The sequence below is a fragment of the Mesoplodon bidens genome (genome assembly GCF_964165515.1).
Source record: "Mesoplodon bidens genome assembly, chromosome: 1".
Taxonomy (NCBI): Eukaryota; Metazoa; Chordata; class Mammalia; order Artiodactyla; family Ziphiidae; genus Mesoplodon; species Mesoplodon bidens.
This window is the reverse complement of record NC_138176.1, coordinates 13,445,348-13,517,436: the sequence shown is the minus strand read 5'-3', so window position 1 is coordinate 13,517,436 and position 72,089 is coordinate 13,445,348. Positions and strand designations below refer to the sequence as shown.

General features: G+C 40.5%; 1 protein-coding gene across 2 annotated transcripts; it reads right to left on the bottom strand.

Moving 5' to 3' along the window:
• Nucleotides 1–27,800: 27,800 nt before the first annotated feature.
• Nucleotides 27,801–59,766, bottom strand: FAM204A (family with sequence similarity 204 member A). 2 transcript variants are annotated; one of them, XM_081249651.1, is made up of 8 exons: nt 59,727–59,766; nt 53,367–53,608; nt 52,741–52,828; nt 52,579–52,609; nt 52,290–52,389; nt 42,220–42,309; nt 28,306–28,412; nt 27,801–28,002 (listed from the first exon to the last, which is right to left on the bottom strand). In XM_081249651.1, the coding sequence occupies exons 2-8, from the start codon at nt 53,598–53,600 to the stop codon at nt 27,951–27,953; spliced, it is 702 nt and encodes a 233-aa protein (XP_081105777.1). In that variant the 5' UTR covers nt 53,601–53,608; nt 59,727–59,766; the 3' UTR covers nt 27,801–27,950. The 2 variants fall into 2 exon arrangements, with proteins under 2 accessions (XP_081105777.1, XP_081105778.1); XM_081249652.1 differs by having other exon boundaries at nt 53,367–53,605; nt 59,727–59,765.
• Nucleotides 59,767–72,089: the final 12,323 nt, after the last annotated feature.

Here is a 72,089-nt window from a genome sequence, read left to right as displayed (position 1 = left end):
GTGATCCAAGAGAGTGCATATGGCTAATACTGTTGTCTTATCTTACACTTAATTTCTTATCCTCAAAAGTCCATATTTTCTCCAATTGTATTACAAGTATCAAGCAGAAGCTATCTAAAAGCTTTGTTTCCTTAGGTAAATGTTTTTCAAAAGAATTATCTTCTGCATCTTCAGGCAATGTTCCCTACTGTTTTTTTTTTTTAAGCTATAGCCCTGTCTTTTTCTTTTTTCTCAATCAACTGCCCCAAATTCTCTCTTCCTTTCTTCCTTCTTTCCTCCCCTCCTTCCTCTTTTCTTTCTTCCTTCCTCCTCCTCCTGCTGCTCCTCCCCCTCCTCCTTTCTTACCCAGGAATAAAGAAAGGCTCTATCCATTTTAGCTGTTATCCATGTTTGCTTCTAACACAGTAGGTGGATTTGTCCTGACCCTTCATTTAACAGCTCTCTTGCTTTCTGATAGACCCTTTCTTCCAGAGCTTGTGGGAGGTTGGTATCAGTTAGTTCTGCTGTGTAACAAACCACCCAACTTTCCGTGGCTTAAAGTATCAATGATTTATAATTGCTCACATCTGTGGATCTACTTGGATTTGGCTGATCTAGGCTGGGCTCAGCTGAGGCCTCTGCTTCAGACATCTCGGCAGCTCTCATTGGAGGACTGTTGGTTGGTTAGAGCAACCCCACTCCATACGTCTCTCATCCTCCTTTGACCTCCTGCCTAATGTAGGCATGTTTTTCTTATAGTGATGGTAGAGGTACCAAACAACACAGAGGAACACAAGCTCAGGATCAGAGCTATCACACTGTCCTCTCACCCATATATAACAAAAACGGGTCACATGGCCAACCCAAAATTCAAGGAGCATGAAACTATATTTCCCCACTCTGTCCTTGGAGATGGTGGGAGAGCTACAAAATCACTAGGAAAGGGTGAATGCAGGGAAGGGTAAGGAATTGGGGCCAATAATTCAATCACCCACAGTGGTTCAAAGATAAACAAGAGATTTCTTGACTTGGGGTCTGCCTTTAAGGATTCAACAGAAAAGACTGAAAAGGGATGGTATGAGAGAAGGAAGGGTATCAAGGGGAAGACATTAGTGAAGAGCAGCCCAGCTGAGCTCCACCAGTCTCTCTCCTTGCTTGGGGTTTCATCCCATCCTCCCAGAATTGCTCAAGCCTGCTATTACCACAGCCTCTCATGGAGCCAACCTGGTTCCAACCTACTGATTCTTTCTCTTGGAGTCTGCAAGGAAAAACCATGCAGTGTTGATTTCCAAGCCAGTCCAACCAAGCCCATTAGACCCTTCTGTCTGCATGTGGATCAGCTCTTACATGTCTGAGCACATTTCTTGACTGTGACTTCCTGGAAGCTTCATTGTTTTTAATTGCAAATACGTGCTCCCCAACTGGTACAATGAGCAACTCCCTAATGGGCTTCATTATGGCAATGGGCAGAATTTTTTGTACAGAAGAAAAATAATTTCCCTGGAGGACAGAGCTCAGCCTACATTCTGTATCCCAAGGATTTGGTCTCCACTCGCCATCATCCCAGGGAATGGCATTCACTGTCTGCTTGGGACACACAGACTTTTGGCCTAGTTCTTCAAAGAAAACCACATCTAATGCGACTTGTGTGTTCTACCTGCTCAGGAAATCACAGAGAAAAATACAACGTTATCTAATCCAGGAGTCAGCCAACTTTTCTATAGGAGGCCAGATAGTACATATTTCATGTTTTGTGGGCCATCCGGGCTCTGTTGCAACCTCTCAACTCTGCCGTTGTGGCATGAAAGCAGCTATGGACAATAGGTAAAGAAGTGGGCGCGGCTGTGTTCAATAAAAGTTTGTTTACACAAACAGCAGGTTGGTCAAATGTGGCCCACGGGCCAGGCTAGCACTGGCTGACCTCTGCTCGAATCTAAGCCCTCATTTTATGTATGTGGAAACTGAGACCTTGGGGCTACTTTTTCCATCATCACTGAATCTTGCACACATCTACACCATGGCCGTGGGCTTTTGGTGCCATGCTTCTTGGAGGGGCAACACTCAGCTGGGATGCCCCCATATGAGTGTGCCGAGTGGTGGATGCCCATACCTTCCTGGTGGTTAAATAGCTTAAATATCATGCTTGCTTGTGTTTTCTTTGTTTGTTTGTTTGTTTATATTCAAGACTTCCTACAAAAGCAACCTGAGACTGGAGACCTTGAGTCACCCATCTTGTAACCTCAGTGACTTCCCAGCTCAGCCCTTGATACAGCAGAAAAGCAGTTGTAATAAATGAATGAGGCCCAGAGAACAGAAGTGACTTGACCAAGGTCATACAGTCTACTACAGAGGTCCAGTTCTGCTCCCACTATGCTTGCAGTCCAGTTGGGGAGACAGACACAGAGCAAGGAGTGACAGCGGAATATGCTAAGGCTCATGTGGAGGTGGTGCAGAACCACACGGTGCACAGGACAGGGCACCCGGTCAGGACACTGAGTCAGGGAAGGCTTCTCAAGGGAGGGACATCTAATCTGAGTTCTGGAGGATGAGTAGGAGGAAGCTAAGTCCCTGTGATTCCTTGGACCTTGTCATTGAGAAGGAAAGTGGAGAGAAAATGCTCAGGATAGTAGGGTCTGAGCTCAAAAGGGTGAGGTCTGAGCCAAAGGTAGTGAGTTGGCCATCAGAAGCATGTAACAGGTAAATTAGGGAATTTTCCCTGGGCAAGGAGGCTTTCCCAAGGAGCGCTCACACCCTGGCCTTCCCCCACCCCAGATCAGATGCCGTTGCATGCCTGGATGCCAGGGTTGCTAGCCTGGAGGCCAGGGTTGCTATCTCTAAGGCTGGTGGTGGGACTCATGACCTAGAAGCTGCAGCTGTCCCTCCACTGTCTGACCACCCAATTCCGAGGGGATCTGGATGGAATCTCTCTACCCACACCCACCAGTGTCCAAGAGGTTCATCCCAGAGCCTCATGACTGGGGGACAGAGCCATTCTACATGACCTACATAGAGTCAGACCATGGCCTTGGCTGCTCTGGAGGCCCCATAGTCCCAGGACGGGAAGAACAATTGCTGTGTCCTGCTGCATTTCCCACAGCATCAGTGCCCTGACATGATGCTGTCTTCTGGATCACACACCAGCAAACACTGTGGTGCTGTACCAATAGTTCAAGAGTCCTGAGTGAAGGGAAGAACATTCACTGGCTGTAACAACAGGCACAGAACAGAGCCAGTCCTGACCAGATCCTAGAAGCCCTTTCAATCCTGAGATCCTTTTCTTGCTCTTGACCTGAAACATCATGTGAATAGCTCTTTTCTTGGGGCTAGAGAGGAGCAGTGGAGATGCACAGGGTTCTGAACCACTTCTGACTTGGAAGATGGGAGTATTAACCTTCAACACTTGCTAGAACAGGAAGCAAGACGACCATATCCACATGGAAACAATCAAAGGCCAGTGGTATTTTTCCCTTAGGGTGAATCCAGCTTTAAGAGACACAGATCTGAGACAGGGGCAGATGAAAAAACTTACCTGGCCTGGGAGAGAGAAGAAATGCTCTGCTGGACCATTTCTAGAAAATATACTGGAAATCTAATAAATATATATATATATATATATATATATATATATATATATATATATTTTAATCAGTCTATAACTGAACTAGAACTCTTAATGTAATTTGGTTTTTAACAAGAGGAGTTGGAGTTCTGCTATTTGACCATACTTTTGGAATTCACTTTCAAAGTTAGACATTAGCCCATGTTGGCAATACGTCGGGGAACCCCAGGGACACTAACACATTTCGAGTTAACACCCTGATTGGGAAATCCCTAGCTCCAGGTCAGTCCTTGACGGAGGATCACAACTCTGTTTTCACATTCCATTTTGGCTTGCCCCGTGCAGAGCCACAGCCGTGTCCATAGTAATGACCCCTCGGCTGCTTCTCCAAAATGAGGAATCTGGCCATCTCTGACCCCAAGAGCCTGTGCTGCCATTGTCCACCCAAGAGTTCAGGCCCTCCCTTGGGAATCAGGCCACCGCTGTCAAAGTCCATGTAAAGAGAACAAGGTTCACAGACTCTGGACCACAGAGGAAAAGTTTCAACATACGCATTGCAAACATTGCAAATGGCACAGGGAGAAAAAGCAGTGTGGGGCTGTCTCCCTCTACTACTGCACTCCGTGTTTGAAATTTTCAAACAAGTGTTATTTTCTAAAGTATCCAAGTATATCAGAAAACTCAGCCAACACGGTCTCAAACATATGAGGATTTATGTGGCCCATGGAGCAACAGGTGTAGAAGGAAATTCCTGGTGTAACTGCTCAACGAATTCATCAAGGGTCCACATCCTTCTGTCGTTCTGCTCCTCGGTCCTGTAGACATCAAACCAGCCATCGCTGTCACAAGATAGCCATGGCACTTTCCACATATAGGAGGAGAAAGATGAGAGGCTGAAGACCAAAAGCCTTCTCCATGGGAGGTTTGTTTCCCAACACTTTATTTTGAAGACAAAATTCTAACATATGGCAAAGTTGGAAATATTTTACAGGAAGCATTTGTATATCCAGCAGTTGGTTCCACCATTAACATTTTCCCGTATTTGCTTTATCATATATCTTTCCAGCTCTCCAGCTCTCTATCCATCCATCAATTCACAGGATTGATTTTTGAGGCATTTCAAAGTAAACTACAGACATTGGTACACCTTCCTCTGACGAGGTTTTACCCTGTCCATTCGTTGGCCAGAAAGGCATCGCATGGCCACCTGGCTGCAGTGAAGGCTGGGAGATGATGTATTTAAAATCAGGTTGCATAAGTAAGAAAGAAATGGCACTAGACACTGGGCAGGCAACTAGCAGTGTCTGCACAGAACGCACAGCTCTTTATACGGTTTGGCTTCACTAGAATTTTTACCTCTCTTACCTGAAGATGCACCCAGAGCTGAACACTGATGTGGAAGAACCGATGGGGGGCCCTTGAGGCTGAGCCCACACGATTTGATGGCTTAACCTCTGGCACATTCAGCAGCTGTCCTCTTTAGGGACACAGATGGACTGAGGAACAGCCCCTTTCCCCCTTTGACAGCTGTTGGTCCTGTTCTCAATCTTGTTATCTCAAAAAGTTCATTGGAAGGTGGGAAGACCCATATTGGTGAATATTTACATGGTCAAATTACACCTATCCAATGGTGATGCTTCCAGAAACTCAGTCACCCAAAATGTAGGTATAAACCAGAGTAGAATTGTGTAACTCTACTTTCTGTAAATATACTGTGCAGAAAAAGTGAATCCTGGGACAAGAGTTAGGGAGCTTGGGCTCTGGTCTCAGCCCTGTAGCTAACCATCATGTCATCCTAACCATCATGTCATCTCCATCAGTTCACTCCTTTCTGGGCCTCCTTTCCTTTGCTGGGGACATAATCTATGTAAACTAACAAACAGCTCTCACTGCTGAGCCATTCTCTATTCTATGCCTGGGATGATTTTATCACAACCACATGATCGCCATCTTTAAGGATTGATAAGTCTATGCAGTGGAACAGACCCCATTTCTTTACCCTGCAGGCCATCAGGTTGGTAATTACAAGTAACATAAGGCAGCAACTAGACAGTGTGTGGCAAGAAATGACAGCCTAATAGAGAAAGGAAATAAAAGTACAAAAGTGCAGCCATATGGGGACATTTAGTGAAGGTGTGAAAGCTCTACACACAGCTGCCCCGTGGACATCTGCACCACCATACGAATCTATAAATGATGATTCTAGTGATTACTCTGAACCATTACAAGGTCTCAATTATGTTCAGTTAAATCTGGTTAAGAAGAGAGAGGCATTTGTAACTCATTTGAGAAATATTTCCATAAAATGTTTATTTTCAATGTTAATTACACTTAGGTCACCTGGATAACTCATATGTTTTGTTTCATCTCCCCGTGATGCAGGATACACCGCATCCTGTCGACTATGTCCTACATACAGAGTTATAAATGCACTCACTTATTTACTCAATAGGTAGAACGCCACCTCCGTGTGAAGTGCTGTGAGCCCATGAGAGGTATATAAAGGGTCATGGAGAATTAAAGGAGGGATAGACGGCCAACTTGAATTTCATGAAGGCAATGGCCCATCCTCCATACTTGTAACAGCTGCAGAGCAACTCATGTACAGTGATGGGTGAGGCTCTCCTGGAAGAATAGGGGGAAGGTCCAGGAGTCCAGGAGTGTGAAGGGGGTTTCTGGATGAGAGTGGGTTTGCTGTGGCCAAAGGAAAGGTGGATTATGAGTGATGTGAAAAGATATGTGAATGTTCTTGGCAATAAAATAATATTGACTTTTAATTATAGACTGTGAGACATCATAAAAGGTATGACAGGATCAGAGTTGTGCCTTGAGAAGAATGTTCTGGAAGCAATGTGTAGGCTGTACTGGCACAGGGAAAGGTTGGGACAGTAAGACCCAGTATGTGGCTATTGAAATAGTTAAATTAAAAGTGAATGAGGGGTTCCATGCAAAGACTTGTGCACAAACTTCATAGCAGTTTTAGTCACAATAGCCCCAAACTAGAAACAAAGCCCTTCAGCCAGAGAATGGTTAAACAAATTATGGTATATCCACACAATGGAACACTACTTAGTAATACAAAGGAACAACTGTATGTGCAAAACATTTATGAATCTCAAAATCATTACACTGAGTAAAAGAAGCCAGACAAAAAGAGTAAATTTTTTTTAAATAAATTTATTTATTTATTTTGGCTGCATTGGGCCTTCATTGCTGCACACGGGCTTCTCATTGTGGTGGCTTCTCTTGTTGCGGAGCACGGGCTCTAGGCACGCAGCCTTCAGTAGTTGTGGCTCGCTGGCTTCAGTAGCTGTGGCTCATGGGCTATAGAGCACAGGCTCAGTAGTTATGGCGCGTGGACTTAGTTGCTCTCCGGCATGTGGGATCTTCCCGAACCAGGGATCAAACCCATGTCCCCTGCATTGGCAGGCAGATTCTTAACCATTGCGCCACCAGGGAAGCCCCAAAACAGTAAATATTGTATGATCCCATTTATATAAAATTCTAGAAAATGCAAACTAATTTATAGTGCTAAAAAACAAACTGGTGGTTGTTTGGGACACTAGAAGGAGGCTCGGACTGCGAATGGAGCACAAGGAATATCTGGGGTAATGGAAATGTTTCGTATCTTAATTGTGGTAGAGGTTTTACAGGCATATACTTCTGTTAAAACTAATGGATTGCACATTTTAAACGGGTGCAGTTTATTATATATATATCACATTTCGTGAAGTTGATTTAAAAAACTAAGAGAGATTTCCGGACAAAAATGGTGGATGGAACTTATCTACTTTCATTCCTTCCACCATAATACTAAAACCGTCTTTTAAAGGCACATATCTACAAGGACAGTAAATAGAAAAAGAGTCATTTGCAACCAAGTTAATAGAAGCTGGAAACAATGAAGAAACCTGAGATGACTGGATCCTTAGGGGCTGATGGGAAAAGCCAAGACCCACTCACTGCACAAACGGTAAGAAATTCTAATGGCTCCAGTTACCTCTAGACGTGGGGGTGAAGGGAGGTTGGAAAAGTAAGGAGGATTGATTGAAAATCTGTTTATAAGCATTTGGCTTTTTTTGAGGTACATGGGCCTCTCACTGTTGTGGCCTCTCCTGTTGCGCAGCACAGGCTCCGGACGCGCAGGCTCAGTGGCCATGGCTCACGGGCCCAGCCGCTCCGCGGCATGTGGGATCTTCCCAGACCGAGGCACGAACCCGTGTCCCCTGCATCGGCAGGCGGACTGTCAACCACTGCGCCACCAGGGAAGTCCAAGGATATTGGCTTTTAAGCTGATATCCTTCCCCACCCTCTCCCTGGAGAAGACGAACAGGATGTCTTTGGACTGAGAGATATTAGACATGGTAGAGGGAGGGAAAACATACCAGGCCAGGGTGATGAGGGAAGGTACACATGCTGGAAGTTGAGATGCCCACCCATTTACTCATTTAGGTCCCAGAAAGCTGGTAGCCAAGACTTCAACCTTTAAGGAGAAAGTGGTGGCATCTATGGAGAATTTGACTGGTCTGAAAGACCTAAACACTGTCATTTAAATCACAGCCCAGTTAGGTCATCCTACCATAGATAAGGCTGTGGTGTTTGAGCTCCCCTCATGCTCTCAGAGCTTTAAATCAGCATGTCATCTCTCCACTCTTAAATATAACCAGACAACCAAGGATTATAATGAAAAAGAAGAAAACCAAACAAATGAACATAAATAAGCAATTTGGTGGAAACAGATAATTTGCAATTAGAAGTAAACCTCTGAGACCTAAGATATTGCAACCATAAAACAAAAACAGATTACTATAAAAAGGGAAATTCTGAGAATTGTAAAAAGAGCTCCAAGAATTTTAAATAGAGCAGAAATGAAACCCTCAATTGAAAACTTGGAAGATGATAATATTATCTTAAAAACAGAATGAAAGCAAAAACAAAACAAGAGATTCTAGAATGAGAGGTGGATTTTTTCTGTAAGAAAGGGAAAAATATCAATAAAATATTTTAAGAAAGTTCCCCATAATTGACAGACATTAGTTGGTAAAATTGAAAGGGCCCAGGACAATGAATAAAAACGACCTTGCAAAGACGTATCAACATGAGCTTCCAGAACACAGGAGAAAGAGAGAAGAGATTACAAGCTTCCAGAGAGAATGAAAAAAGAAGAAAAATAAAAGCAGTTCACCCACAAGGAATCAAGAATCATGATGCCTTCAGATTTCTCAACAGCAATACCAGAAGACAGAAAGTAATGGAATAAGGCCTTCAAAATTCAGAAGGAAAATTAATACCAATTTATAATTTCAAACTCAGTCTATTATTCAATTACAGGGTAGAATAAGGCAATTTCAATCAGGCAAGTTCTCAGAAAAATTTTTCTTCTCTGCACCCTTCCTTAGAAATGTCTCGAAGATGAGTGCCACCAAAACAAGAGATTAAGAAAGAGGAAGATGTGGAGTGCAGGTAATAAGAGCTCAACATGGGAGGGAGATAAGGGAAATTCCTAGGATGACGATGTGGGGAGATTTCAGAATGATACCTCTGGTCTGCAATTCATAGTTGTTTTTCCTATTAGGAGCTTACAGCCCAAATGGTATCTCTTGTTTATTAAAAGATTTTTTAAAAGCCCAAAACCAAAATCCTAACCTCTGAGGCATTTTTTGTGCAAAAAAAATTACCCAAGAGCTTATTAGAAGTGCAGATTCTGTTGCGTCCATTCCACTGGGGCACCAGGAAAATGCAGTTTGACCAGTTAACTTCAGTAAAGTACAGATGGTTCATGACCACATCTGCAGAACATTTGTCTAAACAATAACACTAACAGCTGAGTAAATGTAAACATGGTTATGGCCTGCCAGTGTATCTACTCTTTTCTAAATTGAGATATAATTCACATAAATGAATTTCACTATTTTAAAGTTTAGATAGAGTTCTGTGGTTTTTAGTGTATCCACAGAGTTGTACAACCATCACCACTGTCTAAATCCAGAACATTGTCATCACCCCCAAAAGAAACCCTGTGTCCCTTAGCAATTACTCCCCATACCCCCTTCCCTCCTTGGCAATTACTAATCTACTCTCTGTCTCCATGGATTTTCCTCTTGTGGATATTTCATATGAATGGAATCATATGTGGCCTTTTGTATCTTGCTCCTTTGACTTAGCATAATGCTTTCAAGGTTCTTCTACGTTGTGGCATGTATAAGTACTTAGTTGCTTTTTATGGCTGAATAATATTCCATTGTGTGGATCTATGGCCTTTTGCTTATCCATTCATCAGTTGAGGGACATTTGGGTTGTTTCCATCTTTTGGCTATTGTGAATAATGCTGCAATGAACATTAAATATTGATCTTTAGTGCCAAATTCTCAGGCTGCAAGATGTATTTATTGCCATCCTATTGTTTGGGTTATTATCCCCCTCAAATTACCCTGGTCAAAAATGCTTTATCCTTTCCTAACAAAATATTATTTAATGAGATTATTATGACAATGTATCAAAGTTCTAAAAAACCAAAAAATGACAGGGATTCGTGTTTAAATGCTTTTCATAGCAATGACTTTTTGATTAGAAGTTGAAACCAGAGGAATATCTCAGCTCTAATGAAATGGCTTGATAGATACCCATGATCTGGGTGGTTTACTGTAGTGACCAAATTAATAATTTTTATATTTGCTGACAAGTGTAATATTATTCTAAAATAATTTTGCTAATGGATCATCAACTGAACCATGCTCATAAAATACTGGGTTGGTCATAAAGTGCCTTCAGTTGTTTTTTTTTTTTTAATTTATTTATTTATTTATTTATTTATTTATTTATGGCTGCGTTGGGTCTTCGTTGATGCGTGGAGTCTTCGTTGCTTCTTTGCTTCTCTAGTTGTTGCGAGCAGGGGCTACTCTTCGTTGTGGTGCACAGGCTTCTCATTGCGGTGGCTTCGCTTGTTGAAGAGCATGGGCTCTAGGCACGCAGGCTTCAGTAATTGTGGCTCACAGGCTCTAGAGCACAGGCTCAGTAGTTGTGGCACACGGGCTTAGTTGCTCTGCGGCATGTGGGATCTTCCCGGACCAGGGATTGAACCCACATCCCCTGCACTGGCAGGCGGATTCTGAACCACTGTGCCACCAGGGAAGTCCCAATGCCTTTGGCTTTTTAAATAAAAATAAAAGACACATTTTTCATTTTCACCAAGAACTTTATTGAATAACGTATTCACCATTTTGTTCCACTACCTTCTGCCATTTTTCAGGCAACTTCTTAATTCCATCTTCCTGAAACTATTTTATCTTTTTGAGCAAAGAACTGTTCCAGGTGCCTTTTACAGTTTTTCAGGGAATTGAAATTTTTTCCATTAAGAGAATTTTGTAAAGACCGGAATAAATGGAAATCTGAAGGTGCAATGTCTGGTGAATATGGCAGATGAATCAGAACTTCCCAGGCAAGCTGTAACAGTTTTCGCCTGGTCATCAAAGAAACATGCGATCTTGCGTTATCCTGATGGAAGATTATGCGTTTTCTGTTGACTAATTCTGGATGCTTTTTGTAGAGTGCTGCCTCCAGTTGGTCTAATTGGGAGCAGTACCTGTTGGAATTAATTGTTTGGTTTAACGGAAGGAGCTCATAATAGAGGAATCCCTTCCAATCCCACCATATACACAACATCACCTCCTTTCACTGAAGACCGGCGTTTGGTGTGGTTAGTGGTTCATTTCGCTTGTCCCACGATCTCTTCTGTTCCACATTATTGTACAGTATCCACTTTTCATTGTTTGTCACCATTTGTTTTAAAACCAGAAAGTTTTCATTATGTTTCAGTAGAGAATCGCATGTGGAAATACGGTCAAGAAGGTGTTTTTCACTTAACTATGTGGAAGCCAAACATCACAGTGATTCACATAACCAAGGTGGTGCAAATGATTTTCAACGCTTGATTTGGATATTTTGAGTATGTCGGCTGTCTCCCGCGTGGTATAACATTGATTGTTCTCAATTATTGTTTTGATTTGATCGCTATCAACTTCAAGTGGTCTACCTGACCGTGGAGCATCTATCACCCGGCAAGCAATCTCCAGCGCAAAACTTCACAAACCACTTTTGACACATTCGATCAGTCACAGCACCTTCTCCATATACTGCACAAATCTCTTTTTGCATTTCGGTTGTGTTTTTACCTTTCTGGAAATAATAAAGTATAATACGCTGAAAATGTTGCTTTTTTTCTTCCGTCTTCAATATTAAAATGGCTACACAAAACTTCACCCATTTTGATTAAGTCTTTTTTTAAATGCACGCTGACATGACAGCCGTCACATACAATCTAACAAAACTGTCTTGAATGAAGTTAGAGACAACTAAGGGCTACTGGAGCCATCTTACGGAAGAAACCGAACGAACCTTTTGGCCCACCCAGTAATCACTCAGGAGGTACCTAGAGTACATCCTTTTAAATAACTGATGATCATAAAAACACGTACGTGATGACAGTGCAGGTTATTTTGTAGCATGGTGTTTCCCGGCGCTCTGTTGATGTTCTCCTAAAGTGTTGTGTGTCTGCATGGCACCAAAGGACAAAGAACAATCATCCTCCCAAAGAGCCCAGGAGGAGGGTGGCGAGGCTGTGAGGAGTCCAGTCGTCCTGAGATGGGAAGGGCCAGCTCCTCCGGACGGCCAGGAGTCCAGCTGCTGCATTCCTAAGCATGGTTTTCCCACACACTATAGCCTCTTCCAGAACCATTATCCCCTTTGGGACAATGGGGGATCACAGCATGTGTAAAAGCACCAAGTAAAACTTCTTCAACCATAGAGGGAAAGGCTATGACTAAGTGAAGCTCCTAAGAGTGGATGATGGATGTGCAGAAAGGCAGAGGGCCACCAGCAACGGTCCCAGAGGCTGAGACCATGGTGGAGGGGGCTGCCACGGGGAGCAGGGGCAGGCTGGGTCCAGGGGTGGCCCCTGCAGCTGGCAGCCCCTGAGATCCCTGGGCCTCCACAGCAAGTGGGCTCGACCAATGTTAGTGATCGCAGGAGTACTTGGGTCTTCAACACGCTGTGTGGTTGGCCTGGGCTTATTCTACTCCTGACCTGAAGCTTCGCCCCTGACCTCCCCACTCCTGGATTTCTCTTATCCACCCCCAATCCTCTTAAGCCTCTAAGAGTGTCACCTCCCCCTCACCAGAGGACCTTGGGCTGTTTCCCGGTGTGGAGCATGCTTCCACGCTCTCAGCTTTTCAGAGCTGAGCTCCACTCTCCTGTCCTCAGGGAAGTCTCCCTGGTCCTCCTGCATCTTGACCCAGTCATGTCCACTTATCGTGGCCTCTCCTGGAATTGAGAACTCCTTTACACCGTTTACCCCAGTTACTTTTATCTATTTGGGTGACTCCGATCACATCTTTCTCCTACATTGGACTTTAAGAGGAAAGTGACTGCAAGAGGGAAACCTACATTCTTTTCTTTTTTTAATGTAAAGACAAATTTTTTTAGAGCAGTTTTAGGTTTACAACAAAATTGAGAGGTACAGAGCTACCTCATATACCCTGTTCCCACACAGGCATAGTCTCCTCCCTTATCAATATCACTCACAGAGTGGTACGTTTGTTACCAAGGATGAACCCATATTGTCACATCATAATCACACAAAGCCCACTGTTTACCTTAGGGTTCACTCTCGGTGTTGTACATTCAAATGTATAATGGCATATATCCGTCATTGTAACATCATACAGAGTATGTTCACTGCCCCCCAAATCCTCTGTGCTCCACCTTTTTGTCTCTCCTCTTCCCCCCAGCCCCAGCCCTGGTAACCCTTGATCTTTTTTACTGTCTCCAAAGTTTGGCCTTTTCCAGAAGGTCATATAGTTGGAATTGTATGGTGTATATACTCTTTTAGTCCAGATGGAGTTGCATTTAGAACACTAAATGCAGCCTGGAGGAGTAACAGACATCTGAAAGGGGCAGCGTGAAGCCATGTTTCTCTACTGTAGAGGAACAGTGTTGGTAGTGAGGTGGTGTTAGTAGCAACAAAAAGTAATAATGATAATAATGGTGGCTGCCATTTACCATCCATTATATTGTTGAATTCTCATAACAGCCCTGATGAAGTAGATATTATTGCCCTCACTTACAAACAAAGAACACAGGAAAGTTGCCCAAGGTCACACAACTTGTGAGCAAGAGAACCAGGCTTGGAACCTAGTTATTTGCATATTTGACTCTCCCAGGCCCTACACCCGTTCTCATCTCCTTATCTTGGGGTGTGTATGGAAGTGAGAGAACTAACTTTATATGTGCGGCTTTAAGTGTTTGAGCCCCAGTCCATGGAACCAGCCCATCTTCTTTCCCTGAATCCCTTCCCAGGCAGGTCCCCTGAGCCAGACAGTGAACCCACTGGAATTTAAAAAAAAGACCCTATGTGCGTAGTGCATGGCAGGCTACCAGTAACTCCCCTAATCCTGACTTTATACCCTTTTGCTGGGTACCGCCTCATCCTCTTGTAAAAGTCACAAATGTATCTCTAAAACTTGAAGGCACATGGGTTTCTGAACAAAGACTCATACTGTCTCCTTTCAGGTACTTTTCATTTTTATGTTCCAGAAATTGTTCCTTACATAAACAGGAGGTATTTCCCTGTCTCTGCTCAGATACTGTGAATAATATGCTTTCAGCTGTCTGCAAAGCTGATGAGAGCCAGAACTCCATTTCACCACCTCTAACAACCATTCTTTTCCGGTAGAGAAACTTGCCATAGGACAAGCTCTAGCTTGGGGTAGGTCATAGCAGAGCACCGAGAGGGTTATTCAAACTGGATCAATGTAAAAATGTCTGACCTTAAGTTTTACAACGTTCAGAGATTATTGTTATGTCTCCAGTGTTATTTTTGGCATTGGGAAACATGAGGTCAAGTGACGAAATATTTGGGGGAAGAGGTTTCAGTCAACGGTCACTATTTTTAACATCCCACCCAAGAGTGATCTAACCTTTGCAAAAACCTTTACCTCAAATGCATTTTTATTGTTAGGTCACACTGATAATTCTCTGTTGCATTACCTTTCCTGTTTAAAAAAATAAATTAAAACAATCTAAGAAGGGAGATAATGTTTAATGGAAAAGGGCAGCGATGAGCTAATGGTTGCCTAGCAACTACTAGACATTGTTTTGCTGCTTCACTCTAGAGAAGCCAAAATAGCGGCTATAATCCTTCTCTAGCCCCCTGGACAGTGTAGGTATGAGTGACAGTTCCCTCTGGGCCCAAATCATTTTCTTCTTTGTCTTGGGCAGCAGATCATTCTTTTTTTTAGCTTCCAAAAGGAGAAAACTCGCTGCCTAATTCTTGAGTACGCTAAAGCCTATACTTTCATCTTTGCAGAAAATCTATGCCTGAACTTTTCAGGTTCTTCCTCTGGGCAGTTTTACTTAAGTATTTTCATCCATTCCCCATTTCTCCCTTTGAGTTTCCCTGTCAATCAATTACCAACCCTGGTGAAGTATTTTTTGAGGTCAAACAAGGCACTTGACATGATTTAGTTTTAGAAAGTCTTCTCCTGTCCAGTCCTCCTTTCTGCTTCCAGGAGGGTGTTGACTGCCCAGTTTTCTAGGGCCCAGAGAAGGTTGGTAAATCTTTGACCACTGGGTATTCTCACAACTAGAGAATGGAGGGAGAGCAGAAACATAGTTATAGAAAGTATGTTAAGACTTTTCAGGATGATAAGCATGATCAGTAAGACTGAATGAAACTATTTTTACAATAACATTTCCCTGAGCTTATTCAGAACCCACAAATCTATTTTAAGGAACCCAAAATATCTGAAGTGCTTTAAGGTTTGCTCTTCTAAAACACAAGTAATTGGAAGTAGGTCTTATGTGGCCTTGACTAAAGGGATGAAATAACCACTGTGTTATAGGTTGTCCATACTAGCTTGCTGATTTGGGACAGACAGAGGGGATGGGATTTCTTGGCCTTCTTATCTTAGTGGGCTGGGTACTCTAGAACAGGAGTTTTAAGTATGGTCCTCTATATAGGAAGTGTTTAGGAGATCCAAGAACCACTGGAATCATATCAGAATACAGTGTATATGTTCACATGTGTGTCTTTTCAGAGAGAGGGTCTGTCTGTGGCCTCCAGAAGTTTAAAAGCCAGTGGCAGAGAGGAAGCTGAGGATCTTTGTCAAAAATCTTTTGGTTTCAGAAAAATATACCGAGGACATTTTAAAGCAAAAATGTCTCCAAGGAAGGGAAAATAAGAATTTATTAATTAGCAGGTACTTCGGTTCATTCAGTCAGTCAAAATTTTTTATTGAACACCTACTATGTGCTAGTCATTGTGAAAAGTCCTAGGGATGAAGTCATGAAAAAGGAATGGTCCATTAAACCATGCTGTTGCAGCCAAGGGGGCTGAATAACATTGGTTGAATATATATTATGTGCTAGAGTTTTATGTACAGTAATAAAATCTTTGCAAACAACCATATAAACTTCAAATTATTATCATATTATATATGAACTCAAATTATATATGAACTGAGAGCTTTCTGACTAAAGTCAGTCCTTTATCCACCCCACCTATAGGAGCTTAATTTGGAGAATTCTGGGGGCAGAATCCAGGAATACACTGAGTTGGGGTTTGGGTAGTTGAAAAGCAGCTTCTGCCTGGAGTACAGTATGGTATTGGGTCTGACTTCCCGAAAGATCAAGGGAGAGGATAGAAAATGCTCTGACCATATTTTACACACAAAATTAATACAGTAATATGAGCCAATGGTAATTGAGTGCTCACTGAATGCCAGGTCTCGGGTTAAACTTTCTACGTGCATTATCTTAATGTCCACAGCAAGTTCACAAGGTAAGCGTTATTACTAATGCCACTTGACAAATAAGATATTGAGGCTTAGAGAGTTCCCATAGAGAGTGAGAGTCCAGAGCCTAGATTCAAACCCATTTTACTGTCTTTCTTGTCATCTTTATACGGATATTTAACCTCTTTGGGTCATTAGGAAGCTCTCTGAAGGCTGGAGTCACCAGTTGTATTTTTGCTTCTTCCAGAAATTTGGCACATGTGGGGAGTAATAACAGTAATACTAACACACACCCAAACATTCATACAAGTATCATCAAGAACTATGAAGGGGCTGAGATCTCGCCCTACTTAAAGTCAGCAAGTCAGCCTGCCACTGTTTCATGAATGCTGGTAGGGGATACTAGACTCCTGGATCAGAGACAAAGGACAATTTATTACTCACAAGCAGTAGCCATTGTCTCAGCACATTTTGCACTGATTCCAATAGTGTGATACTAAGAGGGCCAGATGACACCTGCTCCAGATCTTTATAATGGGAACAGGCATGGCTGCCTTAGCTCCAAAGGAAGACGTTCTTTACCATACTGGACAGTAAGCATGGCCTTCGATCCAGAGGGAGACACTATCTCAATCTTCCAAGGCTGTTTATACACAAACATCCTCGCAAAGATAGTTTGCAACAAAAGGGTAGTTCTGCCTTGCTTGCAAGATGTGAGTAATGCAAGAAACCCCAGAGAGGGCTTCCCTGGTGGTGCAGTGGTTGAGAGTCCACCTGCCAATGCAGGGGACACGGGTTCGTGCCCTGGTCCGGGAAGATCCCACATGCCGCGGAGCAGCTGGGTCCATGAGCCATGGCCGCTGAGCCTGTGCGTCCGGAACCTGTGCTCCGCAGCAGGAGAGGCCGCGACAGTGAGAGGCTCCACGTACAGCAAAAAAAAAAAAAAAAAAAAAGAAACCCCAGAGAACTGTCTCCCCATGAGGATATTATTTGCTATGTATCAGGATCTGAGCACTTTCATATTCATCAATTCCTTTCATCCCCCCAGCCCTGTTGCATAGGTACTATTAGTAGCTCCATTGTTCAGTAGGAGAACCAAGGTACAGAGAGGTTAAGTGACCTGCTTGAGGTGACACAGTTCATAGTGGTAGTGCTGGCATTTGAATCTGGGCTGCTCCAGAGTCCAGGGTGTAACTGCTTCACTATTTTAACATCTGCTGGTATCAGCAACACCTGCTCTGGACACTGTCTTTTTCTCCATAGCTTCTCCCCACACGAGAGCACAGTGGTTCTCAAACTGTGTGTACATGAAAGTCACTCACCTGCAGGGTTTGTTATACCAATTTCTGATTCGGGTCTGGCCTAGAACTTGAAAACATGCATTTCTCCATCTCCCAGGTGCTGCTGGTCCAGGATCTCACCTTGGGAACCACGGTGATGTTGTCTAGTTTGTTTATGATCTGTCTTTCCCACTGAAATATGGGCTCCATGAAGCTCAGGATTTTTCTGTTTTGCTCACTGCCGTATCCTCAGTGCTTACAACTGTACCTGGAGTATAACAAGCCCTCAACACATATTTACTGAAAAGACTCAGGAAAGAAAATGCAGGGAAGTCCATTTCTTCCAGATTCTGTCATTTGACCGTAACTGTGGAAAACACTCTAGTGCCATCCTGGAGCAGTCAGTGCTTCCTACCACGAGACTCGAGGGAAAGGAGCCAGGACAGGAATCCTGAAGAGGGCGGCATGCTCCTGATGCAGCGAGGCCATTTACAAAGCTTTTGACCTCGAGAATTGTCGGAGCCACTTCTAGTAATATGTGAATTTCATAAAAATGTCTTCCAAGCTGCAGAGAAACATCTGAGAACTTTAATTAAGCCTTCCGCCATGGGGAATGGAACTTTTATGCACACAGACTTTGGATTTTCTCCTTTTCTTTTCTTTTTGAGCACTGCTGGTAAGGAAGCGAGTCCCAACTGAGGATTCCAATCGAGTTCTTTGACACGGAACTTTTCTTTTTCTTTTCCTTTTTTTTTGTTAATGAATATGGTTTATGAGTAGAGCCAGGCTTTTTGGGAATATGAGCATTTATATTAATGGAATTAGACTCAGTATGTATACTGAGGTATCCCTCCCTCCCTATGGTTTGTGATAAGACATGCAAGTTTCACTGGCTTGTTTTTGTCTTTCCCATCCCAGCTTACCTGTGTAGGAAGGAGGTGCTACTCCAAGACAACAATCCTTCAGAATTAATGTGCATTAATCACAGAGGAGCTTATTAAAATGCAGAATCCCAGGCCCCACCCCCAGAGAGGGACCCTGGAGTTCACATTTTTAACAAGTGATTCTTCTGCTTGCTGGTAGTGCATGGATCACACTTTAAGAATCACTGGAAGAGGGGTAAAGAGCAAAGGCCTGGCCTGGGCCCTAACCCCAGCTCTTGTAGGCTAGAGAGAGGGACAGGCTTGGAGTTCTCTCTTAACCTCCGGCATCTCAGTTTCCTCATCTATAAAAAAGTATAATATGTGTTGGCTTCCTTAGAGGGATGCTTCCAAGAGTATGGAACGTGTAATGAAAACATTTTAGCTTCTCAACCGGCAAGACTTTTATATGATGTATGTAGAATTAAGGTGTTTCTTTGAGGCAGGAGCATATACAATACTGATTCTCAGCATGTTTAAAAGTTTTTTTTCAGTAGAACAATACCATAGTTCCAAGGCTTATATTCTCAATGAGTCATGAATATTTAATACGGACATCAAGATAAGACTTCAAATGGTTCAACTGGAAGGACCAGGTATGTATATCCACCCATCCATCCATCCACCATCCTTCCATTCACATAAAATGTTGGCCTGTAATCCTGTGCCAGTCTAGCTGCATTAGAATCACTGGAGACCTTGAAAATCAAACAAAACAGTTCCAAACCACATGCTCAGAGATCCAGTAGGTCTGGGTTGAACTCAGAAATCTACATAATATAAGCGTTCAGAGGATGTGATTTCCACACCCTGGGGGGAGATACCAAGGAAAACTTGAGAGAATGAGGATATAAGATGAGCCTCAAATAAAGGATGGATTTGGCTAGACAGGGGGAGGGGAGGGGCTCAGCACAAACACAGAGGGGGAAAGCACAGAGGCCCTTCCCAGACAGGGTTCCCGGAAGCAAAAGCAGTGTTAGATAGTCTAAAATGTTACCATTCTAGATGTTGTACAGTTCGGTTTGTGTTTCCCAGAGCGTTTAAATACGTGGATTCATTCACATGGATTGTTAATAAGTGGTAGGTGAAAAAGAAAAAAGATCACATTGCTAAACAAACTTGAGAAGCATTGTGATCAACAACAGCAGGAGGTTACTGACTTCTCAGAGGCCTTAATGTGCTGATGATATGCACTGTCAAGGTCACAGTGGTGTTAACATGCAGTGTTTCCCAAATGTATTTAACCGCAGAAACCTGTTTTTCTTAATGGGCCAAGATGCCACGGAACTTACTATGGGAGCTCCTCCTCTCTATATGTATCAATATATGTACATACATTTATCTATATACTGATATTTAAGCACATATCTTATAGTAGTAGATGGTTTCAATTTCTACCGTGTACTCACGGTTGCAGGCGCTCACGAGTTTTTTCAATCTTTAAGCAGCTCAGTTTTCATACTATCTCAGGGAGCGTTATTAAGGGGTTTCAGTTATTATTGGAATCAATAATCACAACACCTATGATTTCAAATCCAGCAGGCTTCTTTCTACCCAGCACTATCAGGCATCTCTATTTCTCATGTAATCAAGATATCAGGCAAGGTGGGGATTACTTAAACCCTTCTGACCTCAAGTTTACCCCCTCCCCCGTTTTTCCAAATAATCTCCCCCGATAGAGCTGGGCCCAACTGCCACGATGAGGACTGTGTGTCCTGTCCCGCACACACATCCACACTCCCCGCATCTCCCTTTACTGGGTGGGCCTATCCATCCCCCAGCTGCTGCTTCAGCTGCTAACAGTGGCCGGCTGTCCCTCTTTGAGAGAATTGCCCTCCACTGAGGGAGGCCACTTTGCCCAGGGAAGTGACGCCCCAGGGAAGGCCCACAGCCACTGGCCGACTGGGATAAGGGCAGGAGAGGCTGTCTCCTTTGCCATAAGGGGCCAAGGCTTAACCAGCTCTTTCCCTTCCTCATCGGCTTCACTCTCTCCCTTACAGGTTTTTCCAGACATGCACACCTTTATACGTCACTTTCAGAAGACATCTGAGACACTGCTTCTCAGAAACCTGATCTGAGGTGCCACTTATTGTGATCCAGATTTAAATCTCTGATTTGGCCAAGACGACCAGGGCCTTCTGAAGCCGCTGTCATCTTACTCGACGGCTCAGCAGTGTTTGCTGCTGTTGACACTCCACCTTTTAAATAAGCCTCCTTCCTTTTAAATAAGTCTCTTTCCTGTCTTCTGCAACAACCTTCTCTTCTGACCTTCCAGAAGGAAATTCCACATGAACCTTGCCACAGTGAGTCTAAGTATCACCAGCATTGCTAAATGTCTGATTTCACACGACGAAATACGACTAAATTACTAAATACGACCTACATTTCCTGCTCTCTGCTACCTGCCTCCCTCATCCCACATCACCGTCCATAGGCATCCAACCCTCCCGCACCCCTGTGCAAACAGTCAGCAAGTCTCGTCAAGGCTCCCCCCGAACACCCCCGACATTCATGCTCTCCCCTCCTTTCCCACAGCCTTGGTTTAGGTTCTCATCAGTTCTTCCTTGGGCTATTGAAATACCCTAACTGACCTACCTTCAGGTTTGCCTCCCAACCCATTTCTCATTATGCGAACATGCATTTCTTTCTTGCTTAATATGAGTTGATGTGTCCTCACTCCTTAGAGACACAAGTCCAAACTCCCCCACGCGTCTCACTGTCTGTGCGCAAGGGGGCTCCGGCCACCCTCTCCAGCACCATCGTTCTCCGGCTGGGCCTCCAAACTCCCACACGACCCCACTGCTAAACTCCTGGCTGTGCCTCCAACGTGTCAGGCTGCTCCTCCTGCCTGGGATGATCTTGCTTCAACTGGTCTCCTGTATGAAGTCCCAGTTCCACCCTTTTCGACTTAAACTAAGCATCGCCTCTGCCGTGACCTTGACTGACTTTCCACGGGTGGCAACTACATTCTCATTTGAGTCTTGTTGAAATGTGATTCTACTTCAGCACTTACCATACGTTGTGGGAGATGCTCGGGACCTCTACCATGCACATTACCTGGCAATCTGAGCGGCTATTTTGATCAGTTCTGCCAACACATCCAAGTAAAATGCTTACATCAAACCACAAATAGCAGTTTGTGGTATTCAACATCATGCCTCAGTAACACCTGGCTACTACAAGTCAAGGGCACATGCGATGGTCACACGTGGCAGACACTGCTAGCTCTTTACTAAATGTATTTCCTCCCCTTCCTGGGAAACAGTCTACATTTCCCAGCCTCCCTTGCAGTTAGGTGAGGTAATGAGGTTCTAGCTGGTACAAAGTGAGCAGAAGTAAAGTATTCCCCTTCCAGGCCAGGCCCATCACCTCCCCTGAGTGCTATTCTATGGTTACGTCCCTACCAGTTGACTGGGATGCTGACCCCCCAGGGTTGCTAGGAAGAGAAAGTCAGAGAGCTGCTGTCAGCCTGGACCTCTGAATGAGTGCACAGAGCAGAGCCCTCCGGTGACAGGAACATCCTCCTTCGTCCCATGAGCAGGAAATAAAGTTCTATAGTGTTTGAGTCATTGTAGTTTGGGGACATATTTCTTATAGTAGTTAACATTTCCCTAACATGGGCAGGCACTGTGACACAGCCATTGTAGTATAAAGGACGTGTTGGTACAGCCTAAGAAAAACTTTAAGCTTAAAATTAGGGAGTACTGTGCAAAACAGTTGCATTCACCCCCTAGTCTCACCCCATCGGTGACCCTCACCTCTGCATGAGTCTAAGAAATAAGGTGAAAGTCAGGGTGTCAATCCCACTCACTGTGAGGTGAGTGCTAAGCTAGTGAGTGACCGTAAGCAGCTGCCCAGCGAGACTTCACACCCTGGAGAGAACGTATACCCACAGAACTAAAAAGTTTACGTCTAAGTTATTTAAGTTATTACATGTAGATTATTCCTTTGTGTTAATAGCCTACCTAAAAATCAAGTTGTCCAAAACATGCTTTATATATGTTTCCCATATGCTTCCCAATCACACTGTGCTTATTCATTTTTGCATCAGCACGAGTTAGTGTCTAACACTGAGTAGGTGTTCAGTGAATGTCTCTCAGATATCAAGTAGGGAGGAATTCAAAGAAACGCAAGGCTTCATTGTTTCACTACTCCTTGTGACATTCATAATTACTTCTAGTATCACTCACATTACAAATGCAAACACTTTTTATTCTGGGCAGTCATAACTGGATACTATCCATCAAAAAATAAAACGTTTATAGCTGAGGCATATGCAGCCTGAAGATGAAGTGATATATTAACTTCTTAATCAAATGTCAGAACTTACAGATGAATATGAAACAGATATCAATAATTACAGCTTGTACCACAGGTGTTGGTTTCTAAACGTTTCAGTTCAAAGAACAAGTAATAACTGGACAGACCCACCTTTCAGAAATTAGAAGTGGGAAAAGATTACCTCATTCCATACCCGTCACATAGCTGGCCCCCTGCAGCAACTCAGCAAGAGGCAGCCCATGGGCCCTGGAGGAGATGTGGGCTGGGCCTTCTAGAATGACACCAGTAAGGACACAGGAGGAGCCCCAGGCAGGAGCACCCAGGAGCCGAGGCTTCTCTTGGATACTACCCTCCGTTCCCATCTCAGTCCCTTTTATTCTGTGTTTCCTTAAGAAACCTGGTCTGGATATAAAAGGCATGTACCGAAATTAATTTTTTTTCTAAATTTCCTCCTACTTGGAAAATTCTTATGTTTTACTTGAATCTAAAAAGGGAGTTACTAATATTAATAAAAAGATAATTATCCCTCAGCTAATTCTTGATTTTACAAGCATATCTAAAAACTCAGCGTATTACACGGCATTTAATAGATAGTCCTACCAAAGGCCTGTAGTCGTGTTCCAGGGATCATGGTCACAAGAGCTAGCGGGGCACCACTGTTGTATCTGAAGAAATTCTAGCAAAATGAACACATATCTCCAGAATACTCACAGGAGAGTAGGAGGAGATGCTGTTGAAGAAACTGCACACTTCATTTTAACACGAGAGCACAACAGTTTGACTCCTTTCTAAGTTTCTTCATGACATCTAGATCTTTTACAGGCTGCCATGTTCTCGACTGGAGTTGAGAATCCCTTTCCCAGTATGTCTTTGTGCTGATTACAGCTACAATGCTGAATGTGTGTGCACGCGCGCGTGTGTCTTTTAAGGTGAGTAGAGTGGAGGGAGGATAAAATAATAAAAACTAAAGAATGGGGCTTCCCTGGTGGCGCAGTGGTTGAGAGTCCGCCTGCCGATGCAGGGGACGTGGGTTCGTGCCCCGGTCCGGGAAGATCCCACATGCCGCGGAGTGGCTGGGCCCGTGAGCCATGGCCGCTGAGCCTGCGCGTCCGGAGCCTGTGCTCTGCAACAGGAGAGGCCACAACAGTGAGTGGCCCGCATACCAAAAAAAAAAAAAAAAAAAAAAAAAAAAATGCAGCTCTACTCATTTTAACAAAATCTACAGAGCATCCCAACCTCAAAAATGGAAAAATGGATCTCATTGTCTCAGTATGCTACTAAGGTCAAGAATAAACAAATTGGTAAAAGAATCTTTTGATAGTTCATTGAAATTTACTCCATATAGATTCTACTTTCTAGCAGAAAGTCTCTCACTAATTTAAATCTGAAAACCTAGAAAGATGCTCTGATTATTTCATAATAAAAATCAATTCCTTGAAATACATGCCCTGGGTTTATAACGACTTAGACTTTTCAAAGCATTTTCAGATCCATTACCATGTTAGAAAGCACTGATGCCACAAACACCAATCTACATTTGGTCTTGGAAAAAGATTTTCGTGCACATATTTTGTCCAAATATTACTATTTGTTTCATGAAAGTCAAGGCTAAGACTTTACTAGAGTGTAAATTTTAAGCCAATGAATAAACAGTTGGCTTCAAAAAACATTAAACTGACATGCAAAGCATTTGTTGCTCTGCCAGATACTAAAAATAAAAGCGACTTCTGCCAACATGGAAAAACTTGAATTATTTTGGTTGGTTCTGAATTTGACTACCAGGTTTCACTAAGTTAATTTTCCAAAATGGGGCCTGATGTTAATATTATACTCTTGTTTCCTCAAACATTACCTCTTAAAACATACTACTGACAATTGGCATCTTATTTAAATATTAACCTCATATATTTTTTATAGTTTAGCAGGACATACCTTTCTAAAAATGTGATATCTTTACCTGACAAATGAAAATTTGAACATTTGAAAATCAACCTTCACATTTTAAAAATTAAGTTCAAACCTGTCTTACCAAAGAATAAGCTAAGTTATTAAAATATTTAGATAACATTTTAGACAATAGGTATCAGGGAAATCAGATTTTAAAGGTGAGGTTTTAAGCTGTTAGTCAAGTTCAGGTAACATTTTATTCCTGTCCTTGGTCTGCTCCTCCCTTAGCTGTCTCTCTAAAAAACAATAAGCACGTTTAAAATATGGAGTTTTTTTGAGATTTATGATCAGTTGCAAAAACCTGCTTAACTACTGATTTACAGTTTTGGCCAAGGTATTTAAGTCTGTCATCAGAGCTAATTACAGCAAACCTGAGATTATATATTCAAACTCTTCCTTTGGTGAAAGAATAGAATGTTCTGCTGAAAATCAGAAACATCCTGAGGGCTCCCAAAGAAGAATGCACTATCAACTTTACTTCTCAGAACCAGTGCTGCAAAGCTCAAAATTACTGTTCTTTAGTAAAGTGTTTTAGCCTGAAGTACTCAAACAGTAAACTGTAGTTACATTAATGCCATACCCATGGCCTGAAACACATTAATCTCGGTTAACAATACCTGACGTTTACATTACTAATCTAATTCAGTCATTCTGGTGGTAGTAAATGCACATGTTAAAGCTTCAGGAACTGAAGTTATTACTGATCCAAAAAGAATCTTTATTTCACTGTGACCAGACAGAGAGGACAAATGACTACACTTTGGGGGCAACCTGGGTTTTCTAAGAATAATGTCCCCATTTTAATGCTTTCTTGAGTAAAATGTCTAATTCAAATTAAAACAGATTAAAAGTAAAGTGTTCCCAAATGACATGCCAGCAGGGTTAACCCAAGAAAACCAGTCCCTTCCTCTCCCTCAAATCCTCTTCCTCTCCCACCCCCTCCTTGGCTGCACTGTTTTAGAGCCTTTCACAACCCAGGCCCCGAAGAGTGGGGCCTTAGGAGTCATGGCTCCTCTTATCAAATGAATCCCCTGCTACCTGATTCCACCATAATGCCATCTCCTTGGGGAAAACCTTCCATCCACGTGGGACCTCTGAGTGGGGGAAGTGGGCAACCGCTGGCCCCGGAGCAGGCAGAAGAGTCAGGGGAACTCTGGGTTCAGGGGCTCCCAAATCAGACCCTAAGGGAGGCCACTCTGGCAAGGCCTCAGCACGAGCAGAGTGGGGATGTGCCTGCAGGGGTCACTCACTGCTCTAAGGAAGTGGATCCGGGGGAAAGGGGGGCAGAGACTGCAGGGAGATGCCTGTGCTGGGGCCCTAGGCATAAGAATACTCATACTACCTGCCTGCTCAAAGTGAACATTTTTCATGTTTCAGACAAAACCACTGGATTGTGTAGTGGATACTTCCCCCATGAAGGATTTTTTTAGAGGAAAATTTCCTATACTCTAAGTCTGTATTCACCTATAAGGAGTTTGAAATAAGATGCTGTAGCTAAGCAGGGTGTGATTATATCCACAGAACCCAACAGGGAATATTAAATCATAATAATGTTAGATTTTCCAATATTTAGTCTGACTATCTCTCCATTATGAATTCTATAAGAAGGTACACAATCTCCTAAAATCTTGCTTTCTCTATTATACTGGCTTTTGTCACCTAAGTGGAAGCAAGATATTATTTTTGTTCTCGTAAATAGCAATTAGTTGCTCACTTATTCCAGAACACAGAAAAAAAAAATGCCACCATAAATAAGTAAAATTTGATTACTGTTTGTAAGTCTAAAAATAACAAAATAGGGCTTCCCTGGTGGCGCAGTGGTTGAGAGTCCGCCTGCCGATGCAGGGGACGCGGGCTTGTGCCCTGGTCCGATCCCACATGCCACGGAGTGGCTAGGCCCATGAGCCATGGCCGCTGAGCCTGTGTGTCTGGAGCCTGTGCTCCGCAACAGGACAGGCCACAACAGTGAGAGGCCCGCGTACCGCAAAATAAATAAATAAAATTTTAAAAAATAATAATAATACTAATAATAATATCATCATGACTCATTTTCTATGTTCCTGAATTTATGTTATCAGCCTAGAGAAAGTTTGTATCGGACAGCTAGAAACCTCTGATGAAGGCTGAAGAAGGGAAGAGACCTGATGAAAAGCACAATTAGCAGTTCTTTACCTCCACTGAGCACCAGGAGGAGGTGCCAAAATACCTAGGCCTACCCAGAAAATCACAACATCCAGCTGTGGTCTTGTCCACCAGCTTGTGACAATTTCTCAAAGCCCCTTCTAGTTAGGACTACGAAACACACTTTCAGTGAAAACCACTTCCCAGGGCACCAATCCCCTTTATCCTCATTCATTCACTCAGTCTCTCCAGGAGTAACGGGGAGGGGAATAAAAATAATCAAACCATGTTTGTTCTTAGAAGGTTCAGAGTTACACTGTCTTGAGTTATAACTGTCTAATACTATTAAACCAATTTCTCTCCTAAGAACTATCTCACAATTTAAGGAATGACATGGCTGAGAGAGAGATTTAGGAAGACACGTCCAGGCAGAACACTTGAATTTAAATCATCCTCTAAATACTACATTCTGTCCTTTTTAAAAACTGTGATATTTAATCTGAAGGTACCCAAAAATTAATCAATTCCTTTTATTATGTGACTGTGAAATATCAACTCTACTGTCTCCAATAAAGAACCAATAATTACTTTTATAACATTAAGATAGTCATTTATAAAGACAGTATCTTTCTTGCACTTATGACTAATCCATTATAAACAAATGCCAATCTTAAAAACACAGCTCCAGAGTAAGTGCAGTTACACTGAGTACAGATAAGAAAGTACAAGGAGCTCATTGGCTATGCTACACCAAGTGGATGAAAAGTAAAATTGATTTTATACTGGAGGTCTATATAAATAAATAAATAAAATCCTATCTTTTTTTTCCCTGTATGTATGCTTAGATTTCTTGTACAAATAACAGAATGCTCCATTTCATTCACTTCAGCAGGATGAGCTCTTTAGAAAAAGACTGAAAAAAAGATTTGATAATCAACTTCCAAATTTTATGCTTATTTTTTTCTACTTCCATCAATTCCCCGACATAGTTAACATGAACAGGAAAATCTTTTCAGTAAATTAAGCAACTGAAGACTCAAGTGAAGTCTCAAAGGTCTTGAAGAACTCTGGCAAGTCACATATATCCCATGTTGCTTTTGGTTTCCCACCTCTTCTTTGCTTCAAACCTAAAATGAAGAATATGAAAATCCCAATTTATTTCTAAATACTTTCCTGAAGTAACATGTTTACTAAGCGCCAAAGTAAAATAAATTTTAAAAAGTTTTCACATACTCCATCAATTACAAAATAAACATCAAACAGGAGGAAGAAATGCCTCCGTATTTATAATCTGATAAACATTCAGCAAAGATACAAAGAATAAAATGAATAACAATTACACACAAACTGGATTCAACAAATATATCACAGGATTTCTGTAATTCCTATGAATTTAGTAGAATTACTAATTTAAAAAATATTGAACTCACCCCCAGGCAAGTTTCTTCTTTTTTCGAGCAACCTGTGAATTTTCAGCATCCTTTTTGGCTTTTACAAAGTTGTGGCAGGCAATCGCTTTGGCAATTTTTACACCAAGCTAAGGGTTACACAGGAGGAAAAGTGAAAATAAATATTCTAGCTGATACAAGAATTACAGTGATACAAATACTCGAGAATTTGTGGGTATGAAACCCATGTCAGCGTTGCTTTAGACATGCTAAGAATAGAAATTCTTATGCTCGGCCCCCAAAACCACCGAATTACAACAAATGCAAAGATGTAGCTAGCCCCTATTCTCCTAACCTCCCACAGACCTTTATCCCAGCTGTACCAGCCTCCCAGTCTCCCAGATGGAACTCCTTCCCACACTAAGGCCCGTCGAGGGTCCACGAGGGCTGTGGATGAAGATCTTGAAGCGCTTTCAGCATTTCAGTAGGCCAGACAGGAATTTACCCCGATAAGGCTGCACAGGCTGACAGAGACATCCAGTTTCTTTGCTCTGGGCTAGAATTACAGAAACTCAGTATGGGTGTACCCATTATCTCACGCTGATCAGAAGCTCAGATTGGCAGTCATAGATGTGATTAATAAAACACAGGAAAGCTAATTACTACTTCATAAACACAGTTTGTGTGATGGGCAATTGCTTGTCACTCACTGATAGAAAAAGGAATACAAGAGGTGCCAAGAGGCAAAAAGGCGGGGCACCAGGACCACAGTACCGAAGTGTTCCCTCTGCCAGTCGCCCGTGCGTGCATGCTCCCCCCTTACACCCATCTGCCCCAGTGCTAGAGGTTGAAGCAGAACAAAGCCTCCTCTCAGCCCCACCCCCGGAAGACTTCTCTAACTCAACCCAACAAAGTCTTTATTTCTGTATTTCTCTAGCCCTTCAGCTTCTGTGCCATAACCTATGGTACAGCTCTCTGGCCACAGAGCTGTTCCTCGGCGAGCGTCTCCAGGACAGGCATGATAGTCCCCTAGTTTTGGTGGGCTCTGATTTTAAAAACACCCACCTATATGGATGGCTCAAAAGTATCTGTTAAGAACCCAGGTTAAACAACAAAGGCTAAAAATCTCTTCCTGGTATTTCCTTCCTTTTCTCTCTCTGTACACAGCCTACTGCATTTCAGTAGCCAGCAGACTTGTGGACGAGAGGCAAGGTCCCAGAAGCTACTCTCAAGTCAAAGTATTACAGCCCAAGGTTTAGAGACCTGCTGGCCAACAGTGAGGCACGGCAGGCGGTCAGGGGCTTGTGTGTAAGGAGAGAAGCCGACTTAGGAAAGTGAGGTTTGACATGCCCAGCTCATCTTGCAGAACAGTTTCCTTTAGAATGAAACAAACAAGCAGTCATCAAGCACTGACTGGGGTTTATAAATGAGAACAAAAATAGATCTGATTTTTCAGTCTAGGAAAGAATACACATAAAGAAGGTAAGTAAATGGAAGCAATATGACAAAATGGAAGCAATATGACAATCAAGCCAGCGTGCTGAGGTAGTCGACACCAAAAGGAAAGCCACTGAAGGAAGGAGGGTCGATTGTGACTGTGAGCCCACCTGGGAAAGCAGACCAACTCGGAGCCTTCCTGACACTCAAGCCAACACTAGCAGCAGCATCTTTTTTCACAAGGACGACATTCATTCAACCAATATCACGCGGGCACAAATGCATTATTTTGCCAGGCACTGTTGCAGGCGCTGCAGATACAGCTGTTAAAAAGAGGGCTTCGGGGGCAGGCGGGGGGGTGGGGGGATGGGCAGCTGGGGAGAGGGGGTTGCCAGTTACATCTGACCGCTTCAATCCCCGACCTGTTCTTTTGGCTCTCTTTTCAGTTCCAGTTCTTTATTACAGAAAAGTTCATGTAAGTCAACTAAAAAAAAAGGTTAAGAATCAAAAGGGCTGTAGCATCATCATCTAAGGAGAAAACGAAGCTCTGGAAGAATGCTCTGGAATCATGTATCACGAAGATGGATTTCCTATAGACTGAAACACCATTCATTTGTCATAAACGTAAAAACATCAAGTTACGCCTGTCTGGTTAGGCCAGTCAAAACTGCAGTAACAAACAAACCCCCACATCTCAGTGGCTGAACTTTTATTTCGTGTTTCACTTAATGTCAGCTGTGGACTGGCAGGTCTCTCCATCTTGTGGTGCCAACATCTCAACACGTGGCTTTCAAGGCACTGTGGCAGAGGAAGAGACGGCCAGAGGGTCTCACACTGGCTCTTTTTTTTTTTTGTGGTTCGCGGGCCTCTCATTGTTGTGGCCTCTCCCGTGGCGGAGCCCAGGCTCCGGACGCGCAGGCCCAGCGGCCATGGCTCAGGGGCCCAGCCGCTCTGCAGTATGTGGGATCTTCCCGGACCGGGGCACGAACCCGTGTCCCCTGCATTGGCAGGCGGACGCTCAACCACTGCGCCACCAGGGAAGCCCCCTTACACTGGCTCTTTAATGCTTTAGTCCAGAAGCGACACACAGCGCTTCTGCTCAAAGCCGTCTGGTCAGAACTACTCACAATTCCACCTGGCTGCGAGGTGCTGGGGGACATCAGGGGAACACTAAATGCACCTAATGAACTGTCTACTGTCATAACATGCAGCTTGCCGCCTGGGTTTAAGATGTACGCTGGGTCTCTCCACATTTGTGTAGGATATTTAGTCACTTCTCTGTCCCCCACCTCCAAAAGATAAAACACAGAACTCAGTATTTGCCTGTCTAATTATATTCCTATGTTTTAGATAGCATATGCAAATTTGAAATATGATATAGTTTTGCCAGGACCACCCCCTAACAAAAGTTCCGCTCAGCTAGTTTATCTTATATGTAAATTGAGCCTATACTTTTGAGCATGAAACAAAAATGACCTGAACTATATCTGCCATGTACCATTAACCCCGTGACAAAATTATTTCCTAAAACTGTTGTAAATTAAGATGCAGCTTACATTTTTAGCTTATTGAAATTTCCCAGTATGGATTTTCTGGTTTGGGGACAGACAAACCAAACAGCGTCTCAGTGTGTCTGGACACTGACCGTGGTCATGTGATTTAAATGGGGACTCTTCAACATGGTCATATACCCTTACAATGTAAAAGATTTTAGTTTTCTAGCAACACGAAGGACAAACCCAGCACAATCAGCATCACAGTGAAGAATGAGAGCACATATGCCACATAAGACATAGTATAAACTTGTTAAAAAGAATTCATTACAATGTAAGAAACATGTATTTACATGAGAGGGCTCCATCGCTTTGTAGACTAATTAAATATGGTAAACGATTAGGTACGTAGGCAATACCTTCAAGCAGACCTGTTTGTAGGAAAGGTATATTTTCTAACTGTATTTTGCCTGGGGTTAGGTTCAATGAAATGTTCTTTAACTGATAAACATTAAACAAGCCTGGTCTATGCATTTTACAGAAAGAATCTTTTAGCTTGTAATGATGACGAAAAGTCTTATCAACGTTGTGTCCTTCCCATGCTTAAAATGAATGTTTCACTTATTCCTGTGGAGAAAGTAAAAAGAATGGAAATATTTGGAAATATGAAAGGATCATGAGATCTTCTATAGAAGAGACAGTTGAGAAGAAACATGTTTTCTCAGGCAAGATGACCAGCCCAAGTTCCAGAAGATAAAAGAATACCGTGCTACGTTTCCGTATTACAAACAAACAATATAGGCCCACAAGAATCCCCCTTTTGCTTCTCTAAAAAGAAAAATGCATCTTCGTGCCCAATGTAAACATCACAAAAGCTTGGTCAATGGTTTTTATATTAAAAAACGGTTTCAGGTCATCAGATAACTATAGCAACACAATGTGGGAAGAAATTTTTTTAACCGAACAAAAATATATACAGAATTTCTTGTATGTGTAGCCAAAGTATCAGCATTTTCCATATAGAACATCCAATATTTTGCTGCATTTTAATTAAGGTGTCTAAACATTATCACAAAGAACTGCAAATTGGTCAGAGCAAACGGTAAGGAAAATTAAGCTCTAAAGGCTTTTTATCACCATATTTCAGGAACCAAGGGTGTAAAATGTTCTAATTTGGGATATATTAAAAGCCATAAAAGGTCTTTCAAAAAGATTAATGGTACTTTGCTTGGATTTAAGATAAGGGCTTTAGCTGGTTGGAAAAGCAGGGCCCTGGCTGGACCCTTGAGGCATTCATCTTTACAGCCACTTGGAAGATTTGTAAAAGCGTCTGCATAACCTCAAGCAAATGCACCCAGCGACATTTTTTTAATTCCTTTCAATTTTACAGGTTTAGCATGCGTAAATCATATTGGGTTGTAAAATAGATATAATGGCACATCTTGTAACACAGTAGAGATTTTTAAAAGACAAACTTGCAAAATAAAGTTCATTTTTCTCACTAAACCTTGCCCTACTAAAGTATGCCGATAATCACTTGAAGCATCTGATTCAAACAGCTTAATCTAGCATCACTGTAAACTTCTTATCCATTTCATAAAATACTTTACTCGTCTTTGAATTACTAGCTTGTAACAGATTTATGAAGTTTTCCTCCCCTCTGAACACTTTCAAGGCACTTATTTAAAAATACCAATTATCATACTTTAACTTTTGATGGAATAATAGGTCTCTATGAAAAAATATTTATGCCATTCTCTTTTGTTCTTTAATTAAATGAAAACAGATGTTTTCTGAAGTAAAGCGGAACCATTACTGGAGCACTTAAAGTGTTAAGGTCTTTAATTTCTATATCAGTTTGGTCGACAATTCATGATTGTCTTTACTCGAGCTCAACATTAATGTCAAGCAAGTTACCTAGGAGACGAAAGAGATCAAAGAGACAAAAACCCCTCCAATGTCTGATTAATCAAGCCTGCAAACAGCTTATTTCTTTTCGCCTGCATGCAAGTATGAAAATGAGATTCTGGGAGCCGAACATTGTGCAGATTTGTTCATTCTTATCAGAACAAAGCCAGCGGCAGCTTATTTCATGGATCATTGGCACTGTCATCAGTGCTACACAGAACGGGTGACAGCTCCTCATTTTGAGGCTTGAACAAAATTAGCAAAAAGTCGGCACAAATTAGCCTCTCATCTTTTTGGTAATATGACATTATTCATTTACTTTTTATCCAATTTTTAATTTTTTCCTTGTCAGCTATCCCTTTCTAGTGTCTCCTGCATGGCATCACAAAATGCCTTCTTAAAAACAAGCAGAGAAATAGCCAAAGTTGAAATAACATGCAAAGTCCAAAAAGCAAAGAAGAAAAAGCACTTCCAAGGACTGATGATGCTTTATTTTTTTTTTAGTAACTTTCAAAACTTTGCAAAAATATTAACAGCTCAGAACACCATGCAGTTAAGGAGTTTTATGAAATCACTAGTATATTTCAATAAAGAAGATGAGGTGGCTAATGTATTTCACTCAAATCACAATTTAACATGGCAGGTGCTATAGTAAATTCAGGATGTCTCCACTCGGATTGGTACCTTTCTCTCCACAGTCATACCTGAGATGCCAAAGCTCTGAGGACAGCAAATAAGCTCTGCCATATCCAGTCATTTAAACACTGACTGTAGATCAAGTCTTTTTCTCTCTGTTAGAGGAAACAGCCCAATTTCACTGTCATCTTAAAATGTGCACACACAGGTTTGCATGTTTGTGTACTACTTACATCTATGTTGTGTGCACAACTGTACAAACACCTATTATTTATTTTTATACCTACAACTTCATTATCAGTTAAATCCAAATGGTTTTTATTTCAAAGCATAACCCAACAAACCCTGTTTTTAAAATACATTATAAGATATATTTGTATAGACATATTACATATATGTGTGTGTGTGTGTGTGCGCGTGTATATGATTCACCTTGCAATTTATAAAAAAATTTTGTATTTGGTCCATGAGGTTGAGAAGATAGACTTTGATTCATATTCTCAACTCTGATTTCATAGTGGAATAGTTTATATAACACCTGGTTTAATGATGACTGTTAAGGCTTCAAATTATACGTAGATTACAGTATTCCAAAGGGGGGAGAAAAGATGTTATACTGTTGAAATCACTCCTGGATAGAGACATTTATATTCAAGCAACTTATTCCATTCATAAGGGAAAAAAGCATTAAAAAATTAACCATAAGCTGTTAGATGCTTTACACAGTCCCCAGCAGAAAGACAGTTTTTTTAAAAAACTGTAGTACTGTTTTCAGCAATTTCTTTATCTCTGTTCTTCTAAGTAAGAAAGCTTATTAACAAGCTTTGAACTTAAAATCACATTTACAATAATGTGCCATCAACAGTTTTATAAGCTAATTAGAAAAAGATTAATTAATGACTGGCTGCTAATAAAATGGCAATCATGAAGAAAGAAACCATGGGTGCTAAGCTTCAACTACCACCAATTAAGAGCTAATTACAAACAAATTATATATGTGTTTTGCTGTGGGCTTTAATTTACTAAAATGGTTTTAATTAAAAGAGAAAACATGCTGATTAATTGAACGGCAGAAAAAATCTACAGTATAAACTGTGCTTTGTCTGTCTCTTTAATTAGACTTGTAACATCTGAATTTTTTTTTTGAGGTTTGTTAAAAGCACAGATAAACATAATTAAAGGAGAGCATAAGGAACACCATTCTAGGTGATCACCCAATCATACCCCAGAGGTTAAAAGAAAGTGTCCTCAGTGCAATGAGATCTAAAAAGCACACCTAGAAGCCTGAGAGGAAAACCCATCCCTCGGTACCATTTTTATTTTTCTCTTGAAGTTGGAGCATTTCTAAAATGCTCCAACTTCAAGGCTGTACACCATTTTTTATAGGAAAGAACATATCTTTAGGTTCCACGTAAAGGAATTCAACTAGGCCTTCCCTCACCTGGATAGGCATAGCTTATTTTCCATACGATGTGCTAATTGTTCATCTATATGAAATAACTGAATTACTTTTAAGAACTAAGGAGAACAAGGCTTCAAAGAATTAAAATCACCATTTAAAGGTCCCGCATACTATGCACAGACTACAAAATGACACACAGAGGAACATCTAAATTAAAAAACCACTGAGAAATGACCAAAGTTAATGAAAGTGAGTCAGTTCTAGATGATCCTAAATGGAAGCACACACCCCTCCCTCCGCGGCAGGCAGAGCGCAGCCGGCTTCCCCAGGTGGCTGGTCACTGCCAACTAGCAAGAGCCTGTTCAGTGAGGGCTTTCTCTCCCTAGTGTCCTAGATTCTCTCCCAATGCTAATCAGTGAAATATACCACAAAGAAACTGGTCCTACACTCTGCTAACTGGAAAGAGAAAAAGAAAGAAAGAAAGAAAAAGTAAGGGATGGAAGTCAGCGTAGGAAAATTTCAAATAGGGGCATAAAACAAATTTTGCCAGAGTTTGCAGGCATTAGATGACTTTGTATGAAATAATATATTCTTCATATACACACACCCCTGGTACTAGCAAAAAAGGAAATCTCCTTTCTGTAAAAATAAAATGTTGAAATGGAGATATTTAATTTTAAATTCTTAATATGTACAAATGAGTACTGTTTAATGTATTTTTACCTTGTTCACCTTACCTTCAGTGGCTAGAAAACACAATAATTGAGAAAATAGAAAGTACCTGCCAGCCTTCTTAGAGTCATGGCTTCTAATGATAAATTCTTACAATAGCTAATTGGAATATATGTTCAGCTTCATACCTGAACAAATCGTTTTACCTTTGCAATCATGGCTGTTAAGATAGTTCTAAAAGTAGTCACAAAACCAGGAAGAAAATAATTTTGCTCTCCGGAATACAGAATAAAGAGTTTAGAACCACAAGATTTGCTTCACTATAATACCTTTCAATTTAGCCTTTTTTTTTGTATGTGATGCAAACACCTTTCCTAAAATATCGAAGCTCTGAAAACAGCACTGATGAGAAGTAACTTCAAACTGATCAAGTTTGGCAGCATCTCTATCTCAAAAATGTAAACAAATGTTTCAATTCTGAACTCTAGATATGAGAATGCTCCAGGTACTTTGATGGATAAATCTGTCAAAATTGTACTATTTGGGGCAGGGTTTTTTTGTAGCGGGGGAGGTGGGCAGTGAATTCAAGCTCTTATTCCTTCCATCAGACAACACAGCATGTACATCGACATAAAATAAATAACCAAAATGAAAAGGGTGAATTGTAGCCAGAATCCTCCCAGGGAAGCTAAAGCCTAACAACGAACGGTACTGGGAAAGTTCTGAATGCTAGGGCCAAGTGCTGTAGCATCTGAAATATTTCTGAGAAAGGACCACTTCTCACATGTTAACATAAAATACAGACGCTATCTCCTCAAATGTGTATGTGTGTGTGTGTGTGTGTGTGTGTGTGTATCCCTCTCCAATGAGAATGCCTTGAGATTTTCTAGGAAATGGCTCTAAAAATAGAACTTAGGCAACAAATTAATAATCTGCCCAAATTTAGAGAGTATTTAATGTATTGAGCTAGGAAAGAATACAACTCAATAAATTGAAACATTAGTTTCTAAAAAGGCCATTCCTACCTTTGTTATTTAAATATTAACAAACTATTACTATTTCAACATTCTTAAGTTTACCTATGTTTGGAATCCAAAAATCTAGGTACTCTATTTAATAAATTTAATAAAGTTAAAATTAAATTCTCAGTTTAATTCATACTGCCAATGTAATATTTATCTATATCTATAAAAAGAATACTATCAAAGTGAGATACTTTTTTTTAATCATTTTATACTTGTGATACCTTGGTTAGGTTCTAAATAAATACTATACTTAACAGCACTAAAGGCTGAAGTCATTGCCTTGGGCCTCCATTCAGAAGTTGGAGCAAAAGAGCTTTAAAATGTATCATTTTGTATCATTACTCCAAACTGAAAGGTTTTGGCCTTAGCAAAGATGGTAGCAGGTTATAACCAAAATATCTCAGATGTGAATATTAAAACCTTGCAAATTATTTTTTTAATGACTATTCTAAGTTATAGAAAATGGTTATAACATTACAACATGAAGTATGTACCGATGTTTTCAAGGAATTAAGTTTAGCTGGTGCTGCCGAAGTCCATCCTATTTGAGTCACTTACAGAAAAGGCAACCTTTAAGGGCATGAGGTATACAAAGCGCAAACCAAATTCACAGGCCACCTCCCTTCCCCGCTCATTTCTGCCCTGACATTGTACAGCTATAATTGAAAGCAATATATCTAGCTCACGTAGGTGTGACTCATTCGATGGGAGAAACTCACTGTCTGCTGCCAAACCAAGCTGGTTTTTATCTACAGCAGGCTAACACGAAGACACCTAGAGAAAAATTCTCTTTCCAAAATGTGAGACTCAGCTGAAGTGCAGCTTACTTTATTAAATCTAGGCTTTAGCACTTAATTTTGAAATACCTGTTTCTCCTGGTTTCTACAAATTGGTATGATCTGAATTGTAACAAAGATGGTGTGCCAGAAAAGGCAAGTACCAAAGGATGGCATTTTCGGGGATCACTATCAATGAATGGAATGTCCTTCCAATTCAGGCCTGAGGTTAACAAGCTACAAATGTGCTCAAACACCTGTGTGCATGTACGTGTGTGAATGTACTCGTATGATATACGTATACATAAATAGTATTGTTTAAAAAAAGAACTTTGGTTTTCAAATTAGAACAGTTTCATCAGTAGGACACAAACCCAAGTGTACTTTTCCACTTTAGCTCTCCTCCAAGACTGTTAACAACAAAGAAGGAGTTCATCAGCAGGAGGGACAGTCCCAGAGCAACCACATTACTACACGGCAAAACCAAACTTGATAGCACAATCTAGGTTCCACCATGTGAACTTGAGCCATCCCCCAAACCAGATTAAGTACGTCTTTAGTGTCATCATTAATTTAAGGGAATATGATTCTGGAAAAATATGTGCTTGCTGTGTCATAATGCTAGTGCACTAACAGCTTTGTTCTGGCATGCCAGTTGGTTCTGTTTTGTTTTGCCCTGTTCTGAGGAACTGTTTTCAAGGCCCATTCTCAGACATGGCTCTTCTTTTGGCTTCATTTTTCTCAATACTGATGCTGCCCTATTGGTTTCACAGGCTTATAAATGTTAAATATCAAAAATTAGTTTCACTTATTATGGTTGGAGAAGGCTTTAGAACTCTGGGGTCTGTGCCTCTGAGCAAAGGCTTTATCAGCAAGTCCCAGTCACTGCTTCTTAAAAAAAACAAAACGGTACTGATTAAAAACCCATATACCTGATTTCCAAAAGGACACCTACCATGCACATATACATTTAATTCATAAAGGGTTTCTGCCCCAAACTCACAATTACTTACTTCGCAAAATCCCATCTTTCATATCCACAGTGATTCGCACCAAGGAGATAAACATGAGAATTTAAACCTCAAACTAAACTATTTATTCAAGAATTCCATCTTGATTACTTTAGTTATTCTTCGCGGGTGTTTAATTAACACGGCATCCGTATCTCTCCAATGTCTGTGTCTGACCAGCAAAAACTTTCCAGATGTTTTTCCACTTATACAAGTAAAATAGGGCCCAAATTATTGTTTTTCCTCTTAATCAGAATTCTTTAACCCCACACTACATAAATTTCTTTTACTAGAACAAAGCATTATACTTGTATGGAAGTAAAAAGAACACTTGGGAAAAATGTTTACTATCCTTACAAGTGCTAAAAATAGTATACATTTCTAAAGCAATCTCATTCATATGTCATGAAGTGTGACAGGAAATAACTCTTAAAATGGAAAATACCTAGCCAGTATTACGCAATTCCCATTTCTAAAATAGCAGTCTGACAAAACAAAACACAGAAGCTTAATATTCTCAAAGGAAACACAGGGCTTCCCTGGTGGCGCAGTGGTTGACAGTCCGCCTGCCGATGCAGGGGACGCGGGTTCGTGCCCCGGTCCGGGAGGATCCCGCATGCCGCGGAGCGGCTGGGCCCGTGAGCCATGGCCGCTGAGCCTGCGCGTCCGGAGCCTATGCTCCGCAGCGGGAGAGGCCCACATACAGCAAAATAAATAAAAATAAAAAATAATTAAAAAAAAAAAAAGGAAACACAGATTTCTGAGGCCTCGGAGGCACTACTTCTGTTCCCTCTGACAAGCAGCTTCCTGCAGCAGGGAAAGGAGAGCTCACGCGTGGCCAACTGATGAGGCAGACAAGGAGGGAGTGAACACGCAACCCTGGTGGACACAAGGCCACTGCAACCCCAGCCCTCCCAGCGCATCACTTAGGGAAACTATATCCAATTCCCAATTGACCAGGTTACTGAGAGATTTAATATAGATACATAAAAGATTCTAGAATCTGGTACCTCACTGAAGGCACATTTTAGATCTGATTTGCCAGGTAAAGATGAAAAGTACAATCAAATAATGTTTTCAAGATCTTACTGTAATAATAATTGTCTTGAGCAGGAAAACAATCAGCAGTGAATACTAAAACTAGCAAGTAAAGAACAGTGAGGAAAAGCATATTAACAGAGTCTCAAATCATCTCCCACCTCTCCATGCGATACTCATTAATTATATAGGGAAGAACAGTAACGTTATAGAGGGGAAACCTGGAGACACCACCTTACCCAAATAATCAAAGGAACATAAGCAATAAATTGGACAAAAAGATATCACCTGCCTCCTGATATCTTGCACTGAGAAGGACACAGTATCATTTCTGTGATCTTCCTGCCAAAAAATGCATAACTTGAATCTAATCATGAGGAAGCATCAGACAAACAAAAACTGAGGGGCATCCTACAACATAAGTGGCCTACTCTCCAAAAATACTAAGGTCCTGAGAAACAAAGACAGACTGAGGAAACATTCCAGATGAAAGAAGACTAAAAAGACATGACCAGAAAAAAGAAAATTTTCTTTTGCTATAAAGGAAATCAGTGACATATTTGGTAAATCTACATAAGGTACATAAATTAGAAAGAATGGTAAAGCAAATGTTAACTGTTAACATTTTGCAAATTTTGCAACTTTCTGAAAGTTTGAAATTATTTCAAGATAAAAGATTTTTTTAAAAAAAAATCAAAGTGTTCAACTCTTAAAATTTTAGCATTACTAACTTTACCTAAAAGGAACACAGTGCCTGCAGTAAAGTAAATGCTTCTCTCTAAATTCCCCTGGCCTCTGGTATGGGTGCTAAAAAACAGAAAAAAGACAAAAAGAAAAATAGCCAGCCATGGATGGATCACGGGGAGCCCACACTCTAACGTTATAGACCAGGGCTTGCATTACTCTTTCTTCCTTTAGCAAGGCAAAGATGTGAGGAAACTTAGTGACTGAAGAAGCCACTACAATAACCAACAGCTAACACTGAAATCCTACTGAGTTTGTGGTACCGTTCAACACACCATCAAATTCACTGCATTCAAATGTAACACCGGAATCTTTCTACTTGGAAAGAGAATAATAAAATGCTATTATACTCAATGAATGCTATAATCAATGAAATCAAAATATGGTTACTTTAAAGATGAAAAGAGCAATTTTCAAACTGAAAGCACAAGAATATCATAGGCTAGGAGGGATGAATGAATCTTACTAAAAAAAAAAAACCCCTTTTTTAAAATCTCACATTTTTGAAAGGCCACATAACTGCCATTTATTCTGCTTCTTACCTAGGTCCCAAACTCAAGCTCACAGCTTCCTAATTTTCTTTAGATTAGCCATTAATAAATGCATATACATATACATAAACATTATAAATGGAAGTATCAATATCTAATGTGACAACTGATTTTAAGGCTTAGGGGGGAAAAAAAGACAACCTGTGAATCCCTAAGCCTTGCTTCTGAACTGGTTTTCTCCCCTACATGAAAGTATAAATCCCATAAGATACTTGTGGCCAGCAACCAAAAAGAGAAAACAAACAAGCCAACAAACAGCCACCAATGGTAAATGGTTTTTTTTTTTCTTTACGGGCTCATGGTAAATGTTTTGACATCAGAGGATGTAAGAGTGGAATGGTGTTTCCATAGAAGAATTTACTGAAATAGTAATTTCACCACTAGTCTCAGTTTAGAAAAAATGTTCACCAGCAGGTGAATAAGAAAGATCAGTGCACGTGCCAAGAGTTTACACAGGTGACCGATGATGTTCTCTATGTAATTAAACACCATGGAGTAGTTATAGTTTAAGAATGAGGCGAAGAAGGTAGGGATATATTAAAAAAGAAAGCTTTGATAGAGCTTTCTTCCTAGAAACTAGGACAAAAAAGACTTACAAAACAACGACAAAAAAACATATGCCAATTATGAGCTCTTTATGTGTGACTTTACCTAGCGATACCTGGCAGTCATTCCCAGTTGGAGGAATATTCCTCCCAGAGGGTGCAAGTGAGAACCTTCTGATGCCTTGGTACTTGGAAAAAGAATATTCAATATACCTATTAGTTTTATACTATAGACTATAGGTTTAAAAAAAAAGGCTGAAAATTCTTTAAGGTTGAGGCAACTACTTAGAATATGCAGTAAGAAAGCATTCTGGGGAGCAAGGGTTAGGAACATGTTGAGAGATGTGACATTAGAACACACGGCTGCCCTCAGGGAGAGTTAAACTGAGTTAAAGATGCAAATGGAAAAATAAAGCTAGCCTTTTAATCATAACTGGCAAAAAGCTCTCTGAACTAGATGAAATCTAGGGGTTGAATATTAATCATGGATTATTTCCAGCATAAGATTTAGATCAGAATAATTTAATAACTTTAAAGACAAAAATAAAACCCAGCATTTTGAAATAAAAGGTGGATTTAAGAGAGAAGAAAACGGACAGAAAGGAAAATCTTAGGTCAAATATTTGAATACTGAACTTACTCATGATCACAGAAAGAACATATGCTCATTTTAGAAGATCTGGAAGCACAAAAGAGTGCCACCAGTTGGGCTGACTCACCTCTCGAGTAGCTAGGTGATTGCTGAGTTCCTCAGCCTTCTCAATGTTCCACTCTTCCACAGCCTGGTCTATGCTCTTTTCAAGGCCCGACTAGAAAGAAAAGAAACCTAAAAGTTAGAGGCAAGAAAGAAAGGCAAACATTTGCTAGTAAAGACTATGTCACAGGACCACACCGAACACATTACATACTTAGACTATTTAATTTTCACGATGATCGTATATGGTAGTTGGTACCACTCTCATTTACTGATGAGAAGGTGGTTCAGAGGTATTAAACGACTTAGCCAAGGTCAGATCACTTCTTGAACTAAGAAAAAGGAGATGCAAATCCAAACTTCTGTGACCCTAAGGACTACGCTTTCCCTTAATAACAATATAATGCTAATGATAATAAGTTAGAAGTTATGGCATGCTTATTATGTGGTACACCCTGTGCTCAGTACTATAAGAAAGCTCATTTAATCCACATAACAACTCAATGAAATTACACCGTTACCCTGTTTTGAACATGAGGAAACAGAAGCTTAGACTCACTAATTTGGCCAAGGTCACAGCGTCTGTAAATGTTAAAGCCACCATCACATGAATCTAGGTTTGCCCAGAGCCTGTATTCTAAACCACCATTTTCCTCTGCCTCTTTTCACTATGGCCTATTCTTGTAACTTGAGACTTTCATTCAACAGCCCCTCCTAGTCTCTGATGATGGGATGGGTATTCAGTTGGATATTAAACATGGGAAGAAAGTTATATATAAGAATGACTGTACTTTCCTATGGAAATGTTATTTACTAGTTGAAGATACTTCAGGAAATCACAATTAAAATTTTCATGGGATCACCAAACAGACTGTGTAGGATACATCATACTTTATGGAAAGATGCTTCTTAGAGTTAAATAACTGAGTTTTAGCTTATGGAAATAGTTACTAAAGAAAATATAACTTTCTTAAAATAGTCTAATATATGTTTCTTAGAAGAAAATTTTATCCCAACAATGGCTTATCTAGTGTATCTTCCACATTTTCAGTTAATGGACTTCTCCCTCCTTAGCCTAATAAAGGAGTCCAGGGAATGTCTCTTCCAGCAGTGTACTGCTTGATTAGACCAGTCAACTGAGAGAAACTTTGCTCCCATGTAGCCTTTACTGAAACAAGATTTTTTAAATGCCCACACAGGGCTTCCCTGGTGGTGCAGTGGTTGAGAGTCCGCCTGCTGATGCAGGGGACACGGGTTCGTGCCCTGGTCTGGGAGGATCCCACATGCCGCGGGGCGGCTGGGCCCGTGAGCCATGGCCGCTGAGCCTGCGCGTCCGGAGCCTGTGCTCCGCCAACAGGAGAGGCCACAACAGTGAGAGGCCCGCGTAGCGCAAAAAAAAAAAAAAAAATGCCCACACAAAATCTGCCTAAAACGATTACGGAAACAAAGACCAGCAAGGCTGTCACTGATGTCTGTGTTAAAGTGAAGACTGTTCCTTCTCACGAACCCTCATTCGACAACCCAAGGGGCTGGAGGATGATTAGGCTTCTTTTACTTGCTCCCGACTGGAGCCTGAGACTGGCATTCAATAGCCTCTCAGAGCCTCAGAGCCCAGGCCATGCTGCTCTACTGTCCTTTTCCCATTCTGGTCCTGTGATCACCCACCAGTCTTCAGAAATTTCTTTTTTGTATTTCTGCAAAATTCTTCTCCTGATAGTCCAAACAACATCCTGGACTCACTCTTCCAACATCCTTCATTTTCAGGGCCTGCTAAATAACACCCCACCCCAGATTCTATACTCAAGGCCAGGGATTCTCCAAGTGTGGTCTGTGTACCAGGTCAGGTCTGCGAGTGATACCAGTCTAGGAACTGACCTTGTGCCAGTATGCAAATAAATTACATGACTACACACAGGTTTGTGCGTAGTTTTCTTAGAGGAGGAAGGGTATGGGATGGGGACAACAAGACTTTCTCAAAGAAGCAAGTAGTTCACTGAGTTACACTCAGGCACAAGTTCTTTATTTCCTGGAAGCCCAATACTCTGAATACGCTTGCTCTAGGCCATGTAAGAGCTTTACGATCTAGGATTCTCTCTAAACACAAGATTCTGTCCTTCCACTGACCCCAAGTCCTCGGAGCCGGTGAACCGGCCTTGTCTTCGTTTGGAACCTCATGCCCTGTCGCCATCGTATTGGTTCTCACAGTCCTTCAGCCCTTCCTGGAGTCTCCTATCCTGCCTCTCTGGCCTGCAACCCATGAGTGACCTTTCCAAACTAGACTCTAGGCCAAAAGTTCTCAAAGCCTGAGTCTGGACCAGCAGCATCAGCACTACTTGAGAACTTGTTAAAAATGCAAATTTGAATCAGAAACGCTGGGGTTGGGGCCCAGAAATTCACTGATTCTAGCCAGGCTCAAGTTTGAGAGCCACTGACCTAAGCAATACCTTAGGCAACTAAGCAACTTTCTCCAACATCACATCTTGTTTTGGTTGCTCCCAACCACTTGTTTCCACTCCTTTAACATCCAGGTGTCCCAGCAATGTCAGAGAAACTCAAAGGACTCAATTCACTGGCTTTACTAAATGCTCTTTTTCCAAACTCAGCTGGATGGGCTCTCAGCTCTGCCCTTGAAAGTTCCCACACTCCCTCAAGAAGTTGTTGCATGTCTTTTTCATTTTTTCAAATACCCTCAACCCTACCTCCTTCCTTTTCAGCAGATTATAACCCTACCCCTACTTCATGAGAGGCTGAGGCGGTGGGAGAGAGGGGAGACGATAACCAAGGGCACGTATGTACTTTCTATAACTTCCTCTCACCCGCTTCTCACTTACTCTGTTCTTCCATCCTTACTGCAACCAAGAAAGAATCGTCTCTCTTCCCAAGACTTATCCCACCTCCTGTGCTCAGCATAATTCCACCTGCTTACATGTTATCCAGAACCCTTCTCTTTCAATGTTCTCCTCTCTCTCTCTTTTCTCCATCTGTCTCGCATCCTATAAATAAGCCTGTCCTCCCCAGTCTGGACCAGGGGCTGGAGGAGACGACACAGCTCACCTCCCTCCAACTGATTTCTTCTCATGTCGGTACTCCATCTCTCTCGAAAGCAGTGTATCAGTCGTCCCGTGTCATCTCCCATCTCCTCCATTCCTCCTGTCCTCATCATTCCTCTGAAACTGCTCCCTCCACAGTCATAAATGATACCATTTGTCCTCCCATCACCTCTTATGTCAACTACATCCTCATTCTTAAAACTCTCTCCCCAAATGTCTAACTTAATTCTCCTTTGATGCCCCTTATCTCCTCCTGTTGTCCCCCAGTTATAGCTGTCCTCAAGGTTCTGTGATTGGCCCCCTTTTCTTCTTACTCTTCCCTCTCCTCAGTATTATACTCGATCCTAGGGCTTCAATTATTTCATATAAGCTGCTTTATATCTCTAAATAATTCAAAACATCTGACCTCTCCCCTGTACGAAGACCTGTGTCTCCAGCTACTTGCTAGTTACCTTCATATGGAAGGCCTTGCAGAGGCAGGGTCTTCAATGTTTATCATGTGGAAAAGCAAGCTCATCAGTTCCTGCCCCGACTCTCCTTCAGAGGTGACCACCCCTAGTCACCCCAGAGAGAATCCTCCGTTATATTCAATGCCTCCGATCCTTGGCTCTTATTTTCGCTCTGTTTTTGTAGTGTTTCTCATGTCTCCCTTCTGTGCTTCCTCAGGGCCTCATCATCTCTTGTTTGTAAGATTGAAACCCTCATCAAACTAGTCTTCTGTTTTCCTAAAGCAGATCCTGTGTCATTACCCAGCTCCAAACACGATCACTTCTTTCCTCGTTTTGAATAGCACCCAAATCCCTTCACAACAGGGTCCCCAAATGCTTTCTCAGCCCCATCTTGGGCAAGGCTGTACTTCCTATTCTCTGGCCACATTTACCAGTCTCTTCATACTCCCTGTGCCTCTGGATGTGTTTCTCTTTGAAAAATCTTAACCACCCTTGTAAGTCTCATGTCGAATGTCACCTTCTCTATCTCTGCAGGTTCCCTCATGCCTATACACCCGCTGACCCCACTGCACCCTCCCCGATGCCCAGTACCTAACCACTCCCTGCATGCTGCCGGGCCTGCACGCCATGTCTCTCTCCAGCACTTTCAGCTCAGCAACCTAACAGCATCCATTCTCAAGCCTGTCCTGCTTATTCCACATAATAGCTCTGTTTGTTTCCCTCTAATTATTTAGGCTTCCTGAGATTATTTAGGACCTGGGCGCTGTACACCTTTACTCCAGGCCCTACGATAATGCAGATCTCTTTTTACCACTAATGCCCAGGAACTAAACCAGCGGTCTGCTTATTTAGCGAGGCATTTCGCTGCAGCAACTGGCTAACTTAACTCCCTGTGGTTGCCACACAGCCACAGCTTACAGTTAATGTCACAAAGTGGAAAACAAGAACATTCCCCTTTTCTGGAAACTTATATGAACTGCTGGGCTGATAGGTATAATTTTCACTTAAAAATAAATTAGCTAAAATTACAAATCTCTCTCTCCACCATCAACTAACTCCCATTCCCCCAGCCATTCCAAGCGGCATCTAATATAGCGGAAAGAGTGCTGGACCAGGAGTCAGAGGACACGGTCACAGCGCCAGGTAAAGGAGGTACTTAACTCGTAAGCCTCAGTTTCTTTAAAGAAAATGAGAGAATCAGCTTGGATGACCAAAATTCTCTCCTAGAAATAAAATCCGAGAATTCCACTTACACGGTCAACTTTGTTTTTAGCTCTTTTAAAAGTTTTTTTTTTTTATTTCAACAAAGTTTCGCTATGCATGACTGTTTCTTTTTTTTCCTTTTTCTTTTTTCTTTCTTTCTTTTTTCTTTTTTTTAAAGCAATTTATTTAAGTAAAATACAATAGTTCTTTTTGGCTCTGAAAAATTTCTGGTTCCATAGGCACACCCAAACTCTCTGCTTCTATAAGAAGATACTAACATTCCAAATATTTTCAAAATGCTCACGTTAAAAACAAAACAAAACCCTGAGGTATAACATTTCCATCACCTTAAGACCAAAAGTTAATAATAGTTTACAAAGAACATGGTTGTTGAGGTCAGACCTGGGTTCAAATTATAGCTCCTCTACTTACTGGCCAAGAAACCCTGGGTTTTGTCCCTAAACCTCTATAAGGCTGCAGTTATCTCACCTGTAAAATGAGAATAATGCCACATTCTTTGCAAAGTTATGGTAAAGGTAAAAAAAAAAAAAAAGTAAAATACCTAGCAAAGTTTTTAGGTCATAGAAGTCATTCAATAAATAAGCTATTTACATTATATCTATCAGGATACCATTAAAACAAAAAGAAGGTTCAGCTCTGTATTACTACAGACCTCATTATAGTATGTCAAGGGCTCAGACCCAAGTATAAGACCCAAGATTTCAACTTTGAGTCAGTAAGTAGTCTCATGAAATAAGATTTGAGTATTAAAGCTTTCTAAAAGTCTTAAGTTGGACCCCAGAGTAACCTTTATTGGAATTATCTAGGGCATCTTTCATACCACAGGAGTGGCAGGGGGCACAGAAGCACTGCTGATACTCTACAGGTCCTCAGCATGCTCCTAAGATGCCTTCTGGCAGGAATCGAAATTTAGGTTAAGATATACCTCAATACAGACAAACTTAGGGATGGCAATTTGGTCCCAGGTGGAAAATCATCTAAGGCCAGTATCTGACAGGTTCCCATGAGGCAATAAGTAAGCCCTAATTAACAGTTTTGTTGCAGATGTCAAGGCAGTACTATAAATATCTAAGAAATTTACGGGTATTAGGTTTAACATTAAGGACTAACCACCCATATGTGTGTAGTAAAATCTCTTTGAACATACCGATTAAAGCTCTTAACGTCAATCTGGAACAATATATTTCTAGAGAAATTTTGCTACTAAATATTTATTCAGATAATATATTCAATTTTCAAACCTTAATACAAATGAAGTGTCCACTCGTTTGTTGTTCTATGATTAGACCTAAATACCTAGGGGAAACAATCAGGTAATCTCTCCATAAAGGAGGAAGAAAAAAAAGAACTAAGAATTAAGTGCTACTACTTTTACATAAAAATCACGCCTACCTAAATTATTTGAATCAGGTAAGTAAAAAACTAAGTTGGACTGTTACTTCAGAAAAATCTAGATTTGGGACTATTTTACTTTCCAACCTGCTCTGTTTTCTTAGACAAATCATGCTAGGCTTCAGTTTCTTCATCTGTATTGTGAGAATAATACTGGCCATACTACCCACCCGACGGGGATCACATAAGGATGACAAGAAAATGGTTTCTACCTGATCCCAGGGGAACAACATGGTACCTCTACACCCCACCATCCACCCTACCCATCCGACACCCGCCCACTCAAGGCAACCAGCTTGTGATCTTTGTATTGGCACTCCATGTAAGATTCTAGTAAGAAAGAGTATTCTGCTAAAAAAATAGGTTTGAAAAAAGCCGTACTATACAATAGCAGCTTCCTCTCATAAACAACTAAAAATTATGAAAGACATTGTGCAGTTACTCTCAAAATTATTAAAAGTACCTCTGGTTTTTCTTGCCAAAAAGAGTCCATTAAGTATTCATAAAACTACTTTCAAAAATGACTGCTGACTAATCAAATTGATTCAACTAAAGAATACTTGAGACATTTATAATGAAACGAATGAGTAAAATTTATTCTAAAGAAATTCCCACATAAACACAAAATAATTGTTATGATTACAGAATTATTGACAAGTGCCAGAACTGCTGCCAGAAACACAATTATAGCTGTATTTAATACAAAGAACACTTTAAAACAGCTTTGGATATTAGGAAGATTACATTTTAAAAATATAAGTCTCTCTGCACTGTCAGGGAAGCAGGTGACAGCAGGGTTGTAAATACACATCCTTGGTTGAGCAACGGCTTTGGCTTGGCAGTGAAGAAAGAGAGAGAGAGAGAGACGGTGGGGGGAGAGAGGGAGAGAAGGAAGGAAGGAAGGAAGGAAGGAAGGGAGGGAGGGAGAGAGAGAGAGAGAGAGAGAAAGAAAGAGAAAAAGAAAAGAAGGAAAAGAATAAAAAAGAAAAAGGACTACACGACAGATGTAAGAAGTTTGTTTTGTTTTACCATTCTTGAGAGTTGAGTGAGTGAGTGAAAAGAGACTAACAAGGGTCTCTGAGATATAGTAACAGATCAGCCTCTGCTCCAGAGAAGTAAAATAATGGACTAGAAATCCATGCTAGTTTTGTCCATACTGCATCATGGATTTTCAGGATCCTCTCTAGATTTCTTGGGCAGTGCTATTATCCGCTGAACTTACATTTATTCTTAGCACTTATCTTGGTGCCCCCAGTGTGGACATTCTTTAATGTCTATTTACTCTGTTGGATTCGCAGTAGAGACTTTAGCATGGCAGCAAAAGGGGTGCATGTGAAACAGTGGATCCCAAACCAAAGAATGAGTGTGAACCTGCTGGCATGCAGTTAAGCTGAACTGCCAAGAGCATATGAGATAATCTGGCTTCACCAAATCCTTCCTTTCCTCCTATGCTTGCACTTATTTATAGAATATTAAGTGCTGGCAACATCCTGGGCAGAGACAAGCCTGGCCAGCAACAGTTTCCTTGTTGAGGTGATGCCATGACTTTCTTGGGCAGATGTCATTCATACAGAGGAATGCCTACCATTAGGAAAAGCCAAACTTATAAAACAGATCAACAGGTGACTATAAAAGGATTGAGAGCGGTCTTCCCTTAAACAGAAATTCCTTTTTAAAATGCTGTTTGACTTATAATTCTTTCTAGAATTCGTCTAACGTACAATGCGAAACAGAACACTAGTTCCTAAAACTGAGTTGTTTAAAAGATTTTGCACATGGACTCCTAGTATCCTTCATTAAAGTTACTCTTCACAAATTCCAAATTTTAGACAAAGAATATAAGTTGCCCTTATCTTGCCAGTATCAAGAAGGTACAATTTCATATATGTAGGGAAATAAAAATATTCTAATACAGATAGATTGTAAAAAAATGCCTTCAAACTTTCTACTTTTTAGAAAGGCTAAAATCTGAATTTCATAGCTTTAACTTCACTAAGAAACAATTCAGACATTCTAAAGTCAATACAGTTATGAGAAAACACAACAAATACTGTAAACAGTTGAAGATCAAAGACCACCTAATTCACAAATAAAACGTTAAAAAATATTTCCTATGAGAACCAACATTTAACCATTTCTTCCCTCAAAAGAACAATCCAGTCAGAGGTTGGGACTCTAAAGCAGGTGGGCCAGAGATGGCCCTTGGACCACTGCCATCAGCATAAGCCTCCTCCCTCATGCTTTGGAACAGGTCTGGTACAGTCAAGAGCATCCTCCTCACAAGATCCCTCCTCCCAGCCCACCAGAATCACAGGAGTCAAGAGCACAGCAATCACACTTTAAAATGCTTACCAGACCCTTGGGCAGTGAAGTTGGAGAACTGAGAATGGTGCAATAAAGCCTGGGTTTTAGTTTCACCTCTACCAGTGCTCTTTCTTTGTAAGAAATTTAGCATTTCTGCAGCTGCTTGAACATTTGGAAAAAGGAGATTGCTCAACAGCTCTAATTATTTGCAGCAGAAGGTGATCCTGGTTCCAATTCCGCAGTGTTCTAGGGATTAGGTGACAGGAATTCTTGGCAAACTTGGAATCAAAAGGTTCGCATGTAAAACTCTGTTGTGTCAGTTTCTTACTGCATGTGCCCTCAATGAGGCAATTCCACCCAATGGCGGGTTTAAAAATCAGAGGTTTTTCATAAGAAATATTGATTAACCAGAAAATGGTAATCATCTCTATACACAGTAGTATACGGCAATGATCCTGTCTATACATGCAGGATACAATATCCTTGGGCTTCAACCAGCAGGCCTTTGTGCCTCTATCCCTATGGCCCAGAGCTCAATTTTCATGCTCCTCGAGTCTGTCAACATTCCCCTAAGTGAATGTATAAGTTATTCACTCATTCAAGCCTCTACTAAATATTAAAGCCATCTACAGACTGACAACTCCCAAGCATGCATCTCAAGCTTAGACTCTCCTCGAAGCTCCTGCCTCGTTTTACCAAGTCTACTCTATTCCTGTTTGCTGATATTACCCATGCCCCCAAATTAGCTTTGGATAGGCCCCACTCTAAATCTTCTCCCTTCCAAAGCTTTCCGATCTTTGTAATTCACATGACTATTCACACCATTGCTTAAGTAAAACCCTGAATGGTTCTCTCCCTGTCCTCATAATCCTAAATCTCCCCACCACCTCATAAGCAATCAGGAGGCAAATACTGTTGACCCTACTTCTACAGTGTACCTCAACTCTATCCACTTTTCTATTTTCAGCAGCGCCATTTTTGTTCAAGCCGCCATCATCTCATGCCTAGAAGAGTCTCTTAACTGTCCTCTTCTCATCTGCTTTTGTTGCCCCAAGGTCTATCTTCCACATAAGATGCAATCTTTTCAAACATAACTTAGATCACATCACTCCCTTAACTTAAAACCCTTGAATGGCTCTCAACTGCACTGTGACTAAAACCCAATTCCTTACCTTGTCCTCTAAGGTCCTACAGAGTTTGGTCCCTGCCTGCCTGCTTGCCTGCCTGCCTGCCTCTCCAATCTTACCTTGGGCCACCCACCCTCCTCCTCACTGACCCCATCCAGCCAGGCTGACCTTACGGCTGCTCAAATGTTCTATGATGACTCTTCCACCCCTAGGATCTTTACCCAGGTTATCATCTCTACACTAGCATTCCTTATACAGATGGTTCCTTCCCATCCTACGGTCTTAGTGAGACGGCACCCTCTAAGAAAGGCCTTCCCTGACCACTCAGCTAAAGTGGGGCTTCCATTTTAATTTCTTCACTATACCTTGTTCGTTTCTTTCTTAACAGCTTTTTTAATGATTTGTAACTATATATTTACTTGTTTATCTAGCATCTTGCACACATTAACTTCTTCACTGAATGAATTAATGAGGAGAAACACCTTAGGCAAGGTTCATTACAAACATTTCCCACTGGCTAATATAAGATGCAATAAAAAAAGATCTTACCTTTTCAATTTTTTTCCTTTTAACAGGGGGGTCAAATCTATCGTTGACTCCAAAATACTGAGTAAGCTCCTTCCACTGGGTTTCTCTTGAGGACTGTTCACTGTAAGAAGAGAGACAATAACTTATGTTTTACACAAAATGTACTCATTTTTACATTTACTGTTTTTAACTGGTTACTACAATTATATTACATCTACTAGTTCTTACGTTTCAGAGGTAAGTAGTTCAACTATTTGTACAAGTTCTACAATACTATCTAGGACAGACAGATATTTTAAATTCCACCTACCTTTGAGATTCTTCTTCATTCTTCAATTTACCTGAAAAAGAATTCACAGTGTCAATACCTAAGTATTCGGTTATTTCAAAATTATGGTTATTAAAAATTGTTGAGCTCAATTGGTCACAATTTAATATTAGCACTATTGACAATTAACCTAAATTAAAACACCTTTTCTGGAGCGTTTTCTTTTTTTCTTTCTGGATCTTGAAGTTGAGGTTTTCTGTTCAGAATGTTTTGTATGCAGTTCTTGAAATTTCTACATAAAAGTAAAAAGAAAGAAAGAGAAGCAAATATGCTTTGAAGCAAAGCATACATCTGAAAAATAACATGTTAAGTAATAAAAAACTATAACATTTATAAAAATACAAATTTAATGAAACTAGTTCAGTTCTTCTTGAGATACTATATTGTCTGAGACTTTCACAACCTGAGTTTTTATCTTCATTTATTTCCAAATAAGTCAATCTGATAACCTGAGGGTAAAAGTCAATGGCTCATAGACAACAAAGAGATTAAGACTGAAACTCCTCATGTATTTTGTTAGACCAAGTAGCTAATCCTACTAACTGTTTTTTTTCCTTCCTCTTTTTATGAAAAACAAAACAAAAATGAACATAAGTATCTGAGTGGCCGGTGAATTGGCCACAGACCCACAGAGTAATAAAATTATTCTGAGTCAATCTTCCCTACATATTTACCTCCCAAGAACATATACATTCTGACCACAGCAGAGACACACACAGGACAAACACACAGGTACAGGCTCTAATAAGAACACATCAGAGAAAACCTACATTCCACATATTTAAGGGAATTCCAGAGGGACACTCTTCATACGCATTTACATTTGCCTCTGCTTCAGTTTTTGGTCCATCTGTAGGGATATCTGAGACCTCTGTGTTTGTAATGGTCCCATCTTCTTTACCTTCTTGTAAGTTAAGTTCAGAGCTCTCTACTGTGGCTTCATCATCAGAATTCAACTCAACATCACTTTCATTTAGGCCAGGAGGTAGTAGCCCACTCCACATCTTTTCTGCTAAAGGGAAAAAACTGAATTAAGACATATAAAGTAGACATGGAAAGAATTTTAAAACCATTAAAAGATACCCCAGGAACCTAATAATTATACCAATGGTTTGGGAACAGTCTATCTAGACTTTTTTTTAAATTGGTATAAAGTGGGATGTACCCTCCATATTAAGACAATTTAAATATTTTGCTTGTATAAATTTTTTTAAGTGTATTTTCAGCAAGTTTGTAACAAGACACACCTACAGATGAATGACTTAATGACAGTAGAACCTCGATTCTCTAATATATGGATAATCTTGTCCAAAGAAAAGAGGAAATTCAGTAAAAGCATTCACTGCTCAAGAATGTTAAGAGCCTAACAATATACACTGCAGGCAACTTAAGAATTATAATACTATATTTCAAGCTGTAACAGTTAGAGAAGAAAATAAAATTGGATGTTTCGCCTGTATTTGAACGTACGAAACTTCAGGGGACTTATTACCTACAGAGTAGGAAACGTATTACTCAAAGGAAAATTTTTAAGCTGTGCAGGTAGTTTGAGAAAAGTATGGTGGTAAAAAGGATGTCCTAGTTTTACATTTTATACTGCCTGCTAAAGTAATACTAAATGGAGTATAATCCTAACAATTTAACAAAAACATACAGTTTTTTAAAATAATACTGTATTTGGGAAACAAGTTAAAGTTCAGGGTAATTCTTATCATTAGTTATACAGCCCATTGGTAGAGAGAACCATTAACTATTGTTAAGTCTAATAAAAATGATTTTTAAAAATTGAGGTTGTAATCATTTGCTAAAATTATAATTGAGTACATTTTCACTATTAATCTCCATGACACAGTCTATTTTAGCATACGTAATGAACCAAAACCAGTTCATTCAAAAGAGGCCTAGAATACAGAAGTTGGCTGTACTGCTCAAGATTTACTACCAACTTAAAGGAATAAAATAGAAAGATGGAAATCTTTTTGCTAAACTTTCTGTCCCCTACTGCATTAACCTAGTAAGAAAACCACCAGCATTGTCTCCGAGACAAAGTATCACGGAATTTTGCATTACTCTGAATAATGGATGCCTGATAACTTTTAAGGACCTCCTCCCAAGTCCAAAGAATCAGCTCTCACTTTTCACAGTTTGCATCCAGCCTCATAGCTGCTGGCTCTCTGAAACATCCTCACCAAAACATTCTCTTGGCTTTTTAGGAGGAAGGGTTCTAACATCTAATTACTCCAACTGTAATCCTGAATCAACCATATATGAGTGGTATGAGGAAATCATTTTTAACACCTCTGACCCTCAGTTTTTTCATCTGTTTTACAGGAATAACTATATTGCACACAGGGTTATTCTGAGGATGAAATGAGGTACGCTATTGAAACGCTCAACACAGTGTTTAGGAGGTTCTGGGGACTTGATCAATGCTAAGTCCTTTTTGCCATCATTATTATTACTTCTGTGGCCATGTACTGCATGTTTATCATGTCAATCATGGGTAGCAGCATCCATAAGGTAGCTTTGAAGTTTCTAATGTTTAAGGTGCATTCACTTAGCAATTGATGCAAGTCATTTACTTCCTTGATTCCCACAGTCTGACTGAAGTTTCAATTAAAAATGTTGATGTCTTTTTCTGAATGGAGCAATAAAACCAGAAACAAATTACCAGGGAGATAGTGGAACCTAAGCTTCAAGGCTCTTCTTTTTCACAGGTCCTCCCAAAGCACTATACCTGATTTTCTATATTTTTAATCTGTATGCCTTTTTTTTAAAGAGGAGACCTCAAATTACATAAGCTCCAAGCCCTATAAACCCTGGATCCATCCCTAAATCTGGCCTGAGGATTTTAAAAGTTGGAATGGAGGTTGTGTTGAGATATTCTGTTAGCACAAAGGACATAGTGTAAAACATGCCAATATTAAAAAACAGGTGTTGTGCTATTAATAAAAATATTTCTACTGTTCTGAGAAGCAGGGGGAGGGGAGTGATAATAAGCTCCATCATGACTTTGCCACTGGCATATAATATACCTTCAGGCTCACTATCCCATTTCAGGACTTAAGGACAGTAACAAGTTTCAGAGTTAGCTTTCTTAGCACCAATTGGGATTCTACGTTTGAAGCCACTGTTCCTCTTCCCTGTCCATAGCATCTTTCGCATGCCCACTGTGTGCCAGGCACTCTTCAAGACATAGAACAGCAGTATACAAAACAGGCAAAAATGCCTAACCTCATGGAACCAACATTCTATACAAATGGCAAGCTTCTGTCCATCAGCAGCCAAGTACCACTCAGCCCAGACTTCAGTTGTGACGCTCAGATGGGCACAGTTCCTCCACTGGGCCACTGCTTCAGTATCTCCACAGGGTGAGTCTGTGCTCTGGGCACCCAAATGGGTTTCTCCTTGGGAAGCAGTGCCAGTTGCCGTGGACAGGGCATGCCTTTCCTCATCAGCCCTTAATCATTTTTTATCACTTTTGGACTTTCTCAAAATCACCTATTTTTAATAAGTTCTTGCTGATGTGGCATTAAGAACCGTCCTCAGGATACACTGACGGGTATGATAGTTTCTTGTGTGTGCCCACAGGGGAAAAAAAATTAAAATAACTTTAAAAAGTGGACTCTATGTCCAAATCCATAAAACAAGGCAAAGTTCAAATAAGGTGTGTTTCTGAACTTAATTCCTAAGTATCTGTAAAGTGATGTGCCATTCTCCTCTGACCATAAAACACATACACACACACAAATACCAGGGCAACTTGGTGGCCACAGACAAATGCAGATTATTCACTGAGGAGCCTGCAAAGTGAAACTGCCCACCTGAACAGCAGCTTGGCTGCAAATCAGCCAATATGGAGTGGCTGCTTCATGACTTGTTTTAGGCTTACGTTCCAAAACAGTCTTTCTACTCAAAGCACACACATGTTATTTATACATTTGTAATTGTACTATGGTACCAACTGGTCCTATTAGGCCCCCTGTTACTTCTGTTGGGTTCCTCTGGATTGTGATGCTCTAGTTCTTTGAAGTGTTGCTCACCTCATACCTTTCAGAGTGCATTCCTTCATTTTAAAGCAGATCACGCCAAATTACCCTTCACATGTGGAAATTACTCAGCCATTCTCAAGAGACGTGGCATACCAGAGAACAAGAAACAAGTTTTTAAATGTAGATTATAGCCAGATCTATATAACAGTCCGTGTATCAATACATAAATTTTCACGTTTTTAGCTTGCATGTCAAATATTTTAGTTTTATCATTTAGCCCCAAAGAAGATGTAAATCATTCAGAATCCCTTTTTTCTCTACGGTTTTGAGTATCAGCCTCTCCGTTTCATACTGGAGAGATTTTTCCAATTCCACAATTATTCTACAAAAAAAATTCTGTGTATGCTATGCAGAACACATCTTTAGTCCAGGGCTGACATGATTTATGATGAACAAAAAATATTTACGTATCATCCTCGTCTCAATGGCTTGGGCTTTCTTTTGCCCGTGGAAACCGAACACAGTCACTACACTTAGCACACCTGGGCAGATGGCAATGCACCTAGAAGAACACGACACAGCTCAGCAGCTCCTCAGCTTAGGTTTTCCCAAAGTTTTATGAAGACCGTAATGGAGGTCTCTAAGCTAATTTCAATATTCAAAAAGCCCAATATATTTTATTATCCCTCAAACAATATCATCCACCTTTAGGTCAGGAGACTTAAATTCAATGAAACATTATTCTTCACCACACATTCATTCATCAGAGACTCTGATTGGTAGCTACAGACCTGATTTTTATTTTAAAAAAAAAACAAGAACAAAAATTAATGAATATAGTTTAGTGGACACAATCTTTCAAAATATAGCATCCATGGAGATATCAAATTATAATAAAAGGGGTTCTAGGTTGTGAAAGGATTGGGAACCAGTGGTAGAGCAGAGGAAAAAACACTGTTTTGGGGCTTCCCTGGTGGCGCAGTGGTTGAGAGTCCGCCTGCCGATGCAGGGGATGCGGGTTCGTGCCCCGGTCTGGGAAGATCCCACATGCTGCGGAGCGGCTGGGCCCGCGAGCCATGGCCGCTGAGCCTGCGCGTCCAGAGCCTGTGCTCCGCAACGGGAGAGGCCACAACAGTGAGAGGCCCGCGTACCGCAAAAAAACACAAAAACAAACAAAAAAAACCCCACTGTTTTGAAAGTCAGAAGATGGGTTCCTGGTCCTGAACAACAAAATTGTGGGGAAGCCACTGCATCTGTCTGGGTCTTCATTCTTAAGCTATAAGGTGAAGGGTGTGATCAGATCTCTGGGATGTCCTGCTGCTCTAAAATGTTTCTTTATGGATCTCAGTATTATACGTGCCCAAATGCCCAGAATCACCTCATTCTTTGCTGTAACATTCCATCCTCTCACAGTCAGAACAATACTAATTAAACCTCAGCACCCCAGAAGATAAGGGTTCTCGCCTAACCCAGCCACCACAGGCAAGCCTGCTAGTTTTCAGTAAGATTCTGCACTTCAGAGAGAACACCTAAAAGATGCTCTGCAGAAAGGGAAAGAAACCCCAATTGTGACAGAAGAAACAGAAACAAAACGAAAAACAAAGCAGGTCACCGCTATACAGGGCATACAAACAATGTGACAGGCACTGTTTTACCCTTAATCCTCACCAATGACCCTTCCACTAGGAATTATTATCTAAACCCCTTTTACAGATGAGGTAACAGACTCACCTAATGCACTGTAATCCACTTACCTTAGGAAAATAGAACTCTATAGCTTGAAAACTCTATAGAGAACAGACTTAAGTAGTAATATATTCTTGGTGACACAGATTAGAAAATGGGTCTGAAGAATGTCTCCAGCCTGTAATTCTGTTAACATTTGATTAAGAAGAATTTTCGTCTCACTTTCTAAGGGCAGAAAGCTATGTAAAATGCTAGGCTAAATCGCATACATCGAAGTCACATTCAGAGGTCTGGGTAATAATGTCACATTTTCTGGAAGTCCAGGCAACTATGTATAACCAAAACTCAATCTGAGCAGTTTACTGGGTAAATGTCTCCTGCCTCTAATATTCCAGAATTTCAATTCCATTTTTACCAAATGAAGCTGTCCTATTTCCCAGAGTTTATATTCAATTAGAAATAAAGAAATCTGAATCTTGTCTGATCTGAATTTAATCTTACTTGTATGACAGTCACAAGCCACCACCCACCAATCTGAAGACTGTGTTAAATAATTTACACAATAATCAGTTTCTGTGACTGGGAATTAGTTACTTGCCTGAAATACTTTTAAGCATGCTGTCATCAACATTAATGTAAATGTCCTATTCATGTTTATGAAATAAATACGCTCCCTTTTCTCAAAAAGGTAGAGAAAATACAACTGAATCACAGGCCTGACTTCGGATTTAAGTTACCAATCTGATTACCCAGATAAACTATTTAGCAGGATTTTGCATGTACGCATATGTTTTCATCAAAGTGAGTGTTTTGTTTAGCCAACACTTCCCCAGACTCAAAACCCTACACGGAAGGATTTACAAGTAACCAATAACACTTCGAGGCTCATTTCAAATTGGATGCAGCTGTGAGAATACTTACAAGGTGCAAGACAGCAATAGGGTGGCTCTAGAAAGGTACATATTTTCCTGTTTGGCTGCACAACCCGTAACTCTGCAGGCTCTCCGGCAGCAGGGTCACACTCCGATCCCCGAGCGGGAAGAATCCCCTCCCAGCACAGAACTAAGCGCTGCAGATTCTGGTATAGGACGTCTAGCTTGCTGACACTCCCATTGACTGCAGCTCTCTTCCGGGTACAGCAATTGTAAACCAGAGACTGTTTCCCGGATCGAAAGTCTGTCTCCTCATCCCCTCTCACTCTGGCTGGGGTGGGACGAAGAACCCCTCTCCCACCAACAGGACGGGGAAGGCGCTGCGACGCCGGGTCCAAGCAAAGCGGAGGCCTGCTCCGCCGACTCTCCCGCGGGCCCGGCCAAAGGGTTTGAAGGCTCCGCGGAGAGGCTGTGAGGCCACCCACGCTGGCTCCCTCGCTCCCTGCACCCGGCCTCCCCAGGTCCGTCACACCGGAGCCCGGGCCGCCTGGAAGTTAGCCCAGCCACCAGCTCTACTCACCGGTCCGTAGCCTGCCGTCCAGCAGCCATCTTAAGACCCGTCAACATCGCGCCTTCTCATTGGCTCCGGCATCTCAGCCAATAGGCTAAGGCCGTTCTGGCCTGGGGTCGCCATGGAAACCGGCCGCTCTCAGCTGTGCTTTTAAATAGGCAGGAAGGGGGTTATTCCCTTCTTTCTTCTTCTTTTCTCCCAGCTTTTCTCTCGCCGTTTTCTTCTTTTTTCTGGACGTTTTTAAAGACTGTTTTTCTCCATTCCTTCCCGTACTCCGTGGTGAGGAAAGTGCTGGCTTAGAGTTTGAACTGAGTTCATTCCCCAATGACGGAAAGTCACTGCAGAAGCTCTCTAGACCCTTCTGTGAACGTTTCCATTCATACACCCTTTTCCCCTCGCTCCCTTCCTTACTTTTTTTTCTTTCTGTACATATTTATTGAGCAGGCACCCTGCCAGCCTATGTTTAGAGCAAAATGATCCCTACTTCTGCTCTAGTGGCGCTTACCGTTTGGTGATCGTGGCAGCTGCTTCACTGACCAGCTGTGTGGCCTTGGCCAAAAGCTCATTGAGCTCCTTTTCCGTGGCAGCCACTGTCTTAAGCTCTGAGAAGGGGCTTAGGGAAGCATAGAAAATAAGCAAGGGGGGAAAAAACAGGGGAAAAAAAAAAAAGCTCTCTGAGGAAAATTAAACAGCATAATGTGACCGTGATGGGAGTGGGGCTATTTTAGAAATGCTTCCATTTTCTGAAATAACGTTCTGTAATAATAATAAGAAGAATACATTCCTATTTTCTAGTGTTGTAACGATTATGTAACAAAATACACATAAACCCCTTAAGGCATTACCTTGCCCACAGTAATTTTCAGTTGGTATTGGCATTAGCCTTATTAATAATGCCTTTCTTTGAAGCATTCTAAAAATGTGAAAGAATTTTGTATTGCACTCAATAACATATCACAATTTAGTATAAACCGATGTTTAAGTGTAATACTTAACTATCAACTACCTCACCCCCATTGTTTTCCAGAACATGTGCCAGGTGTATGGAGTAGTTTTCTATGACCCCAGAATCATAGCAAAACCTGAAATGACAAGTTTGGGTTACTAAAGTCCTTTCTCACATTCACATTCTCTGATGCTCGATTAGAAGCAGGGCTGAGTGGTGTGAGGATCTGTATGAAACTCTCCTGGCCAAATGTGTCCAGCCCCTCAATAGTGTTTTTCCCTGAATCCAATCCATAAACAGTGGTTAAAGAGAGGATGTGTAGGAAAATGCTGTTGTGACTGTTACGTTGTGCCTCTTAATTGCTATCTTACTCTGCTGGGGCTGCCATAACAAAATGCCACAGACGAAGTAGCTTATGCAACAAAAATTTATTTCTCACAGCTCTGGAGGTTGGGATGCCTAAGATCAAGGTGTCAGCAAAGTAGGTTTCATTCTGAGGCTTCTTCTCTTGGTTTGTAGGCAGCATCCATCTTGCTGTGTGCTCATAAAATCTTTTTTGTGCAGTTGTGTAAGGAGAGAGAGAAGGAGAGAGAGAGAATGGGGTGGGTGGGGGCAGGAAGGGCTCTCTGGTGTTTGTTTCTTCTTAAGAGGACACTAATCCTATTGGATCAGGGCCCTACCCTTATGGCCTCTTTTAACCTTAATTCCTTAAAGGCCCCATTTCCAAATACAGCCACCTTGGGGTTAGGATTTCAACGTATGAATTTTAAGGGTACACGAACATTCAGTCCATAACAAATGCTGATGGTGGAGGTGTAACCAAAATGGGGAAAGAGAGCACAGAGGGGAAGAACTGAGACATGGGGTAGGAAGGAAATATTGTTGGCCTGTTTCAGAACTATCTGGATTGTTTCTACATATGTTCCATCAAAGAATACTCATTGTTTAGTGCATATAAATGTGCAAGGGAGAGAGGGGGAATATAATTATAAGTACTCCAAAGACTTACAGCCACCAGATTTCACATCAAAGGTTTCTGGAAAGTCCTACTCCAAAAATACGTAGTTTAAAATGTTCTCAATGTTAACTTGAGAATTCTCAAATATCTGATTGTTTACTCGTATGACATTATTGGATTCCTATAATAAACGTAAATAGCTCAGACCTTTCTTCCAGTTTTGCTTGTAAGACTTTCAGTCTCTGAATATTATTATTTTGCCAGTTTTCTGGAGGAAATGTCAGTCATTTGATTTATTTTAATCAATAAATTTACCTTTCCTCCAGCAAATTCCTGTCCTGGAACTCTGCCAAACCATGCATTTTGTGAATGAAATACTTGTATTTGTGAGATTTCTATGAAACATAGAATTATTGAATATCTTTTACTAAATCATAGTGAATGTGATGCAGCTAGTGAATTGTGCTTGAATTGTGTTGCATCTGGCACTAATTTCAAACATGTAAGTTTCACTTAAATTTTCAAACATCTTAAAAAGCATAAAGCAGTTTTTCTTTGCCAAGAAATATTATAGTTTATGAATCATTTTTCCTTATATTTAGTAATTTTTATCCTTAGTGTAGAGATTACAAGTCACACTCATATTATAAAAGATTAATTGTGGAGGTCTTTTTTGACAGCTGCTAAATCTCTGATTGTTGAAATTTTCCCCAAATATAATGAAACCCCTTAAATATTTCTCAGTTGTAAAAAGTGAATATGACTTTGTTGAACAAATGATAAATGTGCTTCTTGCTGAAACTGAGATAGAGAATAGTTATTTCCATCTGTACAAAATGCCTCATTGAAGAAAAAGTAGTCTAGTGACTTATGCGAAAGAATAGAAACAAGAGAGTTCTGAACTTTAGGAATTGTGTGACAATTTCTCTATCTGAATTTTTTTCTAATTTGAAAATTGAAGCATCGATAACAATGTTAATCTTCCAAGAATATGTTGAATAACTAACACTATGACATCAGCAACTGTTGATATTGGAGGAAACAAAATTTCTGTAATATAGGATGTTGCCAAAGAAAAGTACTTTTTCCTTATTCATCATGTCTGGTACTTTCAAATTCTTCAGGTCCAATAGGTTGTACATAGGAAGATAGGAGAGGAAGCATTTCTGGGTGCTAGGTATTTTGCAACGAATGTCATATAAACCTATGGTGTACTTATTATTGTATCCATTTGACAGACAAGGAAATTAAGGCTTCAAGAGTTTTAAGAAACTTGCCTAATGTCACACAGCTAGTAACATGCAAAACTAAGGTGGGGACATTTCACTGCACTCTGAAGCTCCTGCTCTTTCTGCTGTCACACACTACCCCTTTTACAGTGAAGTTCCTGATAAATCCCAGCATAGTGCAGTCAATAAAGTGTAGACATCATTAATACTCAGTGAGATGTGTACCGGGTGGGAGCTCGTGAAAAGAGAGGCTTCAGGAGCAAAATGTGTCTTCTCTCTCTATCTCTCTTAGTACCTAGTGAGTGATCAAATCCCATCAGAGGCATCCTCTTCAATCATTGCTGGATTGCTGCATTGAAATCTATCTTACTCTCTCTTTTCCTAACACCTTCATCCTCTGAAACAGCCCATTGCCTGATTAATCTCTCTAAATGAAGGAATACGTGTAAAGCTTTTGACACTCATCCTAGCATGTAGTCAATAGTCAATAAACATTAGTTCCCTTCCCTTACACATAAAAACTGTGTGTGTGTGTGTGTGCATGTGTGTGTGTGTGTGTTGGGGCAAGGGGAATTGAACAGGCAGAACACAGAGGATTTTTAGGGCAGTGAAAATACTCTGTCTGATACCATGATGATAGATACATTTGTCCAAACTCATAGAGTGTACAACACCAAGAGCAAACAGTAATGCAGACTGTGGACTTTGGGTGATTACGATGTGTCAGTATAGGTTCATCAGTTGTAACAAATGTACCATTCTGGTGGGGGATATCAGTCGTGGGGGAGGGGCAATTCATATAGGAAAGAATCTCTATACCTTGCCTTCAGTTTTGCTGTGAACTTAAAACTGCTCTAAAGATAATGTTTTAAAAAATCATAAGATGAATAACACTTCATTACTTGTGAAAATTAAATGAAATCCAAATTTCAAAGTCCAAAAAGTTCTATGGGAACACATACACACACAAAAAACTGAGTAAATAAATGTTGACAGATTATCAGATTACTCTGTCAAAATCTTCGTGGTCTTTACTATGTGCCCAATGCTTAGCACTTTGCTAAGGTTTGAGGAGAATACAAATAAAGTATATGAACTGACATGTCAATAAGTTTGTAGTCCAAGACATATAATGGGTTATAAATGATATATTTTACACTATAATTACCAAAATTATGATGTCCATGATGTAAGTAGAAACTACAGAAGTCTCAGAATGGAATTCAGAATGTGCTATTTCCTTTGCCTGGAATACCTTTCTCTTTCCTAGCTGTTGAACTTCTTTTCATTCTTTAAAACCTAGATCAAATATTACCTTCTAAGTTAAACCTTTCCTGACTCATACTGTTCATGCCTTTCTTCTCTGTGTGTTCATAACAGTTGATACACAGCAGAACTAGGGCTTCATCACACTGAAATATAATTATTTGTCATAGGTGAGTCTTCCCTGATGGATTGTGAACTCCTTTGAAGGCACAGTACTTGTCCTGCAGTACGTGCTCAGTAAATGTTTGTGGAGAGGATGGATGGATGATGGAAGTGGAGATGTCAAGGCATGAGATGAAGACAAATGGGGACGGAAGAAGAACTAAAATCCTGCAGCCTGTGGAACAAAAACCACATTCACAGAAAGACAGACAAGATGAAAAGGCAGAGGGCTATGTACCAGATGAAGGAACAAGATAAAACCCCAGAAAAACAACTAAATGAAGTGGAGATAGGCAACCTTCCAGAAAAAGAATTCAGAATAATGACAGTGAAGAGGATCCAGGACCTCAGAAAAAGAATGGAGGCAAAGATCGAGAAGATGCAAGAAATGTTTAACAAAGACCTAGAAGAATTAAAAAACAAACAAACAGAGTTGAACAATACAAAAACAGAAATGAAAAATACACTAGAAGGAATCAATAGCAGAATAACTGAGGCAGAAGAAGGGATAGTGACCTGGAAGACAGAATGGTGGAATTCACTGCTGTGGAACAGAATAAACAAAAAAGAATGAAAAGAAATGAAGACAGCCTAAGAGACCTCTGGGACAACATTAAATCCACCAACATTCGCATTATAGGGGTCCCAGAAGGAGAAGAGAGAGAGAAAGGACCCAAGAAAATATTTGAAGAGATTATAGTCGAAAACTTCCTTAACATGGGAAAGGAAATAGCCACCCAAGTCGAGGAAGCACAGAGAGTCCAATACAGGATAAACCCAAGGAGAAACACACTGAGACACAGAGTAATCAAATTGGCAAAAATTAAAGACAAAGAAACACTGTTGAAAGCAACAAGGGAAAAATGACAAATAACATACAAGGGAACTCCCATAAGGTTAACACTTGATTTCTCAGCAGAAACTCTACAAACCAGAAAGGAGTGGCATGATATACTTAAAGTGATGAAAGGGAAGAACCTACAACCAAGATTATTCTACCCTGCAGGGATCTCATTCAGATTCGATGGAGAAATCAAAAGCTTTACAGGCAAGCAAAAGCTAAGAGAATTCAGCACCACCAAACCAGCCCTACAACAAATGCTAAAGGAATTTCTCTAAGTGGGAAACACAAGAAAAGAAGAGGACCTACAAAAACAAACCCAAAACAATTAAGAAAATGGTCATAGGAGCATACATATTGATAATTACCTTAAACGTGAATGGATTAAATGCTCCAACCAAAAGACGCAGGCTTGCTGAATGGATACAAAAACAAGACCCATATATATGCTGTCTACAAGAGACCCACATCAGACCTAGGGACACATACAGACTGAAAGTGAGGGGATGGAAAAAGCTATCCCATGCAAATGGAAATCAAAAGAAAGCTGGAGTAGCAATACTCATATCAGATAAAATAGACTTTAAAATAAAGAATGTTACAAGAGACAAGGAAGGACACTACATAATGATCAAGGGATCAATCCAAGAAGAAGATATAACAATTATAAATATATATGCGTCCAACATAGGAGCACCTCAATACATAAGGCAACTGCTAACAGCTATAAAAGAGGAAATTGACAGTAACACAATAATAGTAGGGGACTTTAACACCTCACTGACACCAATGGACAGATCATCCAAAATGAAAATAAATAAGGAAACAGAAGCTTTAAATGACACAATAGACCAGATAGATTTAATTGATATTTATAGGACATTCCATCCAAAAATATCAGATTACACTTTCTTCTCAAGTGCGCATGGAACATTCTCCAGGAAAGATCACATCTTGGGTCACAAATCAAGCCTCAGTAAATTTAAGAAACTTGAAATCATATCAAGCATCTTTTCTGACCACAACGCTATGAGATTAGAAACGAATTACAGGGAAAAAAACGTAAAAAACACAAACACATGGAGGTTAAACAATATGTTACTAAATAACCAATAGATCACTGAAGAAATCAAAAAGGAAATAAAAAAATACCTAGAGACAAATGACAATGAAAACACGATGATCCAAAACCTATGGGATGCAGCAAAAGCAGTTCTAAGAGGGAATTTTATAGCTATACAAGCCTACCTCAAGAAACAAGAAAAATCTCAAATAAACAATCTAACCTTACACTTAAAGGAACTAGAGAAAGAAGAACAAACAAAACCCAAAGTTAGCAGAAGGAAAGAAATTATAAAGATGAGAGCAGAAATAAACGAAATAGAAACAAAGAAAACAATAACAAAGATCAATAAAACTAAAAGCTGGTTCTTTGAGAAGATAAACAAAATTGATAAACCATTAGCCAGGCTCATCAAGAAAAAGAGGGAGGGCTTCCCTGGTGGCGCATTTGTTGAGAGTCCACCTGCCGATGCAGGGGACATGGGTTAATGCCCTGGTCTGGGAGAATCCCACATGCCGCAGAGCGGCTGGGCCCGTGAGCCATGGCCACTGAGCCTGTGCGTCCAGAGCCTGTGCTCCACAACGGGAGAGGCCACAAGAGTGAGAGGCCCACGTACAGCAAAAAAAAAAAAGAAAAAGAAAAAGAGGGAGAGGACTCAAATCAATAAAATTAGAAATGAAAAAGGAGAAGTTACAACAGACACCACAGAAATACAAAGCATCCTAAGAGACTACTACAAGCAACTCTATGCCAATTAAATGGACAACCTGGAAGAAATGGACAAATTCTTAGAAAAGTGTAACCTTCCAAGACTGAACCAGGAAGAAATAGAAAATATGAACAGACAAATCACAAGTAATGAAATTGAAACTGTGATTAAAAATCTTCCAACAAACAAAAGTCCAGGACCAGATGGCTTCACAGGTGATTTCTATTAAACATTTAGAGAAGAGCTAACACCCATCCTTCTCAAACTCTTCCAAAAACTTGCAGAGGAAGGAACACTCCCAAACTCATTCTATGAGGCCACCATCACCCTGATACCAAAACCAGACAAAGAGACTACAAAAAAAGAAAATGACAGACCAATATCACTGATGAATATAGATGCAAAAATCCTCAACAAAATACTAGCAAACAGAATCCAACAACACATTAAAAGGATCATACACCATGATCAAGTGGGATTTATCCCAGGGATGCAAGGATTCTTCAATATATCAATCAGTGTGATACACCATATTAAAAAATTGAAGAATAAAAACCATATGATCATCTCAATCGAGGCAGAAAAACCTTTTGACAAAATTCAACACCCATTTATGATAAAAACTCTCCAGAAAGTAGGTATAGATATAGAAGGAACCTACCTCAACATAATAAAGGCCATATATGACAAAACAACAGCAAACATCATTCTCAATGGTGAAAAACTGAAAGCATTTCCTCTAAGGTCAGGAACAAGACAAGGATGTTCACTCTCACCACTATTATTCAACATAGTTTTGGAAGTCCTAGCCACAGCAATCAGAGAAGAAAAAGAAATAAAAGGAATACAAATTGGAAAAGAAGAAGTAAAACTGTCACTGTTTGCAGATGACATGATACTATACATAGAGAATCCTAAAGATGCCAGCAGAAAACTACTAGAGCTAATCAATGAATTTGGTAAAGTTGCAGGATATGAAATTAATGCACAGAAATCTCTTGCATTGCTATATACTAATGATGAAAAATCTGAAAGAGAAATTAAGGAAACACTCCCATTTACCACTGCAACCAAAAGAATAAAATACCTAGGAATAAACCTACCTAGGGAGACAAAAGACCTGTATGCAGAAAACTATAAGACACGGATGAAAGAAATTAAAGATGATACCAACAGATGGAGAGATATTCAATGTTCTTGGATTGGAAGAATCAATATTGTGAAAATGACTATACTACCCAAAGCAATCTACAGATTCAATGCAATCCCCATCAAATTACCAATGGCATTTTTTACGGAACTAGAACAAAAAATCTTAAAATTTGTATGGAGACACAAAAGACCCCGAATAGCTAAAGCAGTCTTGAGGGAAAAAAATGGAGCTGGAGGAATCAGACTCCCTGACTTCAGACTATACTACAAAACTACAGCAATCAAGATAGTATGGTACTGGCACAAAAACAGAAACATAGATCAATGGAACAGGATAGAAAGCCCAGAGATAAACCCACACACCTATGGTCAACTAATCTATGACAAAGAGGCAAGGATATACAATGGAGAAAAGATAGTCTCTTCAATAAGTGGTGCTGGGAAAACTGGACAGCTACATGTAAAAGAATGTAATTAGAACACTCCCTAACACTATACACAAATATAAACTCAAAATGGATTAGAGACCTAAATATAAGACCGGACACTATAAAACTCTTAGAGGAAAACATAGGAAGAACACTCTGACATAAATCACAGCAAGATCTTTTTTGATCCACCTCCTAGAATAATGGAGATAAAAACAAAAATAAACAAATGGGACCTAATGAAACTCAAAGCTTTTGCACAGCAAAGGAAACCATAAACAAGACAAAAAGACAACCCTCAGAATTGGTGAAAATACTTGCAAATGAATCAACGGACAAAGGATTAATCTCCAAAATATATAAACAGCTCATGCAAGAGGGAAGAGATATGGGAATATATGTATATGTATAACTGATTCATTTTGTTATAAAGCAGAAACTAACACACCATTTGTAAGGCAATTACACTCCAATAAATATGTTAAAATATATATATATATATATAAACAGCTCATGCAGCTCAATATTAAAAAATAAACAACCCAATCCAAAAATGGGCAGAAGACCTACATAGACATTTCTCCAAAGAAGACATACAGATGGCCAAGAGGCACATGAAAAGCTGCTCAACATCACTAATTATTAGAGAAATGCAAATCAAAACTACAATGAGGTATCACCTCACACCAGTTAGAATGGTCATCATCAGAAAATCTACAAACAATAAATGCTGGAGAGGGTGTGGAGAAAAGGGAACCCTCTTGCACTGTTGGTAGGAATGTAAATTGATACAGCCACTATGGAGAACAGTATGGAGGTTCCTTAAAAAACTAAAAATAAAATTACCATATGATCCAGCAATCTCACTACTGGGCATATACCCAGAGAAAACCATAATTCAAAAAGACACATTTACCCCAATGTTCACTGCAGCGCTATTTACAATAGCCAGGTCATGGAAGCGATCTAAATGCCCACTGACAGACGAATGGATGAAGAAGATGTGGTACATATATACAATGGAATATTACTCAGCCATAAAAAGGAACGAAACTGGGTCATTTGTTGAGATGTGGATGGATCTAGAGACTGTCATACAGAGTGAAGTAAGTCAGAAAAAGAAAAACAAATATCGTATATTAACGCATATATGTGGAACCTAGAAAAATGGTACAGGAACCGGTTTGCAGGGCAGAAATTGAGACATAGATGGAGAGAACAAACGTATGGACACCAGGGGGGAAAGCCGTGGGGGGGTGGGGCTGGTGGTGTGATGAATTGGGAGATTGGGATTGACATGTATACACTGATGTGTATAAAATTGATGACTAATAAAAACCTGCTGTATAAAAAAATAAATGAAATGAAATTTAAAATTTAAAAAAAAAAAAAAGTATTTACAAAATGCCAAGATTGTCTTGGTACTATAAGTAAATTCAGTATATAACACTATTGTTATATATGAGAAAGTAGATATAAAACATTGTATAATGTGGCAATCATAATTAATATCAACTTTATTGAGAACATAGAAAATATTAAAAACATGCCCATAATTGTCTATTATCTATGTAAAGAAGTCCAAGCTGGACAAATTCTGTTTGCTTGGAATTGATGTCTTGTAATGATTTTATGGCCCTGGCAACAGTGGTTATTCATCCATTCAATAAAAAGTTGTTGAAAACCTACTGCCAAATGCAGATCTGAATGCCACCCTCACGGTATGAGAAAACACATAGTTGGGCAACTTCAGTCCAGTGTGATGAGGACTGTATTAGAGGTAAGCAGGAGTGCTGTGTGAGTATGAGGAAGGAGGACCTCATGTGTGGAGAAGACAAGGCCTTGCTGAAGAGAGAGTGCCATCTCCCGTCCTGACATTTGTGTTTATGTGCTTTTGTGAATTCAGGTGGTCATTATGACTGGATTCCTTCTCTGTAATGACAGGCATAGTTTCTTTATGTGGTAGATTTGTGGAACTGCAAGTTATTTTCAATGATGTTTTATGAGGAGATAATTATCTGTTGAAAACATTTATAATATAAGATTAAAACAGATTTTTTTTAAAAAAGAGAGAAATGGGGATGGTGGTTTAGGAGTATCACGTCAACAAATGCAGAATGGCAGGAATGCTGTGCTTTAGGTAAGACATAAGAAACCAGCTTGGGTCAGACTCTGGGGGACTTCCCTAAGCCAAACACACAATTTCTACCTTGATACAGTGGAAGGAATGAAAGGATTCTAATCAGGGAGTAATTTGAAAAAGCAGGTGCTTCAGGGAGAGTAATGTTATAGCCTTGTGAATATGAACGATGTATTTGGAAGTAGTTGAGCCAACATGAAAGACACCTAGTTAGAAGACCATTATGGAATAAATGATTAGCATCTGGATAAAAGCAGTGGTAATGGAGGATAAGAGATAAATCTGATCGTCAAGTCTAATATTTTCTCCATTCATTCGTTCATTCATTTATTCCCTTTCATTCTTGCTTTCATGCCTTTGCTCTTTTATTGCTCCCTGCTTTCTACCCATTCATATTCTGCATTCAGTTTTATGAATTCAACCCAGCCTTTGAGGATACCCTTCACTAGGAACTCCCTTAATCAAATCTGACTTTCAAATAACCCCCTCAAACAACCTGTTGTATGCCACCTCTCACCTCCCTTCTACCTTCAGCACAACGTCCTCAATTTATTCTAAAAAATAGCAAAGTTGTTCCAGATGAGCAGTGGTCATGTAGGTGGCCTCCTGGTGGTCTGCTTGGAGGCTGACTTGACACATTTTCCTCTGGTGCAGAGAACAGAAAAAGTGTGCTCTGCCGTCCCTTTGATTCTTGCAGTTCACAGGATGGAAAGTCCATGTCAGCTAATCTCTTCCTCATAGATACAGGTACCCCATCTGGAAACCTCTTTTCCAGTTTTAGCCCAATAACTTGGATGTCTTATTCTTCATCATCTTTTTTGTGTGTGTGTGACACATAAAACACCGCTACCCACCACGCTCATCCTGATTGCCAAGCACAAGGTGATGATGTGCTGGCGAAGAGAAAGGAAGCTGGAAGTTTAAAGTGATGTAACTAATTAAAGAACTAGCATCTCACCTTGAATGTGTCCAAAAGGACCCTTCAGAACGTTTTCCAAAGTTTCCACTATTCAAAGTAAGGGAGAATCATTTCTTATTCCGTATTATTTTTTATTTTGTTTGGTTTTTTTATTACCATGTGAAATTATCTTCTATGACCTGGGAATCTAATTGGCATTTAGGATATTGTCTGTCTCTAATGAAATGACTATTCTGAATTTCCTGTAACTATTTGGAAATAAACACTTGAAACCATGTACTTGCTAAATTGAGGTTATCCTGAATGATCTGCCATACCATCTTACCCTTGCTAGGTTGTGTCTTGGGATATTTTTCGAATTGCTTTCTATATAAACTTTGGGTAAATTTACTTATTTAATTCCAGTTACGAAAAGCACATTTTCAACCTACTATATAGCACAGGGAACTTACTCAATATTTTGCAATAACCTATAAGGGAAAATAATCTGAGAAAGAATATACATATATATGTGTGTGTGTATATATATAAATGTACAACTGAATCACTGTGCTGTACA

Coding starts and splice junctions, on each gene's coding strand:
- FAM204A (XM_081249651.1), bottom strand. CDS start 53,600: ATGTGGAGTGGGCTACTACCTCCTGGCCTAAATGAAAGTGATGTTGAG. Junction 52,829..53,366: donor TTCCCTTAAATATGTGGAAT/GTAGGTTTTCTC, acceptor ACTTTTATGTAG/AAATTTCAAGAACTGCATAC. Junction 52,610..52,740: donor AAGAAAACGCTCCAGAAAAG/GTGTTTTAATTT, acceptor ATTCTTTTTCAG/GTAAATTGAAGAATGAAGAA.